General features: G+C 45.3%; 1 long non-coding RNA gene across 1 annotated transcript; it reads left to right on the top strand.

Moving 5' to 3' along the window:
- Positions 1–25,602: 25,602 nt before the first annotated feature.
- Positions 25,603–55,381, top strand: LOC139042170 (uncharacterized). The gene is made up of 4 exons (XR_011498531.1): positions 25,603–25,700; positions 25,953–26,013; positions 51,264–51,365; positions 54,910–55,381. It is a non-coding gene; the product is annotated as an uncharacterized lncRNA (long non-coding RNA).
- Positions 55,382–72,089: the final 16,708 nt, after the last annotated feature.

The following is a 72,089-nucleotide window of genomic DNA, read 5'->3' as shown; positions in this document are numbered from 1 at the left end:
CCATCAGGCAGACCCAGAGCCATCTGGGTAGTGAAGGAAGAAATGGGCCAGAGAAAAGAGAGGGTAGTTCTCTGCCTGCAGAAACCCAGCTTGATCTTCAAGAGCCAGCACCCCAGCTGTCCCCTCTGTGAGGCGTTCTTGCGTTCCTGTTGCTGATCGTTTCTTCAGCTGAGTCCCCAGACTTCTTGCTCCTCTGTTTACTTTGTGCTTCATCTTACTCTCCGTCCTTCTCACATACAGGGAGGCTCCCTAAAGGCAAGGCGGGGTCCGAGTCAACTGGGATTCTTGCTCTCAGGAGTTGACAAGGGCGCAGAGGGGAAAGGAGACAGAAGTGGTGTTGCCTCCTGGGACAGCAGGTCAACCCTCCCTCATTAGACATCATGTGGCCCCCCACATGCTGGACTGGGACAAAGGTATTAGAGACCCAAGTAGCAACATACGGGGAAAGTCTGCATCCTGCAGAGACCTGGGAAAGACAGTGAGGACATTTTTGGGTCTTGGATGGGAATATGGACTGGCCCGAGTGGTAGCAGGTGACGTAGGACCACGTTTGGCATGTGAACGCTGAGGTGGATTTGCTCTGCTATGCGATTGTCTTGTCTTTCATCTTTTATTCATGTGCTTTATACACGTGGGTGTGAATGTTGGTGGATTGCCATATCAAAGGACAAAAACAACAGCCCAGCCATCTGCACGGGGTGTGCACGGTCAGATCACGTGATGGCTCAAAGTTGCAAGAGTTGTGGTCTTGACGCCTCCCTGCTTGAGCTTGTTCGGAGTGTGTGAGGCTGCTGCGCCTTCCTCTGAGATCTTCGGTGGAGGTGTGTTTTCTCTCTTTTTCTCTGTTTAGAGAAGACACTTTTGGGAGCTTTCGATGCTTTGTGACCACAGTGATGGGGATTACGGTGTGACACATGAACGAGCCGGGAAGGGGGAGAGGGACCCCTCTGCAGAGTGTAGAGTGTGGGCCAGGGCTGTCGGCTTCCGGGGAGTCTGACGCTATGACAATTTGACTCCCCTCCACCCCCAGCACTCCATGGCGTGCTGCAGAAGAAGTTAGAGAGGGCAAAGGGCAATATGGCAGTAGGAGCCCTGTCTTAGCTCGAACCACTGTAACAGAATACCGGAGACTGAATAGATTCAACGACAACAATTAATTTTCTTGCAGTTCTGAGGCTGGAAGTCTGAGATCAGGGGGCCAGCATGGTGGAGTTCTGGTGAGGACTCTCTCTTGGCTTGCAGATGGCTGCCTTCTCATTGTTTCACGCAGGAGAGAAAGAGACAAGAGGAGATGCGGGGGAGAGGGAAGGAGGGGGAGAGAGAGGGAGAGAGAGGGGATCTTTTCCTCATCTTATCTCCTTACAAGGCCACAGTTCTATTGGATTAAGGCCCCATCCTTATGATCTCATTTAGCCTTGTCACCTCCTGAAGACCCCACCTCCAGATACAGCCAGGCTGGGGGACACAGTTCAGTCCACAGCAACCCCAGAGCCCGGCGGCAGCAGTGCTGAGGCTGGGTGTGTTGGCTGACCGTGAGCGCTGCGTTTAGGGTATTGCATACAAGATGTTGGCGTAACCAGGAGTCATTCTCCATTTCTTTCTTTCCCTCAACCTCCCAACCCATGCACCAGGCATCGTGCCGGCTCCTCCTCCACAACACATCCTGAACTGGCCCATCTCTCCGCCTCCGCTGCCCCCAGGCTGCCCCCAGGCTGAGCCGCCGTCACTTCTCACCTGAACTGCCCCATCAGCCTCCTCGCTCAGCTCCCTGCTTCCAAGGCAGGACTTTTGCACACGGCACCCAGAGAGACCCTTTAAACAGAAATCTGGCCCTGCCACCACCCTGCCTCTGCCCTCCCATGGCTCCCCCTGCACTAGAATAAGTCCTAACTTCTCATGGCAGCTGCCAAGGCCCTACACCATGCAAGGCCAGCCTGACCTCTGACCCCACGTCACTTTCCCTGATGCTCAGGAGCCTCCAGCCACTGACCTTTCAGCCCCTCAAATGTGGGCCTTAGCATTTGTCGTTCTCCCTCTGCTTGCTAAATGCTTTTTGTCATTCGGGTCTTGGCTCCCTGACGGCACAGCTTCAGGGGCTCTTGTTGTCGCTCTGTCACATGGCACTGGTGTATTCTCCACGGCTCTTGTCTCCAGGAGGCCCCATCCTCCGGGTGGAACGTCGACTCCCCCGGGGCGGACGCCTGGTCTCTCTTCGTCTCTGAGCCTCTTTCTTGGGGATGTTGTGGGGCACTTGGAACATCTTCAGAGCCACCCCCCACCCCCGCCGGTCCACCCAGGCCTCCCCGCTTGCTCTCCCACCCCACTCTCCTGCCCTGCCTGTGTGGCCAGTGACCCCACCACGTCAGACCGCTCTGCAGGCTCGCAGCACACCAGGGCTTTAGCTGGTCTTTGCAAGGGTGCTTCCCGTCTGCCTGAAATGTCCAAATCAGGACCTTCCAGAGGATTCTCAAAGTCCTGTTTCAACACCCCGCCCCCTCCCCACCCCCCCTAAGGTGGCATTTGATTTCTAAGTGTCCACTGAGGCGCACACACCTGCCTGGTGGAGCAGTGTCTCGGCAGACACTGAGAGGAAGCATCGCTCTTCATCATCGCACCTGCGCCCTGGAGTGTGTGAGGTCCAGCCCCGGGCAGCCGGGCAGGAGCTGGGCGAAGGGGCTGGGCCTGAACAGCAGCGCTCCCCGCCCCCTCAGTGCGGTCACCTGCTTTGTGGTCACCTGCTCTGTGGTCACCTGCTCTGTGCGGCGTCTCCCTTCCTGCGTTTCCCCGGCACTCTGCTCGCATAGCACTCATCGCCTCAGTCTGCTCAGTTGTTCGTATTAACTTACTCAGTGTTCATTCCTTCACTAAAGCGTCCATCATGTTCAGGGGATGCAGGCAGCACAGTCCTGCCACGGAGGGGCCACGGGCCGTGCGCTTCTCACACGTTACGGTCGTGTGGGTTGATTCTGATCGGAGCATTTTAAACAAGCACACAGACCACGACCACAGTAAGAGCTGTTATTTCCAAATCAAATTTTGTTTTGAGAAGTTCAAGCAAATTGAACATTTGAAGATAATTTAAAAATCCTGCAAAACAAGGGAGGGGCGTTGCTGTCCTGGCCTTGGGCCCTCTCCCTGGAACCCGTTGGCTGGGAGACACAGGCCACAGAACAGGGTGTGGGACAAGCTCCAGGCCACATGGGGGAGTCCAGAGCAAAATTCCCAGGGGACACGAGTGAGCACTCACAGGACGAGTGAGTCCTGGCTGACCACCAGATGTCTACCCCCAGCACTTAGGAGTGCCTGCTGCATGCTCTCCGTGTCCACTGGGGTCTGGATGCTTCAGGGTCCTATCTGGAATCCAGTCCCAATTGCTTTTGGAATCTTCCAAAGGTGGCGTTCTCTCTCCTTAGAATGATATTCCCTTGCCCTGTTTTCTTGACGCTGTCCCCTGTGACGCCTCCCAGGATGTTCCCCCCTGGTGCTGCTGTCTTTGCAGTCATCCCTGCTCCAGCTGCTGGATGCTCAGAGGAGGGGTCCATGGTCGGCGGGACCACGGCTCTGCCCTCAGTCGGGCCTCTGCAGCTGCTCCTCTCAGGAAGCTAGGGAGCCTCCGGTCCAGCTCTGTGCAACCCCGGGGGCTACCATCTACCCTGAGGGCTTATACAAAGTTCATTTATGACGCTCTTTCATCCCCAGCTACATTCCAATTCCCCTGGGGTCACATAGAGCCCAGGATTCTGCTTACATCCAAGCTGTTAGTAAATATTTGTGTTGGATTTGGAAAAAGATAATAAATGTGAAGATGATTTGAAAAACAGAAATACATTTCTTTTCCTCAGAAGTTAACTTCTTGGGGCCGGCTCCGTGGCCGAGTGGTTAAGTTCACGTGCTCCGCTGCGGCGGCCCAGGGTTCAGATCCTGGGCGCGGACATGGCACCGCTTGTCAGGCCACGTTGAGGCGGCGTCCCACATTCCACAACTAGAAGGACCTGCAACTAAGATATACAACTGTGTATGGGGGGGTGGTTTGGGGAGATAAAGCAGGAAAAAAAAGAAAGGTTGGCAACAGTTGTTAGCCAGGTGCCAATCTTTAAAAAAAAAAAAAAGACTTTAGCTTCTGGGAAAGTTCATTTGGATGACTGAATGAATAATAATAGGTGAGGAAATTTAGGGGAAGAACGGAGTGATGAAGAATTTGTATTAGATATTAAAATGCATTTTAGAGCCACAAAATAGGCAGATCAAGATAACAAAACACAGAATCCAGAAGCAGACTGGCCTGAGGCGGGATTAAAGCCCCAGTGGTTTATTTGGGAGGGGCAAAGTGTGGGCAGAGAGAGCTAGGAAGGGGGAGGCGAGGTTCGGAGGGACTGGAAGTGATGCACGTGGTCCTGCACCTCGCTGTGCTGGCCGGGGAGAGACACAGCAGGTGTCCCGGCAGGTGGCTCTGCTTGGCTCTGCTGTCTTCCCCAGATGGGCCGTGTGCAGAAGCTCTGCCTCAGAGTAGTCGGTGGGGGAGAGGGGAGCGGGAGAAGGGGAGGTGTGTGCCTCGCTCCCTCCCACCTCCTGTTTCCCACTGGTCAAGGTTGGTCCAGTGGATGGTCCCTCCCCCGCAGTTCTGCTTTTCATCTTCTGTGTTGCATCTTTGGCAGCTTCTCATGACACTAGCCCCACACCCAGAGGTGAGGTGCTTCCTGCAGGTCGACGAGTGGCTGGAGATGTCAGAAACATGAAGGGCGTGGCTGGGCTGCTGGTCGCCCAGTGGTGGCCAAATGGTGGTGGGGGTCAGGGACCAGGGGGAGGCCAGAGAGGCACTAGCCTCAGGTGTAGAATTTAAGGGAATGCCAACAAATGCAGTAAGCAAGCTAAATCATATTTAAATGCAATATTTTAAAAAGTTGACATTAATGCAAAAACTCATGATGAGCAACATATCAAAATTTTAAATAAAGACAGGATCTGAGAGGCTGGGATTCAGGTAAACTGGGGGAGGTGCCAGTGCACTGGATCCTGTCTTTATTCAAACTTTCGATATTCTGTTTATCCTGGATTTTTTTGGAGGTTTAGAGGGATGTTTTTGGACGCGTTCAATTTGAGACACGGCATAGACACCCATGTGGTGACAAGGGGGCTGCGGGAGCTGAGCACCTGGAGTTGGGGAGGGAGGCTGGGCAGAGACACCCCCCCCCCGAGCAGACAGCCGAAAGCTGTCTCTGAAGCTGGGGCGTTGCAGGGAGAAGCAAGGGTGTGAGTGCACCTGGAGAGGAGGTGAGGGCCAGGACTGAGCCCGGCACCCCAGAACGTGGAGCTTGCTGCGAAGCAGCTGACTGAGGAGCTACGAATAGGAGAGCGTGGAAGGATCAAACCCAGAGCCACGGTGGTGGTGTTCGGCTGGATGGTAGAATCATGGGTGGTTCCATTTGGCTTATCCACGTGTGCTCATTTCTCAAGAATGAGCATCTGTTACTTGTGCAATGAGAAACCTCTCCACAGCCCGCTGTGTCTCCGCCTGTGCTGTGCCTATGCTGGGCCCCAGGGCAGGTCAGCCGTATTTCTGGAGCCCCCAGGGGTTTTGAAGCTCAGGGTCTGGTGCTGGGCTCTTCACTAGTGTTTGCTTTGAGGACCTGAGCTTAAATTGGATTGGGAAGTTTGGCCCCTGGCGGGGTCTTCTCTGAGGGTGGGGGTTGGCAGGAGGAGGCCTTAACTGTGTTCCTTGATAAGGGGCAGGGCAGTCTTTCTAGAAGGCATGGCTCACACATCTAGCCTGCTGGATTCCCAAATAGGTGATCTTGGCACAAATTATCACAAACACGATATATAATAAAAATCCCAATTTGCATTTGGCCACTTTTCAGCAAGGTTTTATCTTTAATAAATGCTTGAATGGATGAATGTGCCCAGTTCTCTCTCATTCGAGCATTTATTGAGTGCCTACTGTGCACAGGTACCGCGAAAGCAGGAGGGCCCCGGTCACTGCGGCTGTGAAAGCTGCAGCCTGGCAGGGAGCGAGGGCACGCTGGGCTGCTGACTGCATGGATCGCCCACTGATCAGAATCCTGAGGGTCCGTGTAGACAAGGAGAAACAGAGCGGGAGGCTCACCTGTCCCAGTCAGTGGTCAGGGCCAGCCTCCCCGAGGAGCGAGGAGCGGCACGTAAGCAGATGTGTGAAAAAGGAGGAACGAGCAGGATGTGACGTGCCAGGGGGGTGGGTGTTCTTCCTGAGCACATGCTCCAAAAGAGACCCCTGTTTGCAGGGACATCATGTGGAAGTGGTGATAATATGCTGAAGACACACTAGAGAAAGACTGTGAAGAAACCATGGCAAGATGTGCGGAGAAGGCTGACAGTGATCAGGACGCAGGCGCCCCTCCTGCCACCTGGCCCTGCTGGTCCCGCTCCCTCCTGTCCTCAGGGCTCGGGGTCGGGAGTGCGTACCATGCAGAAACCGCTTGTTCGTGGGAGCAGATTGGAAAAGCTGACGCTGTGTGAGTGGAACCCCCGAGTGGGCACGTCCAGCGGGCTGGAGCGGGAGGCTGGGTCCTGGAGAGAGGCTGGACAAGTGGAGGTCACTCCCATGGAGGTGTGGGCACGAGGCCACCAGGGAGAGACGTGAAAGAGGAGGGTTGAGGTCAGAATCTCAGGGGATTCTTACATTTAGGAGGACTGAGAAGGGATCGTCAGCAAGGTGGGGGAGAAGCAGGGTGAAGTGGGGGAGAGGGACCCCACAAGTCCACAGAGAAGAGACGTTGGGATGGCAAGGGGCGGGGGAGGGCACGGGGGCAGAGGGAGGAGGAAGCCCTGGGGACGACAGGACAGGGAGGGCCCGGGTGGCCGTTTGCGTGCCGCCTCCTCCTGTTGCTTGCTCCTCTCCTCACCTGGCCCAGGCAGTGTCGAGCAGAGCACAGATATGACAGGTCTGTCCTCCTCCGTCCCTGTGGCCCTGCGGGGAGCCACTCTGGAAACGTCAGCAGCCAGCGGAGGCTGGGGAAGCAGGCCTGGCCCTCTCCTGGGGTCTCTGGCCTCGGGTGGACATGGACTCTGTCCTTCTGGGGAGGAGGGAAATGCAGGTTCCATGGTGGGCTGCAGAGAGCCCCCCACTGACCTAGCACCTAGGTCACCAGCTTGGCCATTTCCCAAGCCCTGCCAGCTGGCCTCAGCCGCTGGTCTTCCTGCCTCACCTGGAGACGAGTTGGAAAACACTCTCTCTCTGCCTAACTTGGGTGCCCCACCCTCGGGATGCCCTCTTCTCCTCCCGCACGGAGCCCTGCCTGCCCAGTCAGGCAGCTCTTGGACCAGCTCTCCTCCTGCCCCTGGGCCCCAGGGCCTTCCTCCTGGGAAAGTCAGTTTCCAGCATATTCCATGGTGACAGTGACAGTAAATGTTGATGGACCAGTGCATGGTGGGGATGAGTTCTTGGCCCATCAAGTCAGATGTACCAAAGGGGAAAAATAACTTTCTTTTTATTTCCATAAACCTGTGCCCAACGGCAGAAACTCAATCTTATCAATTTTGGGGAAACACAGTTAATTTTGAGTTCCTCAGCCGAGTCAGGGATTCCCCTGCCCCTTGTCCGGGGAGGGAGCTGGTGGCTTGCACACAGGTATCGGGCCAGCCAGGTATCTTTCGATGCTGCTGCCCAGAGACTTCCGAGTGGTCCATGATGTGTCCGCACCTGTCAATGCGGCGTCCTGCAGCCCCGTGCTCTGATTCTGTGTGTTTTCTCTGCCTGCTAATTGCACCTTCTTCCTGGGTGCGTGGGGAAGGTTGATGACTTCCCCATGCTGCTCGTGACCCTCTGGGGACTGGACATGGCTGACCGAGACCTCCCCGTGTCAGTCCCACATGCCCACCCCTGTCCAGTCCTTCTCGGCTGGTACTGCCGCAAGTTTAAAGGATGCTGTATTGTGCCAAGGCTGGGCTAGGTGGGACCAAGGGTCCTGCTCAGACGCCCACATGGGCCTGGCACCCTGTACCATTGTCCCCTCTGACTCTCTCCTCTCCCCTAGACCAATTTTGACTGGGTGATGGGGACGCCTGGATTGCACATTACTCCTAATTTTTTCCCACCTATTTCTCAACTTTTGAAAGACGAAAGTAAAAATCTGATGCTCATTGTGCTGTAGTTTTTCGCTTCTATACGGCAACAGGTGCATCGCATCAAGCTGCCTGGGCGGTGGCCAGTGGTGTGGGGGACACAGATGCCAGTACTTCATGGCGTTGGTGTGTCCCTATCATGAGTGCCCACAGCTCCCGCTTCTTGCTTCCCCTGTGGTCCTCAGGCCCCACGATCACGTGCCTCCAAGCCACGGCCTTGCCGTGCCGAGGCAGGATTGCAAAAGGCAATAGCAAGTTCATGTGTAGGTATAGCACGCATCAGCTTGAGAAGAATTGCCCCTTGATGTATTTGTTTCTGGAAATGTAAGTAATATGTAAATAAATCAGAAGGATCACAAAGAAGGAAGGAATTTCCCTGCCTACCTGGACGGGATGAACTTTTTGGGGCCAGCAGGTGTTTCTCCCGGCAGCCTCAGTGGACCTAAGGAGACCCAGAATTGGAAGGGGTACGTCAGAGGTCGGGGGGGGAGGGGAGTGATGAGCCAAGTGTGGAACAGAATACCCGGGTGCCGTGGGCGGGGAGGGGCCGGCGAGCTGGAGAGGGCATCCTTGTTCACTGGGGCCTCTGCGTCATGTGGCAACACGGACCCAGTGTGGCAGGCCTTCCAAGTTTCCAAGGAAGCTGGGGAATTTGAACATTTGTGAGAAATCTCCAAATTTTTCAGTGGCAAGTATTTGAAATAAAAAGGGAAAGTAGGACCATATCAGCGAAAAAAGTCCGTGGGTCAGGCTTGGCCCTCGTTCCTCTAGTTTTTGACCTGGGGCCCAGGTGCCCCCTGAGTTTCCCCCTCTTTGTTGGTCTGGGAATTACTGTTAAGCTGTGGTTCTCTGAGGCCCAGGACTCCTACCGATGGGGTCCACGTGCATCGTGAGTCACCGCAGATGCCTTAGTCAGATGGGCGTCTGTGGCCAGCACATATGTACTCCGGAAAACTCAAGACCAGTCTTGAGAACCGGGGCCCAGTCCTGGTACCCAACTCCCTTCTCAGGAGGCTTCACTCCATCAGCCTTCATTCGTTTATTCACCAAATAACTATTAAAGCCTCTATGTGCCCTATTCGTTTCAAGTAAATGACTTTTTAGAATTTTCTACGATTCTACATATAAATGGATTCACAGCCAGCACAAGCAAGCCCATGGTTATTCCACGCGCTCCTCTGTTGGCTGGGAACACAAGATGACCTTCAGATCGTGAAGCGTCGGAAGCTGGGCGGCTGTGGCCTAGCTCAGGCAGGCAAACCGAATCCCCATGCACGTGGCAGCTCTGACAGTGCGCCCTTGGCTCCTGGAGTTTGGACGCACTTTCTTGCGGCTGGGCCGGGGCTGCACGAGGCGAGAGGGAGGAGAGGATGCGGGCCCGGCCCCAGCCCCTCCAGAGTGGCCACTCCCGGCTGCGATAATTCATCCCAGCGGGGGCACTGACGTACTTGAGAAAGAAGGAATGATCTATTTTGTACACGCTCCTTAAAGGGGTTCCATTTGAGCTCCCATTGTAGTTTTTACCTTTTTCGAGGAATTTATTGACGTGATGCCTAGCTCAGCCGGCTGGCGCTGTCGCCCTTTTGTCTGCGAGCGCACTCACCAGCGCTAATTTGTCACAGCCCTGGAGGTATCAGGACTAATGAGCTTTGTTTGAATAGACTTTTTCCAGTTCATCTAGCACACTTTGGGGTAATCACTCAGTTTCTGTTTGCGTCTCATCCAAGGCATTGTGGGAAATCTAAGAAAATAATGGTTAAAAAAAGCAGTAGAAATTGGTAACAGCCACATTTTCTGCAAAGCCCTGAAGATGTTATTTTTTTAATTTCACCACTTATTGAAGTATTGAGAGTACTCTAAGTACGACCATTACAGTATAATACCAGAGGAGAATTGGGTAAAATCCTATTTTTCAATTAGCCAGGAGTTTATGCTTTGCCTGCTTTAAGCAGTTCATAGCTAACAAATCTTTAAACAATCTAACCTCTTAAGGCTTGGAAGTGGACAGATAATCACCATGAACACATAACAGTGTGTCAGCACGGAGAATTTAAAAATCTATTACAGGGATGGCATACAGGAATGCTTTTTATTGGTCGGACAATTGCATTTTCCTTTCCTAAAGCAGCTCCTCACGGTCCCTGTGGCCCCACCGGGCACATGGTTGAAAGTCTAGGAAATGAAGGCCAGGCCAGGTGCTGCCCACACGGCCCAGGCGGCCTTGGGCACCTGCTCTTCAACCCCACTTTCTAGGTAGCATTGTCGTCTGTGCCACCCAGGACGGCAGGCTGTGTCTAGATCAGGCCTTCTGTCTTTAAGGATTACTATGCATGTTTCCAATGGCCAGAGATGTGGTTTTTAGGACGGCTGAGATCTGTGAAATGGGCCAATTTGGCAGAAGCTCTGATTTCCCCGTACTCTTGTTTGTGTGTGGGCGCTTTCACAAAATATGGTGGGTAAGAGATCCTCCTGCATTCTGGGGGCTGCCCCCTGCAGATTTCTGAAATCAAATCGGAGAAGCAGAGAGATCCGGTATCTTTCTCCCTCCAAGGATGCTGGGATGGCCTTTCCCAGTGGGAAGGGAAGTGGAGGAGACAGTCGGGGGACACGTGCGCATAGGCAGCACCAGCTGCACAGTAGTGGATGTGGAGGTGGCTCTGGGCGGGGATGGGGAGGCCGGCATGGCTGGCATCCAGGGAAAGCTGTGGTGAAGATGCTAAGAGGGGCCAGCCTGGCGGCGCAGGGGTTAAGCTCGCGCGTTCTGCTTCGGCGGCCTGGGGTTCACCGGTTCCGACCGGGTGCGGACCTGTGCACCACTTGTCAAGCCATGCTGTGGTAAGGCATCCCACATATAAAGTAGAGGAAGATGGGCACGGATGTTAGCTCAGGGCCAGTCTTCCTCAGCAAAAAGAGGAGGATTGGCGGCAGATGTTAGCTCAGGGCTGATCTTTCCCCCCTAACAAAAAATAAAACTAAGAGGTCAGCTGGCCAGGTGGGCTGTGGTATAGGTGAACCTGCAGTGACTCTCAACTCTCATGGGCAGTGGATCCATCAGTGTCATTTTGCAAATGTGGAGACCAGGACACTGAGCTCTTAAACACTCTGACCCTTGATCGCAAGCTGGTAAGTACCACGAGCATCACTTGAAGCCAGAGCTCTTTCCATTTCATCCCGCATTCCAGGTCCTCCCTGTGTTACACCTGCTAGGGTTGGTGAGCATCACCAATGGTAGCTGCAGCAGCCACACAAACTCTCACAGCCTGTGGAAGCCAAGCCCCCATGCCAGGCTCTGTGGGGTGTTCTAAAGTGAGGAAGGCCCACAATCTCCGGGGACTGAGCTCCAAGAACAGAACAGATGTTGAGCGACAGTATGAGAAGCAGTGGGGGGAGGGCAGAGGGGCATCCTAGTGTGAGGAGAGGGGAGTGGACCAGCCGAGGGTAGGAAGAGCTGCCTTGTTCCCCGGGGAGCTTGCCTCCCCCTGGACAACACCAGGCTGGGGGCTCTGTCCTCAGAGAACCACGGACAGTGCTGAGGATGCCTGCTGGAGAATTCATCTAGAAAGGCACGGGTGGGAAGGGGGCCCAAGGCCGTCAGGGGAGGGGGAGTTTGGGCAACTCTTTGAGATGCAGAAGAGCCGTCCATGCAGGGATCCCGGGAGGCAGAGACAAGGTGAGGTTTGCTGTGGGACTGTTGCTCTGGAGACTCAGAGGGGGCTGGGTTGGCCGGGCTGAGGCTTCAGGAGGGAGAGGAGGAAGGTTTCCCAGGCCCCGTCTCCTCTCTGTACGGTGAGGTTGTTTGGTGTCTCAGCTACTGCTGTGTAACAAACCACCCCAGAATTATGGTTCAAGGAGCTCCATGGTGTGGGCTGCTGGGCAATTCTACCGTCTGGGCTGGCCTGGTGGTTTCTGCTGGGCTCGCTGACACATCTGCAGCGAGCTGGCGGGTGACCGGGCGGCCGAGGGGCTGGGCTGGCCTCGCTCAGGTGTGTGGGGGCGGCCAGCAGTCTGCTGGGCTCCTTGCTTCTCCTCTCCCTGGGCTCTCCTCCCCGAGGATAGGAGAGGGCAGCGGACCAGGCCGTGTGCGCTGACCCTCTCCTCTCTCCACCTGTGCTGTCGGCTGGGCCTCCCATCTAACCCTAACTTACGCTGACTTGTAGAAGTTCTCTCTCTCCAACTGTGGACTTGGAGTGATCTCTCTAATTAATAATAATAATAATAATAATAATGATAGCTATTACTATTGTTGAAACCTCAGTTATTCATGTGGCTCCTGTTTTTAAGGATAAAAGAAAAAACACAGGGAAAAATCCCAAGTCAAGAACATTCTTAATTTTCTTCTTAAAACGAGTGTCAGAAATCATGTTAAGGGGGATCAAGTCCACCACTTTGCTAGTGCCTGAGGCCGGCATGTCAGCAGTAACCCCTGATGTGTGTGGCACCTTAGGCTTTCCAAATGCCCTCATCTGTGTTCTCCCTTTTGCGCCTCCAAACCACCTTTGTGAGAAAGATAGAAGGGATATTATTTAACCCCTGTTTTACGGCTGAAAAAACAGAGACCTAAGGAGGAGACTGTCTAAGGTCAGTTGCAGAGGAGGGACTTCTGACTCCAGGGTTGATTTTCTCTCCACTTTGCCTCACAATCCTGACTCATCATCAGTACTGGCCCACTATGACCCCTGGATCCTTCTCTTTTCTAATGAAACTTATTTGGCTCTTATTTAACATTATGATGCATTCCTTTTGGCTACAGATGTTCTCCTAGAAGAGCAAGCTTTGGGTTGCAAGGCATCCAAGAGCTAATTTGAAATGAAAATCACGCTATTTGCATTGTCATTGTCAGAGCCTCTCTAAGGTAGGTTGCCAAGGACAGGGTCAGTGAAAAACACCCCGTGAACTTTATCTCTGTGCATCTCTTTCTAATTTAAGTGAGCTGTCCCTTTTTCTGGAATTTTTCAGAGATGACCACGCATACACCCTCTAATCAGCTACCCTCAGGAATTCCTGTAATTTGAGATTTCTTTCACCCACGTTTTCCCGACGGCCTTGAGAACATCCCGCATGAGTTGACCCCTTCGAGCTCTGCAGATGACTTGGGGTGCCCCTGACGTGCACTTCCCCTCTGACACTGCCCATCCACAGGGTGAAGCTTGTGGGCAGCTCAGGTGGCAGCCAGGCAAGGACTGCCCCCAGGCCTGAGGACATCTGATCTTGCCCCGTCCAAGGTCTGGGACAGCCCTCTGTGAACTTGGAGACATTCAAGCGTCAATAGAGAGGTTCCCTTACTCTGGGGAACAGAGCGCGAGCCCTAGATTGACATTCTCTTTTCAGACTGGTCACTAACTTGCTGTGACTCTTTCTGTAAGTCACTCCACCTCTCTGATCCTTCATTTCCTCAGCTAAGGCCACATCCTGATTCTGAAAATTACAAATGGTATTGCTCGAGGCAGTGAACCAGCGCTGGTCTCCTCTGTGGGAGGGAAGGGCCGTCTTTTCCTGCCTAGAAGAGGATTTAGTAATTTAAGCTAACTGGCAGCATCCTGGCCATCAGGAGCTGTGGTTTGGAGATGTTAACGTGAATGCCCGTGGCTCCTGTTTCGTGTGATCAACGGTAAGACAGACATTCTGTTAATTTCACATGGTGAATTCTCGCAGCTTAAATCACGACGCAGAGTGAAAAAACTGTTATAGATAAATATTGCTTGAACTCACTTAAACTTGTGATATTAGAAAAAATGATTTCTTACATTGGTAAACCCGGAGCTCTCTGATTCATAGATTCCCAAAGCCTACCCTTCTGTTTTACTAGTAAGAGTGTACTAGTAGTTATGTTTATAGTATTCACTATAAAATGCTAGAATATTTTATAAGACTAGAGTGGCTTCTAAGACCCTTTCTCAAACGTCATCTCCTTTGATCGGCACAACGTCCTGGGTGCTGGGCTTGGCTCAGAGCGGCAGATTCCCTCCTGGATTCCTTCCCGCGTGGCCCCTTTGGGGCGAAAGGCAAAGCAGACCCCAGCCCGGAACTCTCCCTGCCTGCAGGACGGTGGGTGAGTGCCGATTCTCAGGAGATTCAAGTTCCGTAAGCATCAGCCGTGATAGCTCTCCCCTTCTGCTCCAGCTGAGCCTCTGGGAGGCGTTTCCCAGGCCCGCGCAGTAAGGACTGGCTCCAGCCTGGGGGCTGACTCTTCACAGCCACTTTACCCTCCCACCGTCTTTGCGCTGCAAGAAGATTAGAAGCTCCTTGAGGGCAGGAACCATGTACTCTTATTTCCTTATTTCCCCCCAGGGCCTACTGAATGCATCTTGAAACTATTACAGCGTGAGTTTCTTAGAAAAAAAATATTTCCAATTTTATTTCAAAGGGGAGTTGAATTGCTGCTCTGGAGTGAGAGTTTTGAGACTTGAGGCTGACCCCCGTCACTGTGCATTGTCCATACGCCGCATAACCCTAAAAAAAGAAAAGACTCATTCTTGGTGTTTCCGTGGTGATTTGACATCCGTGAACAGCAAACTTAATTCTTCCAGCATCTGTAAGGCAGGTGGCATAGACCGTCTTTCTAGATGCACCAGCAGCAGCTCAGAGGACTTGCCCAGGGCATTACGGCTCCCACACGCTTCTGAGTCCACCTTCAGGCCTCATGTCCTCAGCCACAGGGTGGAGCATAAATAATTCAGTGCAAGAACAGGACGCTACCCAGAGACTCAGGAGTTCGTGTGGCCGCTGTCACGGCCTCGGCAGTCAGGAGAGCCAGGCGGCGGGAAGCGAGGGTGTGGGGTGGAGTGTTCTCCCCACCAGTGATCAGCAGGGAGTTGTTGGTCACTGTGGGAGGCTTCTGGCTGGGGACCCGGTGTGGTGCCCTCCCTCCCTCCTCTTTACTCTGTAGGGGTTACTGATGTGCACTGGCAGCGGGCAGTGTGAGGGCACCCGCGGTAGCCGAGCACATCTTTCTGTCTCTAATAGGCGCCACTGAGCTGCTCACGGCCATGGGAAGCTCCGTCCAAAGATGGAGCGCAGCCCGGCCAGCAGGAGTGGAGCAGTGGGAGCTGAGCAAGGTTCATGCACGACAGCAGATGGCCTGGCCCGGAGCAGCAGGGAGCAGGTGTGGCCCTGGCCAGCACACCTGAATGCGAGTCTCGCACTCACAGCTTTTAGGCATGTATTTAACTTCCCTGAAAGTCCAAAGATTTGGGGGTAAAAAGGAGAATCCAGGTTAGTTCTAGAACCTGAAAGAGATGTGAGGATGGACCCTGAGCCCACAAGATCTCCAAGGTGATGAGCACCAGCGGTTGCTCTAGAGTGGGCTGTTGGGCAGTGGTTAGTGCAAGGGAGGGGGGGGATTCAGGACCGGGATCCAGCGTCCTTTTGACTGCCCTAGGGGGCAGGGGTTAATCTGCCCTTAGGACCCCAGGTGTCTCCTGAACAGCCAGGCAACAATAAAAAGGCTTATATCCCAACGGAGATATGGACGTGAAGTCACAAGCTGGGGGCCCTGGGCTGGATTTGGCCATCAGAAGTGTTTTTATTTAGCTAACAGAGTGGTTCTTTTATTTACTTTAAAAATGTGAATCAACATAAAAAAAATGAAGGAGTTCTCTGAAACAATCCAGCTTTCCAGTTTTCATAGAAATTCAGAATATCTGGCCATATAGAGCAGCTTTTCTTCACAGCAATATCTATTTGAGCAGAAGTGCAGCTGCCCCCTTCAGAAGGATCATGTGTTTAAAGTTAGCCACAGTCGCCACCACTCCCTAGTGTCCCTGCCATTGTGCAGAGGCTCAGTTGCTGTTTATACTGTGCTCACATTGTTGTTTCTCCTATAGGAGATGAAGAACTCTCTGTTTCCATGTCTCCACCCAAAGAGAGGAAATGGGAAATGGTATTTTCTCACACCCAGTCTTCTTCCTTCCTGCGTTACCTCCCTGGGCCCAGGAGCCATTTGCATCCCAGATGACTGGGACAAACAGATTTGCTTAGATGAAAGAGCAGGATGAAGAGAAGCCTCTGTGATTCCAGATGCATTTGAGAAATCCCCAGGGAGAGGGTTAGGGGGATTCGGCAGGGGCAGATGAGTGAGGCCTGGGCTAAGTCAGGTCCAGCTTACTAAGGTCCAGCTGGTGAGGGCATCAGGGTTTCACCAGGACCCAGAGCCAATTGCTCAGAATCCGAGTTCGTTAGGTGAGGGCTCAATTTACAAATCTTAAAAGGATGATTTTTGCTTGGCAATCTCTCGCGTTAATAAGTCGGTTATGAATGCAGGGTTAAATGAAGCAGGCTCTTGGCTTGTGCATATGTGTGCGTGTGTGTGTGTGACACACCATGTGTGGTTCCTTGGAGTCGGGAAAAATCTGTCAGCCTTTCTAATATTGAGTTAGTTTTGACAACAGAATAAGATGTATTTTGAACACATGGACGTCCTGCCTTTTCCGAAGGAGGGCTAATGAGAGCGGGCCTCGAGGAAGGAGGTGGGCACAGCTGGGTTTCTTGGTGGGGTATCTGCTCATTGAGCTTCTTCTGGGGACAAAGGCTTGGGGCCTCTGTGGGCCACCTGGACGCCAATGGCTTCTTGGGCTAGTCCGGAGGGCCAGAGAAGACAGGCAACCTCCCTAAACGAGGTGGGTTTTGGACACTGAGCTCGCTTGTTAAGGTGATTAAGAAGCCCCATCTTTTCCCCCTCCCAAAATAGGGTCCTGCAACTTTAGGCGAGATGGGAGTCATTTTGGTCTGAGTAGCCTACAGAATAGAATAAATCCTTTAAACCAATTGTATAAAAAATGCAAATTTAAGGCAAGCAATTAAAAACAGATAGAAATTAGAGATCTGGATTTTCCCTAGCAAGCTTTCTGCAGCCACTGTCAGATCTGTGCCATTGATGTGGATTCCGTCGGTGGTGGCCAGGCTGGATTTTGATGAAGAGCTGCAAACCTGTCCCTCTCTGGCTCCTGCGACTTGCCACACACTCCATTCCAGCTGCGCGTCTGCACTGTCCCTTGCATAATTCGGAGTTAATCATTTGTACTTCACAGCCTCCGAGAGGCCTCAGACTTGGGAGGTGGGGCCAGATTTGGCTTTTTAATCGCCTTGTATATTGTGCAGCTCGAGATAAATGACACCGACTGTCTGAAATCTACATTCTTGCTTCTGATGCAAAACTGTAATTAATTTTGTGCAGTGTTTCAGAATTGATCGTGGTCACTTGAATTTCTAATTTTTCATTCACTTCAAAGACCCCGTTTTTTTCCTCTCCCCTTTCCTTAAAGGAATGTGCTCAGGGTAAGGAACGCTCTGTGACGCTGGTACACTCAATGACTCTCTTATGCCTCTTTTTCAATAAGGTGAAACAGAGGTCAAGGCCCATGGCTCATGTTTATCTCTTAGCTTATATTCAGATGTATTTCTTGACTTATAGGAAATACCATCAAAACTGATTATAACTAAATTGTTCGGCGGCACTTCTGTATTGTAAAATGCTCAAAAAGCTTCATTCACACATCCTATTCAGGATAAGACAATTAAGCACACTTTAGGCAATAATTACCCTAATTAACTACACTATAATGTTTGTATTCAAGATTATGGCAACGTTGTATCACTTCACCATTTAAATAATAACAAGGTTTCCTAATTTCTCTGTATTGATAGTTGGTGTATGTGATTCTTTGTTTGGTATATTTCACTGTAAAAATATTTGTCAGTGAAAGATTGAACAATATGAATGAATTTGATTATGCCATTGTCAAAAGCGCCATGCATCACAATTCCTTGTTTTTAATCACTACTGTAAACCTTGCAGCCGGAGGGCATAGTTTTAATTTGGGTGTCTTACTAATGAAAAGAAAAAAATAATTGTTTTGCCAGGATTTAATAATAAGCAATAAAATCAGCCAACCAGATTTTACCTCTGCATTCAATCTCTTTTTTATTATAAAACATTTTTGTCCTTTTTTTAGATTACAGGCGTAGATACTGAACATTTTACTAATAAATATTTCAGTTTGCTTATGGAGGCTAATGCTGTCATCTGAATATGGAATTATATTTCTTTCATGCTTCATTATCATTTCATGGTGGTAATGACAGTGAGGCGATGGAATATTTACAGGCTTTTCAGAAGACATTTATCCAATCCATTCCCTGAAGGGCACCTAGGCTTAAAGATACATTATCCTTTTGTAAAGCTCTGCCCAGAATCCCAATTCCTGAATCAGCCAATCAGAACTTTCTGCCCAGAATCCCAATTCCTGAATCAGCCAATCAGAACTTTCTTTTCCCCTTCAACACCTAACGGATTGATGAAACTTTCCTCCCCTCCACCCCCACTGGTGAGCTATTCATCCCGGATATTGAGAAGAATAGAGTCAGGGGAAATGGGACTGTGACCTCAGTTGTCACCGTCTGTGAAATGGGCACATAATTCATGCCTTCACTGTTGTCTTGGGCCCTAGGCATGACTTTGTTTCAGTTTTGTCTAAAGTGCTGCTTCTTCTGCTTACATTATTTTCTAGATGGTTTCTAAGACCCTGGAGCTGTTTGTCTTATTAATTGATGCTGCTATTGGGGTTGTAGATGGTAAGCCTCAGGCCTCGGGGGGCCTAAAGGGGAGCTAACGGGTGGTTATGGTCTAGAATGATGGTTCTTTGGAGAGGTGGCAGGGACCACTGGGGAGGGCAGAGGTTGCCTCTTGTGGTCCTTGGGGGCCCAGGGCAGGGCCTCCCTGGTTCCCTACAGAGCAGCGTTGGACAATAGGGAGTTTGGGGGCCACGGAGAACTGGCACGTGTGTGCCCCATCTAAGGGGACAGCTGTCCTTGGTTTCTGACACTTGGACCATCCAGGCCCAGGATTGTACAATCTTCTGGAAATCTGGATTTTCCTGTGAAATGTGCTGATTTTTAAATATTGTCAATTAATTCAAACATTTACAAACTATTGTGCAACCCAAACAAGACTGTGGGCTGTCTTGAGGACTGAGGGCTGCCAGGTTTTGGCCTGTGGTTGAGGGACGCCACGAGGACGCTGGGAGCATGTTCTGGGTGTGATATGGAGGCAGAGGGGGCAGCCTGGGTCTGCGCTCCGGTTGCTGCTCCCAGGCCGCCCGTGGCTGGGCAGTGGGGTCCTGGTTTGCCCTCAGGCACGCTGCTCTAGGGAATGCCAGGCTGTTGGTCCCTGTCCTGGGCTCATTATTCTCGTTGCTTAATTTGACCAGGGTGCTTTGGAAAGGCGTTTAGTGGCTGGTCTGATACGCCTTTCATCTCTTCTAAAATTTTTCTCCCTGGCACGCTGACCTTAGCTGGGGCTGTACGGATGGCATCCGTGTTCTCGTCTGCACAGCTCTCCTTGCACCTGGACCCCAGCTACGGACCCTTTGGGCCTAAAGACCCTTCCTGAAAGATACCGAGCTATCTCGCAACCAAAGGCGTCTTCCATGTTGTTTCCAGAATTGAGTAGAGGGAAGGAGAATTCAGACCCAGACTTGGAAAGCCCGGTGCCCCGAGGGTTTCTCTGCCGTCGCGACTCACACTCTGCCAGCGTCGCTGCTCAGCGAGACTCTGCTCTGGGCATCCTCTCTGGGGCCCGCAGCCCCGGCCGATGCTCGAGGGCAGACGGCAGGGAAACACTCCTTTGGCAAAGCGTTCTGCTGGGATGCAGCCAAGATGCCCTGCGTCCTCGTCCCCACGCTGCTATCATGGCGCGATGGAAGCGGTGTGGGACTCAGGTCCGAGTTACTGCTGTGGCTCTGACAGGCACCCGACCTGTCCCCCGTGACAGGGTCACTGCCGAGGACACTGTCCTGAACCCGGTCTTGCCGGCAGCCCAGCTCTCACAGTTCAGGAGACAGGAGCGCGGATCCAGCTTTCCCCTGGGAGGATGAGGACACCGCTCTTCTCGGGCTTGGCCTTCTGCAGACATATCTATATTTAGGTTTCCATTGGATTAAGAAGCAGCAAGATCTGAGACTTTCTGCTCTAGAGAGAAGATGAGTCAGTCTGGCCGTAATTGATTTGAGACAGGAACCGGTGCTGGCCCCTCCCCCACAGGTGCATTATGTGTTCTGTTCTGGGATTGCTGCCAGGCCAGGTGGGAGTGGGACCTCCAAACTTCCACTGTCTTCTAGAAGGGTCCCCGGCCAGATTGTGGTGAGGTGCTGAAGGTCTGAGTTCTAGGGACGGGAGTGTCAAGAAGTCCCTGGGCCCTGGTCTCTTGGTGTCCAGTCTGAGCCACTCCGCCCGCCACCCCGAGTTTAGGCTCTCATATGCAGCCCCCAGAGTCCAGAGACAGCGCTTCTCATCTCCTCCGACGGACAACTGCCGTCCAAGTTTCCCTCCGCTGACTGGGGGGGGGGGAGGGGACGGGGGAGCTCCTGGGTGCGGCTGTCTTTAGTTTGCAGCCTGGTTTTGCTCTCTTCTCCCTGGTGACAGCTGGTTCTGCCCTGAGCACATTCACAGGGACACCCTGACTACAATTGCCAGATGAAACATAGGGCATGTGGTTAAATGGGAATTTCAGATAATTATCATTTTTTGGTATAAATATATCTCGAATATACATAAGACACAGTAAGACTAAAAATTTTCTCAGTATATTATTTTAGTATTTAGTATACAGTAAATTTTTTCAGCATAATTATGGCTCATGCATATTTGGGACATATTTATACTAAAAACTTTGTTGTTTATCTGAAATTCAAGCTTCACCAGGCATCCTGAATTTTTATTGGCTAAACCTGGCAAAGCTGACCCTGAGACTGTGTGCGTGAGACACCTTGGAGCTGTTCCAGGCTGCTTGAACAGGGAGAGAGTCTCGACTCTCCCTGCCCAGCTTCCGGCTGTCTCTTTAGAAGCAGGATGGAAGCTCTGCTGAAATTTGATTGCCGCTCCCCAAATGCTTACCTGGTCCATGTCGCTAATCAGAGATCTCATTGGATTTTAGTGAGCTGGGTGAATTTCTGCTCCATTCATCCCTAGTCTTATAGGATAAAAGAAGGGGCCTTGCATCCCCCATAACTCCTCCCCCAGCATCTGGAAAGATCCCACGGACATTGAATCTGCTCACCCTGTCCCCAGGCAGGACGCTGGCTAGGTTTTTGAGGTCTGCTCTGTCTCCCAGGGGCCTGCCTGGCAGGGGAGGGTGGGAGCAAGCTTCCCTCCACTCTGCAGGGGGCAGGGTGGCAGGTCAGACGCTGTCCTCTCTACTCCCTCCACCTCGCCCATACCCTGTGTCACAGCCCCCCGTCCCCTGTCAGCACAGCCAAACAGTAGGGAAAGGTCCTGGGGGAAGCACACCTGCGTTTTAGCCACGATTCTCTCTGTTGAGTGGGATCCAAGGTGTGTGGAGAAACATTTACCTTCATTTTTTTGTTTCCTCCCATATTGTTTGAATTTGTTGCAAAAAGCATGTGTTATTTCAACAATATATACACATAAGGATGATGAAGAGAAATAAAGTGTGCCGGGATCTAGAAATGCTTTTGCCAAATGGCTAATGAGGACACGAAGGGAGCACACTCTTGACAATCCAAACACGTCTCCACACTTGTACCCACTCCTGGTTGGGGCGGTGCAATCGTGACATAAAAACCAAATCACGATGATAAACGTGGACAGTGGATCCAATTCCTCTTTGCGAGGATTTGAACTCGTTACATTTGGGTTGGAGGGAAGAAAACCTGGAGTTCGGGGCTGTCACCAACCCAAAATGAAAGGCCTGGGCTGTCTCCCGCCTGCTCTTTCCTCCCACAGGGCTCTTTCTTGGTGAGGGTGTCTTGGTGCCAAGCAGAGATGGGCAGAGCAGCGTCCAGCAGGACTCCAACCAAGGTACAGCCTGCAGGTGACTGCTGTGTCCCCTTGGCTGGGTCTTGGGCATGCTCCATTCCCAGCCCACCACAGAAGGTCCCGGCCGCATACAGGGGCTGAGATCTGAGGCCTGCTGTCCCCTCCAGCACTGCCTGGTCAACTCCGGCTCCTCCCGGGCCGGACAGGAGAGGCAGTTTTCAGAATATACCTCATATTTTTGACGCAGAGCTCCGATCACAAGAGGCAGTGATGGCTCCTGCAAACGGATCGATTTGTTTTTTTCTCCATAGACCCGAGCGCCGTTAGTAGGTAGAGGGGGAGAAGGCCTGCGAACAGAGTGGAATCTACTTCTTGGAAGCCTGGGTTATCAAACTCATTAATCTACATGTCAAGAGGCTAGGAATGAATAATTGTGTGTAGAATTTATCTGCCAACATGATAGCTACTTCTCAGCCTTCTCCTCAGAGCTCCTTCATCGTGAGCCCTTATTATTCGCTTTGTCTTCTCTGCCGGAGCCTGCTGGGCGGTGGCAGAGCATTGCCTGGCCCCTCCGAGGACGGTGGCTCTGACACGCACGTGGCCAGGTCCGGCTGCTCTCCCGGGTCCACGCAGAGAGGCGCGGCCTTATTAGTGCCACACGGTGGCCATCACATCAGAGTGGTGGCTAATTAGAAACAGATGCAAAACCCTCCCTCTCGGGCCCCCGCCTTGCAGGGTCTCCTTTTTTGATTCACTGGAAAGCTATCGCCTGAGTGGGCGCGAATGGTGGAGTGTTCTTGGCACCATCAGTGTCCTTTGCCCCCTGTTAGAGCAGAGTGCTTTGAACGGGGGATGCCGAGGTTGGCGCGCAGGCTGGGGTGGGGTTCCTGGACTCCTGGACTCTGGGTGGTGGCTCACTGCCTAACCGCCACCAGATCGGTAAACAACAGGAGGCCAACAGCAGAGGTAAGTCAAGGGACGCTCAGAGCTGAGTGGACAGGACAGAATGCCGGCTGGCCTCAGGTTTTAAGACAAGGTGGCTGACGCATCTGAAAGTTGGAGGGGGCGAGGAGGACCAAGCCCCACGCCTTCTGGGCCTCTCCAGCAGGGAGGCTGCAGAGGGACAGCGCGGAGAAGTGGTCTTTGCCTTGTCCTGTCGTGGGGTGCATCAACTCAGTACTTTCCACAGCGACCCCCTTGCCAGGAGCATCCCCGGGCAGCCTCTGCCTTGTCAGCTACATTTATGATGTGCTCATAATTAAATGTCCGTGAAGCTCGCGGCATGCTGACCACAGAGGGGCCATAAGCAGGAAGATAAATGAGACCGGGAGATGTAACATGGCTTCACTTGTGGGGCTTGGCTGATGTTGAAGATTGCCAGCGATAATTATTAATATGTGACCTGGTAGAGTCTTTACGCGAACAATCACAATTTTAATAAAGTGGTAAACTCCGTGGTCTCTGTGTCCACACATCCTGCCTCTGACACACTCACTTTTCACATGGGAGTTTTAGAAAAGCCCTCCTTTCTTCTGTTTTGCGGAGGGTATAAAACCCAGTAATGGAAACTTCTGCCCAAATGCAATTAATGCAAAGTCTAGCAATGGCAGTAGTCCACGCGTGGCCTCTTCAGTGCCTTCACTTCCTTCCTGAGGGGACGGCAGGCAGTGATGGCTGGGTGAGGAGGGTGGGGGGAGGTGTGGCCAGCAGCACATAGAGCTGGTTCATTCTGCATAGCCAGGCCGGGGGCCTCGGGGCTACTGCTCGCACTCTGCCTACACTGGGGGGTGGGTGTAGCAGACACGGTGGCGCTCCATCCAGACCTCTCCCGTGTATTTCCGGCTTCTCCGCCCTTTGCTCTCTGCTCCCCGCACACCGTCTTTCTCAGAGGGCCGCCTTCTTGGTACAGCAGCCACCTGACCTGTAAGGAGAACTAGAGCTGCCTGGGGAATTGTTTCTCCCAGTGCCCAGGGTGGCCCACAACCGAGGACAGAGGTGGAGGAGGAGAAAGGCCTGCCTGCTCTGCCTGGAAGAGGCAGGACCAACTTGAAGGCATAATTTATGCTTCAGGAAATGCTGGTCTAAATAATTGAGACATTATTTGAAAAACTACATTCAAATGTTGAAAATTAACTCTTGGAGGCTGGCCCCGATTCGTGGTGGTTAAGTTTTGCATGCTCTGCTTCACAGGCCTGGAGTTCACAGGTTCGGATCCCCGGCACTGACCTATACCACTCATCAGCCACGCTATGGTGGTGTCCCGTGTACAAAACCGAGGAAGATTGGCACAGATGTTAACTCAGGGACAGTCTTCGTCACCAAAAACCAAAAAAATTAAATAAATAAAAATAAAAACCTTTTGGAGAGAAATCCTATCATGCAAAAATTAGTAATAATCCAAACATAAAATCCCAGTTTGTTTACTATTGGAGAAGAAATGGGGGTCTGGAGGGAGAGAATCAAAATGTGTTCACTACAAAGTGTTAAAAAGGAGAACCAAAAGATTTAATTTCCTTTCCAACTTTAAAAATTAGAAAAATACAGGAATTAAATATAGAGGTTAAATAATACTTTTGAAACACTTAAAACCATTTACTACTTGAATTCTGAATTGGCTCACTGTTTATTGAATACGATCACAAAGAAAATAGATTCCATAGATCAAGGATAGGGCAGAAAAGGAAACACAAAAAAGCAAAAAGAAAAGAAAAAAAAAAAAAAAAGAAGGCAAAACCAAAATATGCAAGGTAGGCAAAACAAGCCAAGAAAATATGGGGTCAGAATATTGGCATCGGACGAAGCGGAGTCAAGGGTAAAACATTAGTTACAGCAGAGAAGCTGCTTTATTGATGAAGGACATACACTTTACACCGAATCTCTAACTATTACTTGTAAATGTATTCTTATGTTTATTCAACAAACACTGGGCCAAGGGCTGGTGATTCAGTGTTAAACAAGGAGGATGCGATTCCTGCCTTGTTGGGCTTACAGTCAAGTAGACTGAACTGGTCACGGATCCTAATATGCCAAACAACGCCACAGCGGAATACGGTGAAATAAGCAAATTGTGAGAAGCACAGAAGAAAGGGAGAGATTCACAGTTGTACTAAAAAACTCTAAGACATCTCTTTTTGGTGTTTGGCAGATCTTGTAGGCAAAGAGTCTAATGATTTGATGATTTCAAATAATAAAGATATTTTTAAAATGGAAATTTTCTTCAATTGAGAGAATATATTAAAGCCCAATGAAATAGTCAGAAAATACACAGTATATATTGGCTATAAAGAAAGAATGAATACTTTCCAATAATCAAAAGTAGACAGATATCATATTTTACAAAAGGAACAAAAAGGGGAATTGAAAATCTTAAGTAGTCATTTAAAAAATTATTAAACCCTCTCTGAAATAACTCTTAGGTCAAAGAAGAAATCAAAGCTGTATTTAGAGACCAATTGGAAAATAATGAAAATGAGTATACCATATATCAGCACTCATGGTATTTGGTCAAAGCTGTACTCAGAGGAAAATATATAACCTTAAATACCAACATTATTAACATAGAATGAAAATAAATTAAGCATTCAACTCACAATAAATTAGAAATAAAACAGCAAAATAAACGTAGGAAGATATTGATGAAAATAAAATGTAAGTTAGTGAATCAGAAAACAGATAGTAGATTGTCAAATCTAAGAATAAAAAATAACACTAACTATATTTTTATCTATTCTTTATAGGTATAGTTGATATACAAAAATTGCACACATTTAATATATGCATCTTGATGAGATTGGACATCTGCTTATACCCATGGTACCATCACCACAATCAAGGTACTAAACATATCCATCACCTCCAAAAATTTTCTTGTGTCCTTGTGTGTGTGTGTGTTGTGTGTGTCTGGGTGTTTGGTGGCAAGAACGCTTAAGTTGAGATCTATCCTCTTAATATATTTTAAAACACACAATACAGTATTGTTAACTATAGATATTACGTTGTACAGCAGACCTTTAGAATTTATGTATCTTGCATAACTGAAGCTTTATACCCATTGAACAATGATTCTCCATTTTCCCTCCCCCCAGCCTCTGGCAACCATCATTATAGTCTCTGCTTCTCTGAGTTTGATGATTTCAGATACCTCATGTAAGTACAATCATGTAACATTCGTTCTCCTGTGACTGGCTTATTTCACTTAGTACAATGTCTTCTAGGTTCACCCATGTTGTCTTGAATGGCAGGATTTCTTTCTTCTTAAAGGCTGAATAATATTCTATTGTATGTATATACTACATTCTCTTTGTTCACCCATCTGTTGATGGACATTTGCGTTGTTCCATATCTTGGCTACTGTGAATAGTGGTGTAATGAACAAAGGGATGCAGATATCTCTTTGAGATATGGATTTCAATTCCTTTGCATATATACCCAGAACTAGGATTGCTGGATCATATGCTAGTTCTATTTTTAATATTTTGTGTAATCTCCTGTTTTGTGTAGTGGCTGCACCATGTTACATTCCCACCAACAGTGTGTAGGAGTTTCAATTTTTCCACATCCTTGACAAAGCATATATATATATATATTTGTTATATATACATTTGGTATGTGAATATATGTATATGTATATATATATAGAATAGCCATCCTAATAGGTGTGAAATGATATCTCATTGTCATATTGATCTGCATTTCCTTGATGATTAGTGATGTCGAGTGGCTTTTCATATACCCTGTGGCCATTTGTATGTCTTCCTTGAAGAAATGCCTATTCAAGGCTTTTGCCCATTTTTTAGTTGGCTTATTTGTTTTTGTTCTTTTGCTACTGAGTTGTAGGAGATTCTTACATGTTTTGGATATTAAACTCTTACTATATTGATGGTTTGCAGTTTTTTTCTCCTATTCTGTAGGTTGCCTTTTCACTCTGTTGATTGTCTCCTTTGCTGTACAGAGCTTTTCAGCTTGATGTAGTCCCATTTGTCTATTTTTGGTTTTGCTGCCTGTGCTTTTGGTTTCAAATCCAAGAAATCATTGCCAAGACCAATGTCAAGAAGGTTTTCTCCTGTTTTCTTCAAGGAGTTTTCCAGTTTCAGGTCTTATGTTTAAGTCTTTAATCCATTTTGAGTTGATTTTTGTGTGTGGTGTAAGAAAGGGGTCTAATTTCATTCTTTTGCATGTGGATATCCAATTTTTTCTGGCACATTTTGTTGAAGAGACTATCCTTTCTCCATTGTGTTTTCTTGGCACCTTTCTTGAAGATAATTGACTGTATATGTGTGAGTTTATTTCTAGGTTTTCTGGTCTTTTCCATTGGTCTATATATCTGACTGTATGCTAGTACCATATTGTTTTAATTACCATAGTTTTGTAATATATTTTCAAATCAGGAAGTGTGATGTCTCCAGCATTACAGGCCAATATCCATGATGAAGCCAGATGCAAAATTCTAGCAAACTGAATTCAACAGCACATTAAAAGGATCACAAACTATGATCAAGTGGGATTTACCCCTGGGATGCAAGGATACGCAAATCAATCAATATGATACACCATATTAACAGAACGAAGGGTAAAATTCATACGATCATCTCAATAGTTGCAGAAAAAGCATTTGGCAAAATGCAACACCCTTTCATGATAAACAGAAAACCACTTAATAAATTCGGTTTGGTAGGACTGTACATCAACCTAATAAAGGCCAGATATGACAAGCCCGCAGCTAACATCATACTCAACATTAAAAAACTGAAAGCTTTTCCTCTTAAGACCAGGAACAAGACAAGGATTCCTACTGTTGTCACTTCTATTAAACATGTACTAGAAGTCCTAGCTGGGCAATTAAGTTAAAAAAAGAGATAAAAGGCATCTAAAACAGAAAGGAAGAAGTAAAATTGTCCCTGTTTGCAGACGATATGATCTTATGTATGGAAAAACCTTAAAGATTTCACAAAAATAGTTAGAACTTGTAAACAAATTCAGCAAAGTTGCAGGGTAAAAAATCAACACACAAAAATCAGTTACATTTCTGTACACTAAAAATGAACTATCTGTAAAGGAAATTAATAATAATATTTGATGCATTACAATAGCATCAAAGAATAAAATATTTAGAAATAAACTTAACTGTTGAAAATTACAGAATACTGACGGAAAAAATTAAAGCAGATACAAATAAATGGAAAGACATCTCATGTTCATGGATTGGACGAATTAGCATTGTAAAAACGTCCAACCTACCCAAAGAGGTCTGCTGACTCAACGCAGTCCCTGCAAAAATTCCAATGGCGTTCTTTACAGAAATAGAAAAACAATCCTAAAATTCATGTGGAGCCACAAAAGACCCCAAATAGCCAAGCAATCTTGAGAAAGAAGAACACTAAATTTAAATTAAAAAACAATATGCTTTAACCTATAGGCTTTTTTCCAGTATTGCAAGGATGGTAACAAGTTAAGAGATATATAGTTAAAAATTTATCGCATCTGTAGGTCACTGGAGAAAAATATATAATCATCTGCCAAGAAGATATTTGAGAAAGTTCAGCAGCCAGAACTGCCAAAGGCTATGACTGAGATAGGAATAGAATGATAATTCATTACATTAGTGTACCTCAACCAGGGATAATTTGGCACCCGGCAGAGGTTTAACAATTTCTGGATGCGTTTTTGATTGTCATGACTTGGGAGGTGGTGCTACTAGTATCTAGTGGGTATAGGTCAGGGATGCTATCAAACATCCTACAATGCACAAGACAGCCTCCTCTTCGCCCCCAGCAAAGAATTATCCAGCTCAAAATATCAGTAGTGCCAAGGTTGAGAAATCCTGGTTTACATAATAAAAATATCTGAAAGTGAAGGCCTATACCATACTCAAAATGGAAAACTAAGAGGAATTCTTGTTATAGTAACAAAACAAAGTCTAAAATAATTACACAATGACATGATAGTCAAAGTAATAAAAAGAATCGGGAAATAAATTTTGGAATGGTCAGATAAAAATTATTGTTATTTTATCATAATATGAAAAAACTCAAGAACATCGTTTGAAATACTTCTATGCCATATGAAGGAGTTCAATAATATGTCCGATTATAAAACAGACTCATAGAAATCAACAGATGTTCTATATATTAAACCAATAATAACAGAGATAAAAGGGAAAGAAAAATATTCTATTTATATAAATGACACAAAATATAAATATCTAAAAAAACCACAAACTTGGAGAAGTGGACCAGATACATAAAAGAAATAAAACTTTCTTGAGGTTCATATAGGAAGACATAGAGATCTCCCCAAACTGATTTATAAATAACTCTATTGCAAATTGGATTCCGTTGGGAACTTTACAAAATAAATCTAAAGTTAATATGGGTGAATGAATATGCTAGAGCAACCAATAATTTACCTATTTGATAAAAAATTAACGTGTAAAGCCACAGTGGACAAAAGTGTGATACTGGCTCCAAAATAATAAGTTAAATTGCTAGAGACAAACAGAGTCAAGAAATAAGTCTAACTGCATTAAACATTTGTAATGTGATTTAGGCGCCATTTTAAGTCAGAGGGGGCACAAGAAGGAGTTCACAGAGGAATCTGTAGTGTTAAAAAAATCCACCGTGATGGTGCAACAATTGTGCACCTTGTGCACTTAAGAATGTAGCTTTGGAAAATACAAAACAAAAACAAATAGAAACATAAAGATAAACTGTCAAATCTGCAATCATAGCAGGACAAATGTCACACTTTTTAAAGAAATGACTATTTCAGGTAGACAAAAGTAATGACACACAGAATTTCAATGACATAATGAACAACCTGGTACCAACAAACTTATAATACACATTCGTTTTAAACATATATTAACCTCTCACACAAATATATAATATATTAAACAACAAAGGAAATATTAGCAAATTCTAAAAAGTAGAGATCATATAGACTTCATTCACTAACCACATGAGAACATAACAACTAAAGGAGAGCTGAAACAAATCTCTATGCTCATAAATATAAAAACATTTATGAGAAGTCTTTTGTTAATAAGGAAATAAAAAGAGGAAGTTACAAACTATTTAAAAATAAGCAATAGAGTGCTAAATATTAAAACCTGTGAAATGTGGCCAAAGCAGCAATCAGAGGAAAATTTATGGACTTAAATGCATACATTAGAAAATGAGGGAAATTGAAATCAAACAGACCAAGCATGATATTCAGGGTACTAGAAAAAAGAATAAAGAAATAAAATCTCCAGAAAGTAGAAGGAAGTAATAAAGATAAAAACTGACATTAATGAAATAAACAAGAACAACAAAGCCATTAGAATTGATCCGTAACAGCTTCTTCCAATTTGACTACGAAAAAGGAGAGAGTATAAAAAGCAGCATCATGAATGAGATAAGGGAGTGTAACTGCAGACAGAGAAGGAATTAAATTTTATAAGATACTTTCTTTGTATTAATAACTTTGAAAGAGTAGCTAAACTGCATGATTTTATAAGAAAACAAATTACCAAAATTAGCTCAAGAATTCATAGAAAATCCAAATATGCTAATTTCTATTGCAGAGATTAGAAAGCTAGTTGAAGATATACTCTTCTAGAGAACATCAAACCCAGAAGGTTTTTGCTATTTAGTTCTACCACATGTTCAAGAAATAGATAATTCTTATGTTGTAAATTAGGAAGATACTCAACTAATCCTGTAAGCCTAGTATATCTTTGATATTAACGTCATAACAGAAGTCAATGTAGTTAAAAAAATGATTCTTTTATGATAAACAGCACCCCCCTCCAAATATTCTTGGGCGTTAGAAGTAGAAGAAAACTTTCATTGTCAAGGTAAAGATATCTACCACAAATCCGCAGCAGTGGTGAAATAATCAGAAATTCTTCCAATCAAAACATGAACAAAACGACTCTTCCATATTCAATACTGTATTGAAGGGCCTAGCTAAAGCTATACAACAAGAAAAAAATAAAAAGCATGTGAATATTGCAAAGGAAAAGATAATAGTGTCATTTTGGTTTTTTGTAGCCAAGCTCTCTAGAAAGTGCAAGAAGATAATCAGTTGAGAAACCATTAGAGCTAATAAGAAAGAACTACAAAGTCACCTACTACAAGATAAATATATGAAAACCAATAGCTTTGATATATTAGTATACTGAGATCAGTATAATCTCATTAGAAAAATTAATGGAAAAAATTTCTCAATTTACATAGCAATGAAAACTATAAAACTATAAAATATCCAGGAATAAACATCAGATTATTGAAGGTCATGGTACATCTGAATAAATAGAGATATTTATCTTATTTTTGAATGAGAGTGCTTAATATTATAAAGGTATATATTCCCCCCAAATTAATCTACAAATTCAATGTCCAACAACATTTTTATGGAACTTGCCAAGTTGATTATAAAATTTATATGGAAGAATAGATGCTTGAGAAGAGCCAAGACAATGTAGAAAAAACCGAGAGATTCCCTTGCCTTACTAAACATCAAGACGCATTCTAAAATTGTGTTAATTAAAATAGAATGATATTGGTGCTAAAGTTTAACTCGAACAATGGAATAAGAGTCCAGAAACGGGTTCCTGTATATATGAATATTAGTTTGTGAGAAAATTGGCATTTTTATATTAGTGGGGGGAAAGACCAAATTATTTGATAAATTACGTGAAAAAATTAGATACTATATGGATTAAATAAAATTATATTTTTAACACTACACTATTCACCAGAGTAAATTCCAGATGGATTAAAGAGCTAAATGTTAAACAAAAATAAAACCTAGAAATGTAGTGAAAGACAAAATGGTACATGATCTACAAAGGGAAATACAATTTTGTACAGATAAAATTAAAGCCTTCTAACTGTTATAGGGTACCATACACAAATGAAAAGAGTACATGCTGCTGGGAAATAGTCACAACATTTGTAATAGACAAAGGATTAGTATCCAAAGTAAATGTAAAAATTTACAAATTGATGCGGAAAAGACCACTAAATCAAAAGGAAAACAATAAAAAATACAAATAGGCAATTCACAGAGGAAAAGGAGAGTAAATAAACAAGTCACTCAGTTTTGCTAGCAGTGAGGGACATCCAAAACAGTACACAACGAGGTGTCACTTTTCACTCATCAAGTTGGAAAAAAATGATAGTATCAACTGTGGGGATGGTATGAAGAAGCAAGTACACTCATACTTTGCTTGGGTATGAAGTGGTCCAGATACTTTGAAGGGAAATTTGGCAGTATCTGTTGAAACTAAAATGCATAAACCACACGCTCAAGAAAAAACAGGAGAAATTCACAAAAATGGGCAGGGAATGGTGTTAAAGATGTTCTTTTCGTATTGTCGATGGTGAAAAGCTGGAAACAATCAAAATATACATTTGATAGAAGAGTTAAACTATGGTAAATTACACCATACAGCAGTTTGTAGCGTAATATGTATTGTAGGATGTGAAACCCTCCATCTCTCTTGTTAAAAGAAAATAATGCTGTGTATTCTTCTCTGATGTGCATGGAGGTGAACTGCCAGATAGCAGGACGTTGATTCACGTTCTGGCTAATTCTGAAGCTGGACTCTGGGTTCAAATCCCTATTCTGCCAACTGGGTGTCCTTGGGCAGGTTTCTCGGAGCCCGGGGCACCCCGCCCCGCTCTGCCTCAGCCTCAGCCTCAGCTGCTGCTTTAGTAAAATGGTAAAGTGGAGATAGCGGTTGTACCGACTTTGCAGGATGTTGGGAAGATTAGACAAATTAACACACGTGGAGCATTTACAGCTCTGCCTGGCATGTGGTAAGTGCTCTTAAGTGTTAGTTATTTTTGTTATGGAAAAAACTCTGGGTTTCCGCACATCAATTTGAGAGCAGCAGTTACTTCTGAAGTGAGGACGCAGCGGGAGGTTGAAGGAGACGTGAGCAAGGAGAATTTTTGCTTTGTCTGGGTTCTTTGATTTCTACAGTAAGGATGTGTTCTAATATTTCTTGTGGAACTAAAATTGATAAAATTTAGTGAAAAATCAGTGAGGAAAGTCGAAATGGTGTTGGGACAACCATTTAATCATTTGGAACAAATAAAGATTGAGCCTTAGCATAAAGCTATATGGTCCCAGATGTAGCGAAGATTCAACTGCAAAAAAAGGAACCACAAAAGAATAGGGACAAAGGTAAAAGTTGACACAATAGTGAGGACAGCCTTAATGCGACATCAAGGGCAGAAAACACAGGGGAAACCCTGATGCATCAGATGGCATAAATTATAAATTGTTTTGCAAATAACATCACAAATGAAATTAAAGGGTCAATAAGTTGTGAAAATTATTTAAAATATACATACCAAATGAATAATGTCATTCTTTAATAATAGCTTTTACTGATTAATAAGAAATAGAAAAATAACCAAAGAGAATAGACAGGCAATGGCTAAAGTTAAAAATATAAATGGGCAATAAATCCAAGCAAAAACTGCTTAGCCTTGGTAGTAATCAAAGATACGCAGATCTGAAGAGTCTTTAATTACTGATTGGCATACATTTAGAAAAAATATTACCTGCACCAAAGGAAGTTCGATGAAGATGGTTTTACTTCATATAAATTCATATCTATTTTGTGCAGGACAGTTTTGCAATACGTATTAAATGTCTTAAGAATGAGTGTATTCTTTGACTCAGTGATCATTTGCTAGAGATTAGTCAGATGGAATACTCATGGGTAAGAACACAGTTGCGTGTGTTAATAATGTTCATTGCGGCGTTATTTAAATTATCAAAAAATGGAAAACTGCTTAAATATCCAATGACAAATCATGGTGCATACAAAGTATGGAATATTATTCAGCCATTAAAAAGAAGGTAATTGAGGACTGTTTGCTGGTATGGGAATACGTTATGCGTGTGTGCAATAAATATAACTTCAAGTTGTAAAAAAACAAGATACCTCTCTGTGTGTAATAAATAGAAAGCTAGTCCTCTGTCTGTATCTTTCTCTCTTTGTATCTCTCTATATCCATATATATGAGTAAATAAAACTAGATAGAAATGCACTATAGTGTTAAAATATATTATCTCTGGTGATGACATTTATCATTCTCTCTGTGCTTATGTTTACTTACCTTACTTAAATATCACACCAATACATGAATATATTCTTGTAAAAATGAACACGCTGCAGATGAAGCCAGAGCCCCCAGACCACCCCTCGCTCCTCTGCTCTGCCCCCAGGGGGACTCATGGTTTTCAGTGTGGTCTGTGTCCTTCCAGAACTTGTCCTACACATTTACATAGATATTTTCCCCCAATAGTTTGACAGTTAAAACATCTTTTTAAAATGTGTTTGTATTTACTGTGGAAATATTAATTATGTTTTCTTTTGACGTCTAGAATTACCTGAGACCTTCTTCTTACTCTTCACTTCCCTGTTCCTCCCCCCACTGTCCCCTGCGACTTCCAGGATTGTTACCAGTTGAGGCTTTATTCTCAGTCTTGTTTAATTTTCTCTCAGTCAGCTATCTACATTCAACCGTCAATTTTACTGATTTCTTTGGGCACTACTGTTGTTCCCAATAGTCGTGGATTCTGATTTTCTTTCTTTGCTGCGGTACACCTCCTGTAATTCTTCCAGAAGGAATTGTGGGTGGCAAACTTTGAGTCCTTGAATGACTTCAACAGTTTTTATTTTGCCCCAATGCTTGGCTGGTATTTTGGCTGGATATAGAAATGTACATTAAGTATAATTTTCCTCTCAGAAACTGGATCATACTGCTCTTCAGTCTTCTGAGTTGCTGAAAAGAAGTCTGGTGCCAGTGTGAGCCTTGTTCTTTTGCAGGCAACATTTGTTTCTCCTGGAAGTCTTTAAGGTTCTGTCTTTTACTTGGTCTTGGAATTTCACAGATGCAATTTTAATTACAATTTTTTCCTTTTATTTTGCTTACTGTCTATGGACTCTTTCAATCCAAAGACTTGATCTTTTCTTCAGGTCTTGGAAATTTTTGTGTATTATTTCTCTGATTTTTTTTCTTCCGTTCAATTCTCTTTGCTTCCTCTCTGGAATGAAATAGATTTTATGCTTCTGGGTCTGCCTTCCACGTTACCTCCTTCCTTCTTTTCTTCCCTCCCCCGTCACGTCCTTCCTTCCTTCCTTGCCGTCATTGTGTCCTGTGTTTTATGCCTGGGGAATCAGCGTTCCAGTGCATTAATTTGCTCTTCTCGAGTGTGTCTATTCTCTATTTAATCTATTGTTGAATTTTTTCTCTTAAATTTGAAGTCTTATTTTTTGTTGCAAGATCTCAAATTGACTGTTTGAAATAGCCAATTTCATAGGTACTGTGAAGATATTATTGTATTTTGTTATTTCTTCATTTAAAGTTGACCTTTTCTTGCTCTGTTGACTCAGTTTACCCTCATTATTTTTCTATTTATTGAATTTGGTGCCCCTCGTTGACTGGGATAGATTTCCTCAAATGTTTGGCTCTTTTTGGCAGCCTCTTCATCTTCGTCATTAGGATCCTCAGTTAATTTTTTCATACTTTTTAGATGTACAGTTCAATGAATTTTTATAAATGTGAACACCACCACAATGAATACGCACATTATTTCTATTACCCCAAAACTTCCCTCGTGCTCCTTTGCAGTCATCCTGCTCCCCCAAACCTGGCAACCACTGATTTATTCTCTGTCCCTATAGTTTTGCCTTTCCAGAGTGTTGTATAAACGGAATCATACAATATGTATCCTTTTGAGTCTGGCTTCATTCACTTAGCATAATGCTCTGGAGTTCTCGTGTGTTCTCGTGTGTGTCAACAGTTTCTTCCTTTGTATTGCTAAGTAGAATTCCATTGCGTGGATGTGCCACAATTTGTTGATCTATTCATCAGTTGATGGAAACTTGGACTGTTTTACATTTTGGTCATTCTAAATAATTGTATACAGATTTTTATGTGGACATATGTCTTCATTTCTCTTGGGTAAATACCTAGGAGTAGAATTGCTAGGTCAGATGGTAAGTATATGTGTAACTCTATAAGAAACTGTCAAAATATTTTCCAAGTGGCTATGAATTTTAAAAAACTGTCTATTTTGAGAAAATTTTAGACTCACATGCAGTTGTAAGAAATAACAGAGAGAGACCACATGTATCCTTTACCCAGTTTTTCCAATAATAACATCTTGTAAAACTATAGTGTAATATAACAACAAAGACAATGCCATTGAACAGATCAGGACATACGCAACAGTTCCACACTGCGAGGATCCCTCGTGCTCTCTTCCCCGTTCCAGCAGCCTTAGCCCCAGCAATCACTGAGCTATTCTCCATTTCTGTAATTTTGCTCTTTAAAGAATGTTATATAAATAGAACCATGTAGTATGTAACCTTTTGTGATTGACGCTTTTTTCACTCAGCACAATTCCCCAGAGATTTATCAAAGTTGCTGCGTGTAATCACTAGTTCATCCCTTTTACTGCTGAGTGGTAGTCTATGGTACAGACATGCCACAGTTTGCTTAACCTTTCATTTGTTGAAGGGTATCTGGGCAGTGTCCAGCTTTGACTATCACTAATAAAGCTGCTATAAACATTTGCATCCAGGTTTTTATATAAGCATAAATTTTCTTTCTCTGGGATAAATACCTAAGAGTGTAATTGTTGGGTTGTGTGGTAGTTGCAGATTTAGGGGTTTCTATTTTGTTTTGGTGAGGAAGGTTGTCCCTGAGCTAATATCTGTGTCAATCTTCCACCACTTTGTAGATGGGACACTGCCACAACATGGCTTGATGAGTGGTGTGTAAGTCCGCACCTGGGATTCGAACCTACCAATCCCGGGCCACCGAAGTGGAGCACTCGAACTTAACCACTATGCCACCAGGCTGGCCCTGCATATTTAGTTTTTTAAGAAACTGACAAACTGTTTCCAAGAGTGGCTTACCATTTTATATTCCCACCAGCAATGTATGAGTGATCCAGTTTTTCCACATCCTCACCAGCATTTGATATTATCACTGTTTTTCACTTTGGCCCTTCTGATAGGTGTGCCGTGGTATCTCACTGTGGTTTTAATTTACATTTCCCTAATGGCTAATGATGTTGACTGTATTTTCGTGTGCTTATTTGACATCTGCATATCCTCTCTAGTGAAATATCTCTGTATTTATGCCCATTTTATAATTCACTTATTTGTCTTTTAACTGTTAAGTTTTGAGAGTACTTTCTATATACTAGATACTAGTACTTTGTTGGATATGTGGTTTGAAAATATTTTCTCCCAGTCTGTAGCTTATCATTTCATCCTCTTCATGTGGGCTTTTGCAGAGCAGAAGTTTTAAATTTTTATGGAATGTAATATATCAAGTTTTCCTTTTAGGATTGTGTTTTTGGTGCCAAGTCTAAGAATGTTTGCCTAGCCCTTGACCTGCCCAATTTTCTCCTATTTTTTTCTAAAAGTTTTATAGTGTTACCTTTAACACCTAAGTCTGCGATCTACTTGAGTTATTACTATTTTTTGTGTGAGGCTTAGATCACAGCTCAGTTTTTTGCCTGTGGATATCTACTTATTCCAGCACCACCGAACTGTGGTCTCAAAAATCAGGTGCATATATTTGTGTGGTCTGTTTTTGGGTTTTCTATTATGTTCTGATCTATGTGCCTGGCTCTCCACCAGTATCACACTGTCTTGATTGCTGTAAGCTTTGCTATCAGTCACAGCAATTCCTTATTTGTTCTTTTATATTTAGTTTTTCTTTATTCTTCTTTTCAAGATTAGTACAATAGAATTGTACAATATTTGTGCCTTTCTGTATAAATTTTAGAATATGCTTGTCTATGTTTACAAAATTCCTTACTGATAGCTTGGTAAAAATTCTATTAAACCCGTAAATCCATTTGGAGACAATTGACAACTTTACTATCTTGACTCTTACAATCCATGAACATGGTATGTCTCCCCATTTATTTAGGTATTCTTTGATTTTGTTCGTTAGCATTATGTAATTTTCAGCATATGGATCATGGACTTGTTTTGTCAAGCTTATACCTAAATGTATCATTTTCCTTGGAGTGACTGCACATGGCATTGTGTTTTTAATTTTGGTTTCTACATGTTCATTGTTGATATACAGAATGAATTGATTTTTGGGTTGCTTTTTTATCCTAGGACCTTGCTAAACTCACTTATTTCTTCTAGGAATGTTTTTGTAAAACTTTGGGATTTTCTATGTAGATAATCATATAATTTTCCAATAGGGATAATTTTATTTATTCCTTTCCAATCTATGTGTATTTTGTTTCTTTTCTTTTCCGTTTTGAAGTGGCTAGAACTCCTAGTACTACGTTGAATGCAAGTGGTGAGAGGGACCTCTTTGCCTTGCTCCTGATCTTAGAGAGAAAGCATTCAGTCTTTTGTACGTTAGCTGTCATGTTTTCTTAGATGCTCTTTATTGAGTTGAGATAGTTCCATTATATTCTAACTTGCTGAGGTTTTTTATCCTAGATTGGTATTATATTTTGTCAAATGTTTTTCTTTGTCAGTTGATGTGATCATATGATTTTTCTTCTTTAGCTTGTTGATATGGTGGATGACATTGACTGATTTTTGAATGGTGAGCCAGCTTTGCATATCTGGAACAAATCTCATTTTGCCATGGTATATAACTATTTTAATACATTGTTAGGTTCCATTTGCTAATATTTTGTTGAGTGTTTTTGTGTCTAAGTTCACGAGAGATATTAGTCTATAGTTTTCTTTTTCTTCTCTCTCTCTCTCTTTTTTAAACTATCTTTGTCTGGTTTTGGTGTCAGGTTAATACTAACCTCATAAATGAGTTTGGAAGTGTTCCCTCTTCTTTTTTCTGGGGTAGATTGTGTAAAATTCATGTTATTGATTTTAATTTCTCTTTAGATGTTTGGTAGAATTCTCCAGTGAAGCTATTTGGTCCTAGAGATGTCTTTCTTTCTTTTTTTTGAGGGGGTAAGATTTTAAAGTATAAATTAAATTTCTGTAATGGTTATAGATCTATTGTCTATTTGCGTTACTTATTTGATTTAACTGAGTTTTGTTAGTTTGTGGTTTTCAAGGAATTGGTCCATTTTTTTCTCAGTTGTCAAATTTATGAGGGAAAATTTGTTCAAAGTAGTCTTATTTTACCCTTTAATTGGCTCCAGGATCTGTAGGGATATTCTTTCTTTCATCCCTGATACTGGTGATTTGTATCTTCTCTCTTTTTATTTCTGTCACTTTTACTAGAGGTGTACTAATTTTATTAATTTTTTTCAAAGAACCGACTTTTTCCTTCATTGATTTTCTCTGCTGTTTTCCTGTTTTTGTTTTCATCGATTTCTGCTTTCATATTTATTATTTCCTTTCTCAGCTTACTTTGAGTTTATTTTGCTCCGCTTTTTCTAATTTTTTTCAATTATTTTATTGAAATGATAAAGGTTTATAGCATTGTGTAATTTCAGGTGTACATTATTATCAGTTTCTCTGTAGACTGCGTTGTGCTCACCACCAGTAGTCTAAATTTTAACTGTCACCATACATATGTGCCCCTTTACCCTTTTCAATCACCCCCAGCCCCTTCCCCTCTGGTAACCACTAATCTGTTTTCTTTATCCATGTGTTTGTTTACCTTCCACATATGAGTGAAATCATGCAGTATTTGCCTTTGTCTGGCTTATTTTGCTTAACATCATACCCTCAAGTTGCATCCTTGTTATTGCAACTTGGATGGAATGACTTTGCCTTTTTTATGGCTGAGTAGAATTCCAGTGTGTGTGTGGTGTGTGTGTGTGTGTGTATCATATCTCCTTTATCATTCATCCATAACGGGGCACTTGGATTGCTTCCATATCTTGGCTATTGTGAATAATGCTGTGATGAACATGGGGATGCATAGATCTCTTTGGATTTTTGATTTCCAATTCTTTGGATAAATACCCAGTAGTGGGATAGCTGGATCATATGGTAGTTCTATTTTTAATTTTTTGAGAAATCGTCATACTGTTTTCCATAGTGGCTGCACCAGTTTGCATTCCCACCAGCAGTGTATGAGGGTTCTCTTTTCTCCACATCCTCTCTAACATCTGCTATTTTTTGTCTTGGTAATTATAGCCATTCTGACAGGTGTAAGGTGATATCTCATTGTGGTTTTGAGTTGCATTTCCCTAATAATTGGTGATGTTGAACATCTTTTCATGTGTCTGTTGGCCATCTGTATATCTTCTTTGGAGAAATACCTGTTTGTATCCTTTGCCCATTTTTTGATCAGGTTGTTTGTTTTTTTGTTGTTCAGTTGTATGAGTTCTTTATATATTTTGGAAATTAACCTCTTATTGGATATATGATTTGAAAATATTTTCTCGCAGTTGGCGTGTTGTCTTTTCATTTTGTTCATGGTTTCCTTTGCCTTGCAGAAGATTTTTAGTCTGATTTAGTCCCATTTGTTAATTTTTTCTTTTGTTTCCCTTGTTTGAGTAGACATGGTATTTGAAAAGATGCTGCTAAGACTGATGTCAAAGAGTGTAATGCTTATATTTTCTTCTAGGAGTTTTACAGTTTCAGGTCTTACACTGAAGCCTTTAATACATTTTGAGTTAATTTTTGTGTATGGTGAAAGATAATGGTCTACTTTCATTCTCTTGCATATGGCCGTCCAGTTTTCCCAATACCATTTATTGAAGAGAATTTCCTGTCTCCATTGTATGTTCTTTGCTCCTTTGTTGAAGATTAACTGACCATAGATCTGCGGCTTTATTTCTGGGCATTCAATTCTGTTCCATGGATCTGTGTGTCTGTCTTTGTGCCAGTACCATGCTGTTTTGATTACTATAGCTTTGTAGGATATTTTGAAGTCAGGGATTGTGATGCCTCCAGCTTTGTTCTTTTTCTCAGGATTGCTTTGGCTATTCGAGTTCTTTTGTTGTTCCATATAAGTTTTAGGATTCTTTGTTCTATTTCTGTGAAGAATGTCATTGGGATTCTGATTGGGATTGCCTTGAATCTGTAGATTGCTTTAGGGAATATGGACATTTTAACTCTGTTTATTCTTCCAACCCATGAGCATAGAGTATTTTTCCATTTCTTTATATCTTCTTTGATTTCTTTCAATAATGTCTTGTAGTTTTCAGTGTATAGGTCTTTCACCTCATTTTATTCTTTTTGTTGCAATTGTAAATGGGATTGTATTCTTTTTTTAAAAATTTTTCTCCCCAAAGCCCCAATACATAGTTGTAACTCCTAGTTGTAGGACTTCTATGTGGGACGCTGCCTCAGCATGACTTGACGAGTGGTGCTAGGTCTGCGCCCAGGATCCAAACCGACACATCCAGGCCGCCGAAGCAGAGCACTCAAACTTAGCTATGGTACTGGTCTGACCACAAAGGATTGTATTCTTGATTTCTCCTTCTGCTAGTTTATTAGTGTATAGAAATGCAACTGATTTTTGTAAGTTGATTTTGTACCCTGCAACTTTGCTGTAGTTCTTGTTTATTTCTAACAGTTTTCCAATAGTTTCTCTAGGGTTTTCTATATATAGAATCATGTCATCTGCCAATAGTGAGAGTTTCACTTCTTCATTGCAGTTTGGATTCCTTTTATTTCTTTTTCTTGTCTAATTGCTCTAGCCAAAACCTTCAGTTCTATGTTGAATACTAATGGTGAGAGTGGGCACCCTTGTCTTGTTCCTGGTCTCAGAGGGATGGCTTTCAGATTTCACTGTTAAGTATGATGTTGACTGTGGGTTTGCCATATATGGCCTTTATTATTTGAGGTACTTTCCTTCTATACCCATTTATTCAGAGATTTTATCATAAATGGATGTTGGATCTTGTCAAATGCTTTCTCTGGATCTGTTGAGATGATCATGTGATTTTTATTCTTCATTTTGTTAATGTGGTGTGTCACATTGATTGATTGGTGGATGTTGAATCATTCCTGTGTCCCTGATATAAATCCCACTCGATCATGATGCATGATCTTTTTAATATATCACTATATTCAGCTTGCCAATTTGTTGAGGATTTTTGCATCTATGTTCATCAGTGATATTAGTCTATAATTTTCCTTCTTTGTGCTGTCCTTGCCTGGTTTTGGTATCAGAGTAATCTTGGTCTCATAAAATGAGTTAGGAAATGTTCTGTCTTCTTCAATCTTTTGGAATAGTTTGAGAAGGATAGATATTAAATCTTCTTTGAGTGTTTGGTAGAATTCTCCAGAGAAGCCATCTGGTCCTGGACTTTTGTTTCCTGGGAAGGTTTTGATTACTGTTTTGATCTCTTAACTTGTGATTGGTCTCTTCAGATTCTGTATTTCTTCTCCATTTGGTTTTGGGAGGTTGTATGAATCTAAGAATTTATCTGTTTCTTTTAGGTTATACAATATGTGGGCATATAGTTTTTCATAGTATTCTCTTATAATCCTTTGTGTTTCTATGATATCCATTGTAATTTCTCCTCTTTCATTTCAAATTTTATTTATTTGAGACTTCTCTCTGTTTTTCTTAGTGAGTCTGGCTGAGGGTTTGTCAGTTTTATCTTCTCAAAGAATCAGCTCTTAGTTTCACTGATACTTTCTACTATTTTTTTAGTCTTTATTTCATTTATTTCTACTCTAATTTTTATTATTTTCCTCCTTTTGCTCACTTTGGGCTTTGTTTGTTCTTCTTTTTCTAGTTCTGTTAGGTATAGTTTAAGATTACTTATTTGATATTTTTCTTGTTTGTTGAGGCAGGCCTGTATTGCTATGAATTTCCCTCTTATAACTGCTTTTGCTGCATCCCACAAGAGTTGGTATGTTGTATTTTCACTTGTCTCCAGGTATTTTTAAATTTCTCCTTTGATTTCTTCATTGATCTAATGGTTTTTTGGTAGCATGTTGTTTAGTCTCCACATATTTGCGACTTTCCTAGCTTTTTTCTTGTAGTTGATTTCTACTTTCATAGCACTTTGGTTGGAAAAGACGCTTAATATGATTTCAATCTTCTTAAATTTATTGAGGCTTCCCTTGTTTCCCAACCTATGATCTATCTTTGAGAACGTTCCATGTGTACTTGAGAAGAATGTGTGTTCTGCTGTTTTTGGATGGAATGCTCTCTATACCTCTCTTAAGTCCATCTGATCAATTGTTTCATTTAAACCCACTATTACCTTGTTGATTTCCTGTCTGGATGATCTATCCATTGATGTAAATGGGGTGTTGGGGTCCCCTACCATTATTTTGTTGCTGTTAATTTCTCCCTTTAGGTCTGTCAATAGTTGCTTTATATACTTTGGTGCTTCTGTGTTAGGTGCATATATATTTATAAGCATTATGTCCTCTTGGTGGAAAGTCCCTTTTATCATTGTACACTGCCCCTCTTTGTCTCTCATTGTCTTTTTAATCCTGAAGTCTGTGTTGTCTGATATAATAATGGCAACAGCTGCTTTCTTTTGAAAATGATAGTCCATTTTCTGATAGCCTCTTATCTCCATTAGCCTAAGCATGTTCCATACCTTTCCTCTTCCCCTTCTGAGTTATTGTTGTCACAAGTTATTCTGTTACTGTGTTGTGAGTTTGTGACTAATTTGAAGTGTTTATAGTTACTTTTGATGCTTTCCTTCCCTTTATCTTTTAAGTTATAATTAAGTATTTACTACTGTGTTCTGAAAGAGAGCTTCAGTTTTCTGCTTTTGTCTATTATCTCCTTGTTCAAAGCTTTTTAGACCTTTGCCTTTTTGTTTCAGGTATGAGGGCATCCTTAATCATTTCTTTTAGGGGAGGTCTAGTGGTGATGAACTCTCTCAGCTTTTGTTTATCTGGGAAAGCTTTTATTTCTCCATCATATCTGAAGGATAGTTTTGCTGGATAGAGTATTCTTGGCTGAAAGTTTTTGTCTTTCATTATTTTGAATGTATCATTCCATTCTCTCCTAAGGTTTCTCCCAAGAAGTCTGCTGAAAGCCTGATAGGGGTTCCTTTGCAGGTTATTTTCTTCTGCCTTGCTGCCCTTAATATTTTTTCTTTGTTGTTGACTTTTGCCAGTTTTACTATTATATGCCTTTGAGAAAGTCTTTTAGCATTGATGTAATTTGGAGTTCTGTTGTCTTCTGGTTCTGGAGTTCTGTTTGTAATTCTGGTTCCTTTTGCAGGTTTGGGAAGTTCTCAGATATTGTTTCTTTCAACAAGCTCTCTGCTCCTTTCTTCCTCACTTCTCCATCTTGAATACCTATAATCCTTATGTTCCTTTTCCTAATTGAGTTGGATATTTTTGAAGAATTCCTTCACTTAAAAAAGATCTTAATTCTCTCTTCTCCACTTAAAGTATTTCTATCCTCTAAATCACTAATTTTTTTCCTCCATAATGTCAGCTCTATATTTTAAGGATTCCAGATTATTTTTTATGTCATTAATTATGTTCTTCATATCCAGAATTTCTGCTTGTTTTTTTTTTTCTAGTTTCAATCTCTTTGGTGAAGTATTCCTTCTTCTCATTAATTTTATTGCTGAGCTCATTGAACTGTGTTTCTGAGTTTTCTTGTAACTTTTTGAGTTTCTTTATGACAGCTATTTTGAATTCTCTGTCATTCAAATGGTAAATTTCTGTGACTTCAGGGTTGGTTTCTGGAGATTTGTCATTCTTCTTCTGCTCTGAATTGTTGCTGTAGTTTCTCATGGTGTTTGATGGACTAATATTTTCCCAGTACATTTGTGGTAGTATCAGATTGCAGATTCCACCTGCTACCACTGGGGGCAAGCAGGAGCTGTGTTTCTGATCCCACTCTATCTGCTGGAAGTTTTGTGGGCATGGTGGATGATCCCACTGGCTGGGAAATCATTTGCACATGGGCTCAGGGCTGCTGCTGTGCTAAGGTGCATTCCCACTTGTGTGGCTTCAGCAGTACTATGAGCCCTCATGCAGCCCAGAAAAGTGTTCATGTGTGTGTATATCTGCTGCTGCCTCTTCTTACAGTTGCGCCAGCCACTGTGCTTGGTGGGCAGGACTTCTTTGTGGGGTCCAAGCCTGGGCCTCTCATTGGGACCACAGTGGCAGGGTTGGCTATCCCATCACCTGGGAAAGTGTTTGCACATGGGCTCAGGGCTGCTGACATGCTGAGGCACGTTCTCACTTCTGGGGCTGCAGTGGTACTATGGGTGCCCATGCCAGCCAGGTAAACACTTGAGTGGGCACACAGGGCTGCCAGGGAAGGATAGGGGAATGCTCACCTATCTCCACCACTTCCTGGGGAGCCAGTCCATCCACCTTCAGATGTGTAGCTGTATGGGTCTCTCAGGCATCCTGTTGTGCTGTGTGGATATTCTCCATTGGTCGATGATCTCCATTTAGTTGTACTTCAAAGGGAGAGGGAGAGGGAAAAAGGGAACAGCTCACTCTGCCATGTTGCTTATGTCACTCTGCCTCTTCTTTTTCTAATTTCTTGAGGCAGAAATTTAGACTGTTGACTTGAGATTGTTCCTCTGTTCTAATGTATGCATTTTGTGCTATAAAATTTCTTCCCAGCACTGCTTTGACTGTATCTCATATATTTTGATATGTTGTATTTTTATTTTTATTCAGTTCTATGTTTTTTTTTTTAAATCTAGTTTCCTTTAAAGCTTCATCATTGACCTATGGATTACCTAGAAGTATGTTATTTAATTTCCAAATGTTTAGTGATTTTTCCATTATCTTTCTCTTTTCTTTTCTTTTCTTCCCTCCTCCCTCCCTTCTTTCTTTTCCACTTTTTGACCTCTAGTTTGATCCTGTTATGATCATAAAACATACTATGTATAATTTAAATTTCTTTATATTTGTTGAGGTTTGTTTTATGGCTCCATGACGTCCTTTATCTTGGTGAATTACTATGGGCCCTTGAAAAACATGTACGTTCTGCTGTGGTCGTGTGGAGTATTATATGTGTGTCAATAAGATTGTGATGGCTGATTATGCTGTTCAGTCTTTTCTATCTTTGCGAATTTTCTATCCGGTAGTTCTGTTAGTTGCTGAGGGCATGTTGAAGTCCTCAGTTATAATTGTGGATTCATCTTTTTCTTTTCTGTCTATCAATTTTTGTTTCATGTATTTGAAACTTTGTTGTTTGGTGTGTACACATTTGGGATTATTAGTCTTCCTAGTACATTGATTCTTTTATCATTGTGTAATGTTCCTCTTTGTCTCTAGTAATTTTCTTTGCTTTGAAGTCTACTTTATTGGATATTAATATAGTCACTTGTTTTTGAGAAATTAATGTTTTCATGGCATATAATTTTATATCATTTTATTTTCAATCTACTTATGTCATTAAATTTGAAATGAGTTACTTGTTAATTAGTTGGGCCATGATTTTTTTAATCCCCTTTTCCCCTCTCTGACTTTTATTTGGTATATTTAAGCCATTTATGTTTAAAGTAACTAATGATATGTTAGGACTTATGTCTGCCATTTTTTTTTTTGTTTTATTTTCTATTTGTTTCCTCTTTTTCTCCATTCTTGCCTCTCTAAGGGTCACTTGAACATTTTTAAAGATTTCATGTTGATTTATTTATAGTGTTTTTAGTATATAACTTTGTATATACTCATTTTGTATCGTTTTCTTAGTTGTTACTGTGGATATCACAATACCAGCGTGTGACTTATCATGATCTACCAATATCAACATTTTACCACTTTAAGTAAAGTCTGGAAAATTTACTTAAATTTATGTCTTCTCTTAAAGTAATTCCCACTTTAAAATATTGTCTTGGATAGCAGAAGATGTTACAACATTTCTTTCAATCATTACATGTGATTTAGAAAAATCATGAGGAGGAGGAGAGTCTATTGCATTTATCCACATTTCTGCCTTTTCTGTTGATTTTTATTGCTTCTCAGTATTTTGGGATTTCTTTTTTTATTGTTTCCTTTCTATTTGGAGAACTTCATTTAGTTATTCTTTATGGGTAGGTCTGATAATGATAAGTTCTTTGAGTTTTTCTTTGAGAATGTCTTTATTTCCCCTTCATTCTCCAAGGATAGTTTTGCCAAGTATGGAATTCTCAGTTGACAGTTCTTTTCTTTCAGCCCTTGTAAAATGTTGTGTCACTTCCATCTGGCCCACATGGTTTTATTTTATTTTATTTTATTTTTTGCTGAGGAAGAGTCACCCTGAGCTAACATCTGTCGTCAATCTTCCTCTATCTTATATGTGACCCACTGCAACAGCATGGCCACTGACAAGTGGTGCAGGTCCACACTCAGGAGCTGAATCTGGGCTGCCAAAGCAGAACATGCCGAACTTGACCACCAGGCCACTGGGGCTGGCCCTGGCCTCCATGGTTTTAGATGAGAAATCCGATGGCATTTGACTTGGTGTTCTCCTTTGGTGACGGGTTGTTTTTCTCTTCCTGCTTTTAAGATTTTCCTTTGTCTTTAGACTTCAGAAATTTAATTATATTGTGTCTTTGCATGAATTTTTTTGGAGAGAAGTTTATCCTGTTTGAGATTTGCTTACTTTTTTGAATCTGTGAGTTTATATTTTTAACCAAATATGGGAAGTTTCCAGCCATATTTTTTTGAATACTCTTTCAGCGTCACTCTCTGTCTCCTCTTCTGGGACTCCAATGATATAAATGTTGCATTTTTTGTTGTTGTCCACAGGTTCTTGAGTCTGTTCATTTTTCAATGTACTTTCTGCCTATTGTTCAGACTGAGCAAATTCTCTTGGTCTGTCCTCATGCTCACTAATTTTATTCTCTGTCAACTCCCTTCCATATTGAGCATATTCAGCAAGTTTCTTATTTCTGATATTGACTTTTTCAGTTCTATAATTTCCACTTAGTTCTTCTTAATAAATTGTATTTCCTCATTGAGCTAACTCTGGTGGTCTAGTGGTTAGGATCTGGTGCTCTCACCACCATGGCCCAGGTTCATTTCTCAGTCAGGGAACCACTCATCTGTCTGTTGATTGTCCTACGTGGCGGCTGCGTGTTGCTGTGATGCTGAAAGCTATGCCGTCTGTATTTCAAATACCAGCAGGGTCACCCATGGTGGACAGGTTTCAGGAGAGCTGCAAGACTAAGACAGACTAGGAAGAAGGATCTGGCCACTCACTTCCCAAAAAATTGGCCATGAAAACTCTACAAATAGCAGCAGAGCATGTTTGATATGGTGACGGAAGAGGAGAGGACGGTGCAAAAAGACTGGGCAGGGCTCCTCTCTGCTGTCCACAGGGTCACTAGGAGCTGGAACTGACTCAACAGCACTAACAACAGTTTCTCTACTGGGACTTTTCTAATTTCTCATTTGTTTCAAGAGAATGTATAATTGCTGATTGAACCACTTTTATGGTGCTTGCTTTAAAATCTCTGTCAGTTAATTCCAACATCTGACTCATTTTGTGTTGGTATCTGTGGATTGTCTTTTTTCATTCAAGTTCTAATTTTCCTGGTTCTTGGTATGATGGGTGACTTTTGATTATACCCCAAACATTTTGGCCATTATATAATGGGGCTCTGGGTCCCTTTTAAAATTTTCACTTTAGCAAGTAGTCATCTTATTTAGGTTGGCGTGTAGGCACTGTCCTACTTTTCTGGGCTATGGTTCCAATGACATCTAATTTTTAGAGCCTATGTGGTGTTATTTTGGTCTGCTTGTTTTATCTCCCCCAACAGCGGCTCCCACTGGTCCTTGCTGATGCCATTTGAATGGGAAGCTTTCCCGGGCTGGGCCATCTGGTGACTCCTGCTGGAAAGCATCTTCCCCAAGGGCAAAGAGCATCTCCCAGGATGGCGGCTTGTGTGGCAGGCTCCCCCTGCCTGTGGGAGATGGAGAGCGCTTCCTGGGTCCTATGGTTGTTGTGGCGGGGTCCCCTTTGCCAGTGGCCCTCCAGCTTCGTGGTATCTCTGAGTGAGGGAGAAGAGTCTCAGGTTCACAGAGAAGGGGATCCCTTGTTCATCTGGGGCTGCATGTTATGGGGCAACGCCTATTGCCAGTGCCCCAGTTGTATGTGTCTCTGGGTGGGGGACAAAATCTCAGGCCTGGTGCCTCAGTTAATTTTTAATCTTTTCCTGCTGCCTGCCCCCATGTATTGTGTGTGTGGCCAGGGCTGGCCCATGCTGCTGAGGGAGGGCTCAGGTCACCGGGGCACCGTCTGGCCTCTCTGCAGCAGATCCTCGTGAACATTGCCTTTCCTGCAGGCCAATGCTTGTCTACAGTGTTTCTTGGCACATTGCACATGGCCAGGAAATGGTTAGGAGTGGCTCACTTGGCTTCTCCTAATGCGGTTCTCAGCAATGCTCTGAGGTGCTCCAGGGAAGCCCTGCCTCCCACCGGAGCCCAGCTCGGCACATCCTGGTGCCCCTGCATCATTTGCTGTGGCTCTTCTCTAAGTACGTGTTTTTCTCTATTGGATCCCATCTTCCTCTATATTTCAGGAAATTCTCATGCCTTCTCATCTACCAAGAATATCCCTTCTTGTATCCAGTGCAGTTTATCTATATGTATATACGTATCTGTCTATATGTATATATATGATTTCTAAGGATTTTGAGAGAAGTTTAGCTTCTTATCTTCATTGAATCTCTTTTTGTGATCTCCTGGGTATTCTCTAATTTTCCAAAATAAATGTGCTTTACTATTTTTTTGTGTGTGAGGAAGATTGGCCTGAGCTAACATCTGTGCCCATCTTCCACTATTTTATGTGGGATGCCACCACGGCATGGCTCAATAAGCGGTGTGTAGGTTTGCAGCCAGGATCCAAACCCTGGGCCGCCGAAGCAGAGCGTGTGAGCTCAACCACTGTGCCAGCGGGTCGGTCCCAAAATGTGCTTTGCTTTCATCCTCAGTAAAACCATTAATATGATTAAAACTTTTCTTTTCATGACTGTGTGTTGAGCACTGGGCTGGGGGTAAGTGCTCAGAGGCCTCGTCTTGGGGAGATGACTGGGGAGTGGAAACGTGTCCTCCTTGGAGAAGGTCTTCTGGGCTGGGAAGGCATGTCCGTCCTTCCTGGGTGCGAAGCCGGGCCCTCCGGCTGCAATGCTGGGTTTAGCTGCCACAAGGGCACATTCAAAAGTGGAAGGTTGCTCCAAGTTCTCAGAGGAGGGGCGAATGTTTCCCCTTCCTCAAATTGCCAGCGTGTGCAAAATGCTAACACCACACATTTAAGTGACGTATAGATCAGAACAGAATCATAGCTTGATGACATAAATTAAAGTAATTATATTCATTAGCATGATAAAAAATATGCAAACAAATGTTTATTAAATGCAACCATATATCAACTCCAAAGGCTTTGGCGTTGTTTATGTCTTTGTTGCTCCAGCATTTCGTCAAAGGTGGCCTGTCAGGCTGAACTTAATTGACACTAACAGCAGTGGAGGGAGGAGGAGTCAGCCCAAAACATCCCTGGGCTCTGTGAGCACCAGAGGTTGGGGATTTGCTGCCAGGCCTCACTGAGCCTCCCAAGGCTGGCCCCAGGAAAGGTCCTAGGAAAGGAGCATTTAATGGAGGGAGGGCCGCCCCCCTCATCAGGATATTTGTCACCAGGTGGGCATGGGGATGCTCCCAGAAGGGCCTAGAGGCACTTTCTCTTATTAGCACCTAAGTCAATACCTGCCACTCAAAGGGAACCCTTTTCTGCAAGGTTGGCTGTGTCTTGCCAGCTGGTGGTGACTCTCTGGCAAGTGACAGCGCATGCCCATTCTGGAGCCCTGGAGACGGGAACTGGGCTCCTGATGGGGGGTGGCAGTTGTATGTTTGTCTTGGATTCTTGCTGGGGAGCCTGGCGGGCTGCTCTGACGAGGCAGCTCATTTTTGCCAGAAAGCACGTGAATCGTGCCCACAAGCACAGTCACAGGAAGAGCCCAGTCCCTTAGCTGTGGCACGCAGGCACATTAGCCTCTTGTTTTGGCCTTGAAAGCTCATGTATCACAGGTGTGCTGATGTGTGAGGCCCCTGCCTGTCATGTATCCAGCCAGCAGTTATTGTCATTGTTTACTATACCTGGAGTGGTTGTTTAGAAGAGCTGGGCTGGTGCAGCTGGCTTGTCTGTTAGTCTGTCCATCCAACCAACACATGTTGAGTGTAACCCAGCAGACAGAGAGAAACGTCAGGAGTGCTGGAGAAGGGGACATGGAGGCGGAGGGTGGAGAGACAGCCCGGGTTCTAGACTGGAGCTGGCGGTTACTCTCTCTGACGCTGTGTTTACACCTCAGCCTCACACTTCGAGTTCTGGGAAAACCCCGGCCCCGGGCAGGCGGATCTGGCGTGGCCCTGGCCCCTGGCAGGGTGGGCTGTCGTTCTGTCTCACCTGTTCTCTGTGATCCCAGTTCATCTCGTGGACAAAAGTGAGCTCTTCTTGTCCCTGAGTGCCAGCCGGCTTCGGAGACGGGCTTTGTAGCAACACTGATTTCACAGGTGTCACTTATGCTTGTCCATCTGCCTTTTAAAGGAAACAAGATGCTACAGAGAGCGAGGCTTCTTCTTCCGCGATCCACGCCGTTGCCTCCCTCTCCTGAAGGAAGAAGAAGTTGGAGACGCTGGAGTGTTCACGGTCAGGGCCAGTGCGGAGCGAGGGGAAGGGGTCTGCAGGCTGCGGGGCCGCCGTGCAGGGAGCAGGGGCGCCGGGGGCTGGCCACTGCCCACCCGCCCCTCTCCTCCCCTAAAGAGGGAGCCTGTGTAATTTATTTCCGTGGGGTGGTTTATGCTGGGAGGGAGAGAACAGATGTTAAGAAAACAAAGGGAGGCACATCACTTTTGTTTCTGAGCCAATGGTGATCAATTCTCTATACTTTACCGCCTCGGCCATGTTTGGGGGATGGATATTTCAAGCCATTTCAATCAAAAGTGGTGCCACTCTAGGCTCTAAACAAAGGCCTAGATTTATTTTTTTTCTGGCAGCACAATCCTCAAAGATTACACTTGCTGCAACATTTTTAGCCACGTCAACATTCCTTAGGAAATACAAATATGGGCATTATTTCATGGAGATGGCACCGGGTAATATAATAAAATGGATTTATTTCATCTTAATTTATTTAAAATGTGCATAGACAGAACTGGGATAAAATCCACGAGATGAAATATCTCGTTTGCATGAATATATTGAAAAATTTAGCCACCTTCTAAGCCAAAAAAAGAGGCAACTTTTTTTCATCCTCAGAATAATAGGAAGAATAGGTGCTCTTTTTAAAAGAAGGAAATATAACCTTGACAGAGAGAAGTGATTCACGTCGCACAGGCCGGTGAAGGTGTGAGGGGCGAGCGCGATGGCGGCGGGAGCTCTGGGCTGGGGCAGCCAGAGAGAGCCGAGATGGTGGTTTTGCATGAGGGGGCTGCACTGGGCTGTGAGGGGGAAGGCAGAGTGGGTGGCCTGGACTCCCTGCTGGGATGGGCACCAGGGTGCAGCTTCCGCCCCAGCCTCGCCCCCCTCTGGACTCTGAGTCTCTGAAGTGCCTGACGGTGGAGAACGTCGCAGGGCCCGAGACGGCGGGGCAGACATCCTGCCTTTGGGGCTGCGGCATAGCATGCTCCTCACCATGGGCTCCCATGTGCTCATCCATGGGGCTCGGTCTGGGTCCCTGGGTAGCAGCTACATGACCCAGAAACCATTTACACTCTCTGACCTTCGCCTGAGGCAGCAGAAGGTAAAGCCTGAGTCAGACAGCTTGGGGTCAAATCTGGGCTCTACCACCTATGAGCTGTGTGATCTTGAGCAAATTTCTTAACCTTTCTGGGCTCCGGTCTCCTCATTTGAAAAGTGAACTCGATAGAGGAACCTACCACAAACGATGCTATGAAGTTTACATGAGATGATCAGACAAGCCCTTAGAACATGGCTGACTTATACTTCGCATCCAATGACTTATAAAGTTTTCTTATCAACAGAATGCAGATAATCTCTTAATCTCACAGGGCAGATCAGTAGCTACCATTATTATTTGATATTGGTAGCACTATTGTTAGATGTTAATAACTGCTTTCAGTTTATTTCTTCTGTGTCTCTAAACTTCTTGAGGGAAGAAGTGACACGCACCTGTTGGCCGTGTTGGCTAACGCCCGTGGGGTGAGTGTTTTAGGGTTTCAGCGCCTGGGTGCCCTCCAGGGCAGGCGGAGTGTGCCCTGAGGACCGGGTCTTCCGTTGGCCGGGACTGGCCAGTGGCCGATGGCTGGTTGCTCCTGGAAACCCCAAACCTGGGTTTGCCCTTTGCCCTCCACCCCTGCGTATCTACTAGTCCTTGGACTGAACCGCTGAGGGGCGGGGACCTCTACCTCTGAGAAATCACGCCGTGAGTCTCAAGCCTCAAGTATTCTCTTTCCAGAACCTTGTCCATGCTTTCATTCTTCTTTCTCTTACTGTCCACTCTGGGCTGGGCGGGAATCCGGGAGCAACATCCTCCGCTTTTGAAAATTCAGTCGAGACCGCAGATATTGGGCCCCCTTTGGGCTCACATGTTACCCAAAGCGTTTGTGAAACAAAATTTAGTGAAGGAGATTCCCAGAGCTCAGTGTTGGGCTTGGGGGTGGCTGAGGGATGGCTGCAAGGAGGATTGATTCAGGCACTCAAGGAGTCCGTGGTCTGAGGGGTCAGGCTGTCTGCGCTCAGAGCTCTCCCTGATTCCAACCTCCTCCCTCTGCTTCTGGACAAAACCCACCGTGCCTGGGCGCTGCCCCCTTCCTGCCTCCTAGGATGGGTTCCACGTAGTGCCCAAGCCCTGCCCTCAGATGCCTGGGCTGGGCGTGAGCACTGCTGGCACAGGGTCCATCCACCGCCAGCCCCTCGTTCAGGGTCAAGGGCGAAGCCAGTGGGTTTCCTGGAGAGTGTGCTTTACCAGTCACCCGTTTCCTTTAACGCTGCTCGGTGGGATGCAGTGGCCAACACTGGAGACACTCACTGGTGAGCAGGAGGCCAGGACCGCAGATAAACTAGGCATCTGAGCCCGGTGCCACCCCCCCCGCCCCCAACGCCGCGAAGCCCAGTTCTTGACCCTCGAGTCCCAGGGTCTGCCCGGCACTGAGCTAGCTCTTTCTCCAAAGACCAAAGAGGAAAGGTTCACGAGCCTGGTCTGCGCCACTAAGGAGCTGCAGAGAAAGTTGTCACCATCCTCGCTCGTCCTGGGGAACTGAGGCAAATCCAAGTGGGATTCGACGGGCTGTCCCCGACGGGAGGCCGGGTCAGTCTCCGCTGGGCAGGCCCTATTAGGCTCACAGAGTCCTCCTGGCCGCATCCTGAGTGTACACAAGGGAAACCGAGGCCGATGGAGGGGGCGGCCTTGCCCTCAGCCTCAGAACCAGTTAGAGGCGGAGCCTTCCAGTCTCCTAGGGGTGGAAGCAGCAACACCAAGAACAAAGGCCAGCGTTGTTGTTTTTTAAATGATGCAAACGTCTCCTGCAGATTTAAGAATGATTGTGTCACAGAACGTTTGGACTTGGACGGCTCTGTTTCCCCCAGGTTGGGACTTGTGCTTTCAGGAGGGTGGTCAACCCTTGTAAGAGCCGAGTTGGGCCCTGTGGTGCCTTCCCCCACCAAAGTCACGCCCAGAAAGGGACAGGAATCCCCTTATTTGCCCAGCTCCTCCCCAGACTGCCTCTGTCTCCCCGCCTCAGGGGAGACCACAGCCAAGAGGCGGAGAAAATAGGAAACGCTTACATGTTGTCCTGGGCCCTTCTTGGGGCCAGGCACTTTGTGAAAGGCTGGGGGTTCTGACAGGGACTGATGCTCTGATTTGGCTGGGCGACCTCCAGCCTCCAGGCAGGTGTGCTGCTCTGTGGACCGTTGGGTCCCGGCTGGCCCACTTGGGTGGGATTCCAGACTGTTCTCCTTTCCTAGGAGGGCAAGGCTCCAACCTTCTTCCCAGGGGTGTCTCTTGAAGGCCGGGCTTTGTGGAAAAGGCATGGTGACGGGGAGGTGCAGACAGTGGGAATGAGGCTGGAGCGAAGAGCTGGCCTGCGGGGACCGTGTTGGCTGGGAAGGGACACTCAGAAGGACACCTGAGCTGCCTAACGATGCCAAGGCAGCTCCATATGCTTGGAGTTTCCATTGTGGGGGACCTGGAACCCCGCTGACCCATCACCCGCCTCTCCTTTTCTTTTCCCAGGTGTGGAATCAGCTGCCCGGTTCTGTCTGTCGAGTGAATCTGACTAACACAGCAAGGCCCTGATTGCCCGCATCGGTGCTCCCAGCAAACCTTCCGTTATGTCTCTGATGATGTTTTCCTGCAGAGGTGAGACCCGAGTGGGGCTGGAGGTCAGGCCCGGCCACCGACGTGGAGTGATTTATGGCAGAGAAGGTCCAGCCGGCCCAGAGTATCCAGGTCCAGACGTGAATTCCACACAGCGTGCCTCGGTAGCTCGGGGTGAGCTGCTGCTAACTGGAAGCCTGATGCTTCGCCCTCCGGGGGCAAGGAGTGAGGGGTGCTCCCCGGATAGGAGAAGTCACAGCAGCACAGTGCCAGTCAGAGCAGCTCTTGGGCTCCGTCCGGTGTGCACTGAACCGGGGTCTAGACTGGGTGACCATGTAATTTATCGTCTAAACCTGGGCACTTCCGAGAGAGAAAGCAGATGTGACAGAATTTTGAGAGGGGAAGGGGTGTGCTGATAAGTAAGCAGGGACTGTCCCCATCAAACGGGGACATAAGGTCGCCTCTGGAATAGATGATTTGGGAACAGCTCAACTGCTAATTTGATCACTTCTGCTGTCCGTGTCTCAGGATGTTTTGGCTTCTGGTGCTGCCAGCATGGGCGTGGAGGGCCTGTGCGAGCATTCCTAAGGCTGCAGGGTGTTTATCTGGCCTCCGACCGGACTGGCCCACAGCTTTTCTGGGCTGTGGAGCTGGGGATGCTGCACGTTGGCTGTGGCCCCGTGGTGGGTGGAGTGGTGGCTTGGGAACAAACATGTGCTGGGTTATTCTCGAGTTGCTTCCCTTTGACTGATTGCCTCGAGGGTGGGGTCTCTGCCCCATCCAGCAGCACATGCGGGTGGGGTCAGGACCCCTGGCTTTTCATCCTAACTCTGCCACTTACTAAGTGTGACACAGATCAAGTTCCTTAACTTATCTGTGCCTCAGTTTCTCAGCCATTCAGTGGGATGCTAACGCACTTAGCATGAGTGCGGGAGGCCTATTGCCATAACTGTAACAGGTGCACGTGCTTGGCACGTGATACCTGCTCAGTTATTATTTCGAGTATTGCCTTATTTCTAGAAGACGCAGCTCCGTTTTGGTACTTAAAGAAAATACACCTTCTTAGATTAATTTTACTTTATATCTAATTAAAAAATTTCGGGGTAGTTAGAAAAATGCATGATGTGTTATGCATACAGTAATACATATATATAATCCAGCAAAAATGGGAATAAATTTTTCTTGTATTGGAGTGCATGGCCAAAGTTTTTACTGATAGGTCTGTGTGATCAGAAAAAATTTGGGGACCTCATTCTCGATTAGGACAGGACCACCATCCAGGTAAAAACACCCAACGTAACAAAAGTAAAGACGCTCGCAGAACAGAAGGAGCTGTTTCATTTCATTCATTCCTTCATTCATTCACTCACACAAGAGATCTTTATTGAGCACCTTCCCAAGCACATGGGATACACCCGTGAAGGAAATAACAAATTATACAGCATGTTGGAAGGTCTGAGTGCTATTTGAAAGGAGCAGGGTGAGGGGGCCTGGAAGCTGGGGGGTGGTGGTGTTGGGTGGTCAACACGAGCCCCCTTGAAAAAAATGACATTTGAGCAACGACTTGAACGAGCAAAGGGCACGTGTCCCTCCCACCCCAGAGCTGACTCTTTTCTCGAGTCTTGTTTCAGTTCCCAGATCCAAATCTGCACGCCCCCGGACATCCCTGGAACTTTTTAAGTCGGAGCCGACCTTCATCAGCATGTCACTACCTCTAGGCTGCCAGCATATGCTACTAGCGCAAGAACAGACTTTAATGAGCTTGAAATCTTGTCTAGTTTTAAAAAACACAACCCAACAAAACCCGTTGATCTGATTTTCTGAGTGTTGGATGAGCCTCCATCGTGTTCCATCTTCACAATTACCTCAGGGAGCAGAATGGCAAGTGAGGCTGGGAGGTGTCTGGTCCTGAGTTTGGAACCTGGTGGCCTGCGGGGTGGCATCCACCCTCATGATGAGGGGACTTGTTGGTAAAAAGCGGGCAAAGTTGACCTGAGTTTGTGGAAGCATTTTTGAGGAGTTCAGGTTCTTCTCCCCTCTGTTTGTCTCAGAGGTGACAGATGCTGCGTGGCGTGGCCCCTAGGGAACCGGTTTTAACACCACCAGCTGTAATGGCCACGCTGATCTTCTGGAGGGAACTGGGGCTCTGCGCCTGCCTACTCTGTGGACAGAGAATAACTCGGGGCTTAATCTGGAGAGCTGGTGCTTACCTTCTAGCCCTTTGAAGTTTTTCAGTCTGTGAAACAGGCTTTTAATGCCCGTTCCATCTGCTCCCTGAGGTTTTGTGGACATGGAACACAATGGAGGCTTGTAAAGTGAAGTTAGCATTATTATTGAGCTGTTTCTCTAGTGGCCGTGTTTTCCTGTGCTCCTCTCTACTGTCTGTGTCTTGTCCAACCTCCTCAAACCTCCTCGCTACACGGGGCTGCACGAGGACCTTGCTCCATCCCTTGCCGAGAAGGTGGAAGCCTTTGGTCACAAATGCCCTCCTCTTCCCACCTGCTACCCTCTGTAAAGCTGCCGGCTCAGGTAAGCCCTCTGCTCTCTGTCGTCTGCCCCTTCTCTCTAAACTTCTCAAGGGCTCCGCTTATCTGCATTCACTTAGCTCCTCTTTCCTGCCTTTCTCACCTCTCCCAACTGGAGCTTCCAGGATACTCCCAAAGTAGGCTGTGACATCTCCCATAGTTTTTAAAGGGTTGCTCTTCACCTCCTATCTCCCCTGGGCATTTCTTTATTTTTTATCCCCTTAAAAGGAGTAGAAGCTTATAAAACCTTACCTAGAATTGTCCACACATACCTTTCCCTCCCACTCTCTTTTCTTAAGTCCCAGGGCCTGGCTTCTCTTCCTTCCCCTCTCGGTGGCCACCATGTTGCCGTACTTGGAAACTTGGCAGTTATTCTCTTCCAGTCTCATCTTTCTCTGCCTCTCCCTCTCTGCGTCAACACAGCTGGCCTCTCTCTTCCCTTTAAAACCCCCTTTTCTCCCTCCTTGTGGCGTCTCCACCTCCTTCTCTTATGAAGGTTCCTCTTCATCTGGTTTTTTTCCTGCCTCCCTTGCTGCTGCATCTTCTTTCACCAGCCGCTAAATGTTGGAATTTCTCAGAAACTTAATATTGGGTCCTCTTCTTGTCTACACTGTTGTCTCAGCTGGTCTCATTTGTATCTTTGGTTTCAAAATCTTTTTATGTATAAACAGCGGTACATTTTTTATCTCCAGCTAAGATCCCCCAGTTGAACTCTCTGGACTTGCGTCTTCAACTGCCTCCGTGAGAACTCCCTTCAGACTTGTGGGCATCTCAATGTAACGTGTCTAACGCTTAAACTCTTCGTCTTTCTCCCAAAATACTTTCCCCCGGTCTTGCCCTCCTCAGAAAGCTATGACCATGTATGTACATGTATTTGAGTACTGTTTTCAATTCTTTTGGGTATATACATAGGAGTGAAATTGCTGGGTCTTAAGATAATTTTGTGTTTACCTTTTCACATGGTGGCTGCACCATTTTACATTCCCACTAGCAATGTACAAGGGCCTCAATTTCTCCGTATCCTCATCAACAATTGTTATTATTTTTATTTAATTAAAAAAATTTTAAATCTTAATTTAAATAAATTAAATTAAAACATTTAAAATGTTTATTTAATTTTTAATTACAATTTTTTATTATAGCCACCCTAGTCGGTATGAAGTAGCACCTCATGATGGTCTTGTTTTGCATTTCCCTAATGGCTAAGCATCTATTCATGTGCTTGTTGGATACTTGTATGTATTTTCTTTGGAGAAATGGCTGTTCAAGTCCTTTGCCCATTTTTTAATTGGGGTTGTTTGTCTTTTTGTTGAATTGTAAGAGTTCTTTACATATTTCGGACACTAGCCCTTACCAGATAAACGATTTTCAGATCCTATCACTGAAACAATTGCTGGCTGTTTTTCTTAGTTCCCGTACTTGCCTGGCCTGCAGGGTGTGCCTTCAGACTCACCTGAATCCATCCACTTCTGGCCATCTTTGCCTTGCATTTCACTGTCCCACCCATCACACCCCATACCCCCCTAGCTTTATGTCTCACCTGGATAATACTGCAGTTTCTAATTTGTCTCTTCACCTCTACTCTTGTCCTCTTATACTCTATTCTCTACCCAATAGCCATAATGATCTTAGGTTTACAACAAAATTGAGAGGGAGACACAGAGATTCCCCATATACTTTCTATCCCTACACAGATACAGCCTCCGATATCAACATCACTCACCGGAATGGTACATTGTAACCTACATCGACACGTCATAATCACCCACAGTCCCAGGTTTACCTTGGGGTTCACTTTTGGTGGTGTATGTCCTATGGATTTGGACGAATGCATAATTGATGTAGATCAAGGCTGCCCCAGGGAGAGAAGCCCAAGGCGTCCTGGCCTATGTGCTGATCTGTATGACCCGATTTATATCTAAAGTTATACAACCACACAATAACCAGACCCCACCTGCACTGATATCATTTTAATGACTTTTTGCGTCATCTTTCCTTTGTCTAGTAAAAATAAGTCATGTACCTATGCCTTATAAATTTAGCTCTAACCCTCAACACATTGCAGCCTTTCACTGCCCATGGGTCCTGTCCCCATGCCTGCAGCCCTTCGCTGCCCATGGGTCCTGTCCCCATGCCTGCAGCTCTTCACTGCCCATGGGTCCTGTCCCCATGCCTGAAGCTCTTCCTGCCCATGAGTCCTGTCCCCATGACTGCAGCCCTTCAGTGCCCATGGGTCCTGTCCCCATGCCTGCAGCTCTTCACTGCCCATGGGTCCTGTCCCAATGCCTGCAGCTTTTCCTGCCCATGGGTCCTGTCCCCATGACTGCAGCCCTTCAGTGCCCATGGGTCCTGTCCCCATGCCTGCAGCTCTTCCTGCCCATGGGTCCTGTCCCCATGCTTGCAGCTCTTCACTGCCCATGGGTCCTGTCCCCATGCCTGCAGCTCTTCCTGCCCATGGGTCCTGGCTCCATGCTAGTCTCTGAAGAAAGGAGCACTACTGCCAGAACTTGAAAGTCCAAGAAATCTTTATTTCAATTTCTTGGCTCACCAAGCCCACATCATAATGACACGTATCCATCATTATATCATATAGAGTATTAACAGTGCCCTAAAAATCCTCTGTACTCTGCCTAGTAATCTCCTTCCCAATCCACCCCTGGCAGCCACTGACGTTTTTACTGTCTCCATAGTTCTGCCTTTTCCAGAATGTCATGTGGTTGGATTTACACAGTATGTAGCCTTTTCAGATTGACTTCTTTCACTTAGTAATACGCATTTTAGTTTTCTCTGTGTCTGTTCATGGCTTGATAGCTCATGTTTTAGTGCTGAACAATATTTCATCGTCCGGATGTACCACAGTTTATTCATTTGCCTAGTGAAAGTCGTCTTGGTTACTTCTAAGTTTTGGTAATTCTGACCAACGCTGCTGCAAACATCTATAAACATCTATGTGTGGACATAAGTTTTCCACTCCTTTGTATAGATACCAAGGAGCACAATTGCTGCATTGTACGGTAAGGGGAGGTTTCTTTTTGTAAGAAACAATCAAACTGTCTTCCAAAATGGCTCTGCTCTTTTGCCTTTCCACCAGCAATGAATGAGAGTTCCTGTTGCTCCACGTCCTCGCCAGCATTTGGTGTTGTCAGTGTTCCCGATTTTGGCCATTCTAATGTATCACGTGTACAGTGAAATCTCATTGTTTTAATGCGCGAATCCCCCATGACATATGGTGTGGAGCATCTTTTCACATGCTTATTTGCCATCTGTATAGCTTTTTTGGTGAGGTGTCTGTTAAGATCTTTGGCCTATTATTAAATCAGGTTGTTTGTTTTCTTATTGTTGAGTTTCGAGAGTTCTTTGTATAGTTTGGACAGCAGCCTTTTATCAGATGTGTCTTTTGCAAATATTTTCTCCCAGTCTGTGGCTTGTCATCTCATTCTCCTGACAGCATCTTTGACAGACCAGACATTTTTAATTTTAATGAAGTCCAGCTTATCAATTATTTCTTTCATGGATCGTGCCTTTGGTGTTGTATTTAAAAAGTCATTGCCATCCCAAGGTCATCTAGGTTTTCTCCTCATAATGATCTTTGAAAAATGTAAATTAGACTATGCCCCACACTGGTTTAAACCCTTCAGAGCCTTCTTGCTGTGTCTGGAATAGTTTAGGCCCCTAAACACAGCCCCGCCTTCCTCTCCAGCCCCCCGGAGTGTTTTAGCTGCGATGCTCTTCCCTCCGTTCCTCCAGCACAAGGCTTTTGCTGCCGCGGAGACTCTGCACATGCTTTCTCCTCTGCCTGGGAACTTCTCTTCACACGTACCTCATGAGCCTCGTCTTCCTTCCCATCTTGGCTTACACGTCCCCACTACTGAGCGGGCTTTCCCACCCACCCTCTTAGATTCATCTCCCCATCTTATAGGTTATCTCATAACCTATTGTTTCTTTCATAGTTTTAAAATACCTTCTGGATGCTTACCATGTGCCAGGTACTCTGTGCTCACTGGGTTTTTAGAGGTTCAGAGGACAGTGAGTTTCCTGTCCCCATGTTGCTGGCCATCTAGCTTGAGAGAGAGAGAGTAAAAATAAATGGACAAGGCCTTGACATGTCATGTGAAGGCAACAAACAGTATAAATAGTGTCAACTCAAGGGAAGGAGAGAGGGAGGAAGGGGGAGTTTCCACAGGGGTTGGGGTGGGCCCCTGTGGAGGTGATATTTGAGCTGAGAACTGAAGTGTGAACAGCCAGCTGAACACAGACTGGGAGAAGGGCCTTCCAGAGGGAGGGAGGGGCTGCGAGTGGAAAGGCCCTGGGCTGTGTTCCAAAGGCAGCTGAACCCTGTGGCTGTCGCCTGGCGACCGTGGTGGAGGCTGAGGATGGGCCAGTGGCAGGGCCGGCCTGCAGTCTGGAGTCAGTCCTGTGTCCTCTTGTGTGCTGTGTCCGGGTTTGGCACTGGGATGGCATACTCACCTCCTTCGTCCACCACTGTGCACCCGGCTCCTAGCGAGTGCCTGTCCCGGAGAAGGTGTTGAATAAACATTTAGGAATGCCAGATGAATATTATTGCTATTAATGAGATTAACTGGATCTCCACCCCCCTCCCTTGTTTACACGGCCGTGTCCGTGCTGAGCCCTGTTATCAGGCACCGCCAAAGGGAGACTGCAGCTTGGGCCCGGCTGAATTATTGCAGAGTCTGATTCGGAGCCGTCTGCATTTCATCAATGAGTCATTGATGTGCCACCACTACTCCCAGGGGATTGCTGGCTCTACAACGAAACTTTCCTCCTTTAGTTTTCACTGAGTCCTCAGAATCTTCTAGAAGCTCAATACCCAGTTCCTACAAAAAGCCTGAATACTACTCCTGAGTCAGACTAGCAAAGACATCTTCATCCAGGAAGAGGGAGCCTCCCCGGCCGTGCCAGCTGCTGGCGGCCCAGGTTGGGGGAGCTTACACAGGGCCTGCTTCTGTGTGCCTGAGGAGAGGCTGCGTGTGTCTCACATGCAGCGGGATGTCTAGACAGATCCATCTTGTCCGCATTTGATGTGGAATCTTTGTTAGGCACCAGGGACCTGGGAAAAGCTCGAATCCAAAACAGCTTCAGCGGAGGAGACCCTTGCCAGGGAGGGCTGTTTCGTAATGAGATCTGGATGTCGGCAGGAACTTTATTAACCCGGGGCCAACCCAGTTTTTTTCCACATGAAATTAATTTATTGGCTGCCCTGCTCAGACGTCATTTGGCTCCCACTGCTGCTTGTACGTGCCGGCCTCTTTTGGAAAAGACTTATTATTTTTAAGAACCAGCGTCTTATGATTCTTCCGTGGCGTTTGACTCTGTTGATTCTCTTGGCTTCCTTGAGGGGCTGTGTCCACCTTGGAGTGTGCGTGTGTGTGTGTGTCTGCATACCCACATGCTGGGCATTGCTGCACAGCTGTAGACCAGAACTCGAGAAAGCCTGGGGGTCTGGGTGTGGCAGGCAGGGGGCACACGGGGAAAGACAAAGGTGCTTGGAAAAATGCACCTCAGCCGTCTATGCAGTTGTAATCACCGGGGTCAAACGCCAGCTCAGGGTCTGGTTAAGACGGTGTTCTCAGAGCCAATCGCCTGGATTCGAACTCTGGCTCTGCCACATACCCCATGTGTGACCCTGAGCACATTACTTCATCTCTCTGTGCCTCTAGTTTCTCACTTGCAAAATGGGGGTAATAAAAATGTCTCGTAGAGTTGTGGGCAGATTAAATGAGTCAGTACATATCCAGCCCTTGAAGCAGGGCCTGGTGTATGGAAGGCACCCCGTAAATGTCAGCCCGTGTGGTTGTTATGACCTCTCCTTGACAGTTCTCCTCCTGACGGGCTCTTCAGAGTATTTTGTGAGAAAGCCTTTCTCCACCCTCTTTCACCATTTGATCTAAGTAGGCTAGATTCGGATATTTATTCATGTTCCATCTGGCTCCCAAATGGGTCGCCACAGGATCCCGGGGGCTGTGCTGTCCAGACTCTTGCTGGGTTCCCGCCAGCACGTGTGGTGTCCAGTGTTTCATCCGGCATCGCCCCCATCCCCGTTTTGGAATCCCCTTGTCCATGTGTGTGCTCCACTCCTGCCTGCCTCCTCTATATCTACATCCCTGGCCCCACCACCCCTCAGGGCCTCTCCTGTGAAAGCCACCAGGCTCTGCCTGGGTTTTCTCTCTGCTCCCACTTTGCTCCGGGGTTATCCTCTGAAGGCAGAAGTTGGGGGTCTAAGTCCTCCCAGACCCCAGGGCCACACACGGGCTTCTTCCTGGTGCTTGTCCATGTCTGTTAAAGCAATGAGAAAGGGTCTCCTTGTATGTTCATTGAATTGGGGCAAAACCATTTTGAGAGAAGAAGCTTCTTTCCACCATTTTCTTTAAATGCCCTTCTAACAAATTTATTCACTTAAAAAAAAAAATTCCTATGAGCCAGCCCTGATGGCCTAGTGGTTAAAGTTGGGCATGCTCTGCTTTGGCGGCCTGGGTTTGGTTCCCGGGCGTGGAACCACACCGTCCATCTGTCAGTAGCCATGTTGTGGTGGTGCCTCACATAGAGGAACTAGGAAGAATTATATCTATGATATACAACTATGTACTGGGGCTTTAGGGAGGAAAAAAAAAGAGAGGAAGATTGGCAACAGATGCTAGCTCAGGGTGAATCTTTAAAAACAAATTCATATGTGGTAAAAGTCATTCTTTTTGGTACAGAGTTCTATGAATTTAGACAAAGCGAACAGTTATATAATCAGCACCATCACAAAGACACTGAACCCCCACTTTTGCCTTTCCAAGAATGTCATATAAATGGAACCACACAGTATGTAGTCCTTGGTGTCTGACTTCTTTCACTTGGCTGACACATTTCAACTCACTCCCGTCCCGTGTGTATCAGTGGTTTGTTCCCTTTTATGACTGAATAGTATTCCATCGTATGAATGTTTTACAGTTTGCTTATCCATTTATTAGTTGAAGAGTTGAAGGACATTTGGGTTGTTTCCAATTTTTGGAGATTGTGAATAAATTCACTATAAACATTTGGATTCAGGTCTTTGTGGGAACACAAATTTTCTTTTCTTTAGGCTTATAAATTTATAAGAAACTGCGAAACTGTTTTCCAAAGCAGCTGTACCATGTTGAACCAACTATGTATGAGAATTCCATTGGCTCTGCATCCTCACCAGCACTTAGTATGGACACTTTTTTGGTATTTTAGCTAATCTAACAGGTGTCTAGAGGTACAACATTAATTGGTAATTAGGCTGTCACTTGATGTCATCAGCCTGAAATGCAATCACCTCGTGAGATATAAAGCAGACATATCTGGATGTCATCAACCAAAAAAAACCCAAAAAAACCAAAACCCAACAACAGAAAAACTCCCCAAACCCCAGTGTCTTGCTGAGGATCTCATTGTGGTTTTAATTTTCATTTTCCTAATGGCTAATGATGCTAAGCACATTTTCTGTGTGCTTATTTGCTATTTGTCTATCTACTTTGGTTAAGCGTCTGCTGAAAGTTTTGCACATTTTTTATTGGCTTATTTGTTTTCCTATTCCTGAGAGTTTTTAATATAATCGGGGTTTAAATCCTTTTTTGGGTATGTGATTTGCAAATATTTTCTTCCAATCTGTGGCTCGTCTTTTCATTCTCTTAAACTCTGCAAAAGAGCAGAAGTTTTCAATTTTGATGAAGTCCAATTTATCTTCTTTTCTTTCATGGATTGTGCTTTTGGTGTCATTCCACCAGTTTTGATTTTATTTTAATTCTCTTCAGACTGAGGACAGTGTTCGGGTGTGGCTGCCCGGCAGCTGCTGAGCAGGGTGCTGGCTCCTGCTCAGCCTTGCTCCCCACTCCATCCCTCCACAGCTCCCTCTAGGTCACTCTGGTCACAGCTAGGACTTCTATTGGGAGGAACAGTGGTCCACAGATGTCACCTCTCAGAAGCCCTGGTGGGAAACGTCATTAGAAGAAGAGTCATTAGAGAAGAGTCATGGAGAATATGTTCCACCCACACTGTGCTCCTGGGGTGGGCCAGGTCACCTGCCCAGACTCCCCTTTCTAAGGTGTCCTCAGTGCAGAAGCTTCATTGCTTTTCATGGCCCCAGTCCTGTCGGAGGCCACTACAGTCCACCCCATGTGTTTCTCTAACTTTGAAGATCAGGAAACAAGGTCGAGGTACTGCTCCTTATCCTCCAAAGTGTTGGGCACTTAATGTGAATAGTCTGGGGAGTGGCAGCCTCAAAAACCTGCCAAAGTCTCTTTTCCCCTTAATTGCAGGCGACTGAACCCATGCTCATCTCTGCACTGCCTGAACAAGAAGGTGGGCTCCAGGCGCCCATGGTCTCTACTCCCAGAAATGGGACTATAAGTGTCAAGTTCAATGGACCTCTCCTTTGAGCTCTGCCCTGACCGTGCTCTGTTGCATTGCCCCAAGGAAGCACGGGGCACTTGGGCATCAGTGGGGTCTTCCCAGCCCCGCGGGAGTGGATCTAGAAGTCACATCTGAAGTGCAAGCCTGGTGCCCCTGTATCAGTGCTCAGGGAGCCTGGCCTTAACCAGAGAGCTCTGGAGCCCAGAGGCTGGGCTGTGACGTCTGTCTCTCACAGTCAAGTGCAGTGGTCATTGTCACGGGTTTTGCTGCTACTGTAACAATAATGTTCAAATGTTAGCTGGTTCCGCCAAGACTGAACCTGAGTCAGAACTCTGCAGCTGAAGTTGGTGACTTGCCTGAAGTTGCAGGAGCCGGAATTTGGAATTGTGCCACAGTCACGCACACACAAAGAAACCTCTTTCTTTGTGTGGTCTTGTCCCCCTGGGACTCTCTCACATGATTCTTGGGGAGAGGGGTTTGCTTCAGACCTCGGAGCATTCTTACCTCATGTGGAGGCATTATTCCCTGTCCAAGTCTCCAGAACAATCCAGCGACTTGTAGTGCTTGGTGACCTTCTGCTGCATTAATTCCCTCCTTTGGGCATTGAAATTGATTTTCTTCCTTGTGGCATGTAAAGATTCAAAGCGTGCCCCTTGCTCCCTGTCCCAGGAGGGTTCCGACATCAGCGGCTGAGTCTGGGAGAGGTGAGCGCTGGCCACCAGTGTGGGGGGAGGGCTCCCCGGAGCATCCGCCAGCCCCCGCGCCCCGCCCGAGTGTCCCTGTGTGCTGCAGCTGGGCATGGGTTCTGTGGGGTCGGAGTGGGGCAGCCTTTGCAGTGGCTCCCTTGCCAACGTGGACTTTAATAAAGGAGCATCAGTGACCCCTCATCTTTCAGTGGGTCTTTCTTGGAAATTCTGTATTTGTGTCAGTCCCCAGAGAACTCCCTGTGGCCTCCCGCAGCCCGGGCTCCCCAGGGGGTGAGGAGAGCCGCTGGAAAGCGTGGGGAGCCCTGCCTCTGTGGACCCTCCGCTGGCGCCGTCTCCGTTCCCCACCAGCATCCTGGTCAGGACGCCTCCCAAAGCCCATCTTCGCCCTCCCGGCCCCGGGCTCCAGCCCCCTGGCCCGCGCCTGCGCGTCGCCTGCTGCTGGGGGCGAGCCTCGCTCCTGTCCTCGCTGCGCCAGCCCTGCGTTTCCCTCACGGACTAGCTCAGGACCCGCGGATGTCCCAGTTGCCGAGGACAGGGTGGAGGTAATTTCGAGGGGGCAGGCTTGTGCCGCACCTCAGCCCCTGTGCTTTTCCAGAAGATCCTAGGAGGACAGCCCTTGACCGGTTTCCCGTCCCCATTCTCGCCCCTCCACAACCTTTCCCGCTGCTGTCACACAGATATTTGCAGAGGGCCCACCGGATCCTGGCCCTCCCTGGCTTAAAATAGCGCCTTCTTTTCCTGAGCATAAAGCCTCAAAGTTCCTCATCAACTGGCTTTAGGTTAGGATGACCGTCTCAGGGCCATTTTGGCACAGGGACAGTGCTCCACAGACACGTGTCCACTTGCAATTCCCTGATAGCCCCCTCCCCGCTCCAGCTCCTGTTTACTTTCTCATGCTTGTAGTTTCGGCCTTGGGGGCCTGCACTTGGTGAATCGGACACCCCCTCCCCTGCAAACTTGTCCCTCCAGGGCAGGCGCTTCTCCTCGGGGTCAACCCCGCGGATATTTCCTGCAGGCCTGCCACACGCCAGGTGCCGTGCAGAGGAAAGTCGGGAAACAGGGAGCACAGCCCCAGCCTCGGGGGGCTCCATGCTGGTGGCAGGACGCAGACAGCGAACAAGCAAATAAACAGGGTAATGCGAGCCTGCCAGACCCGCGTGGGGGAAGCACGCTCGCTCTGAAAGGGCCTGGCGCCCTCTGAGAGCTGGCGTTGGAGCTGGGAAGAGGCCAGCCCCTGGAGGAGCTGGAAGGCCAGTGCTCCTGGCAGGGAAAAGAGCGGGTTCAGAGGCTCAGAGCTGGGCCAGAGCTTGATGTGTCCGAAGGAGCCCAGGAGCAGAGCCGAGCCTGGTGCACTGGACACACGGAGGGTTGTTTCCAACGCTGGCTGTCCTCGCCACACCAAAAATTCAGAAATGAAACAAATAATAGAAAGGAAAGGTAGACAGCGAGAACATTTTCTTTTATTGAACTTCGTATATGTAATCATGCCAGAAAAAATTACAGTACAGAAAGAAAAATACGTAACAGACTAATACTATTAAATTACATGAATGTGGAAAAACTTATTCCCACATACTGGTCTGCTGCAGCAGTGAATAATAACATTTCAGTTTCTCATTTCAAGCCTTGACTTCTGCACGTTTGCCGGTGGCTTTGTCGCCTCTTTCATCTGTTCACGGCCGGTGTTCGCCCCAGCCAGATTTGCCCAGTCTGCCTCAGGCCATGGTGGGTTGAAGAACATTTCTGTATTAATTTTAATTTCAAAGAGTTTCTTTCACATGAAACAATAGATAGACAAATATTTATGAAAAGTCTTACACGTGAGAATAGTTTTGGCAGGGATTTATACAAATGTCATTTCAAATGTCTCCCCTAGGTTGAAAATCACTAAAATATCATCACCAGAATATCCATCACAAATTTCTATTTTATTCAGTAAAAACTTTCAAAGCTTTTCTTCTTTGACAAAAATCAGAAAGATAGTTGAATCGCAGTGAATAGGACGTTATTGGCTACGTTGCTTTAGGGCCGAGCGTCCAGCTCTTGGTGTTGATGGTGCAGGCTTTCAAGCTTTGCTCTTTCGATTTCTTCTGGCAATGTTAGAGCAGAGTCTTTTGTCATTTCTCCTGGCATTCTTGTTTAAAATTTGATTCTTTTTCTACTTAAGTGTCCATTTCCTTGCATTTGTTTGCTGCAGTGCGTGGCCTTGTCCACAATTTCTGGGCATAAATCTTTAAGGAAGGGTTTTAAAGCTCGACGGTTCACTGTCCATTGTTCAAGGCAGGTTTGGGCTGTTGGCAAATATTTTTCTGACTGATGAACCTCATCTGTATTCACATTAGGATAAAATTACTAAATTGTACCACTGCTGTAAGATTTTATTCTCTTGATTCTCTTTTAGTTTTCAAACAATTGACAATAGAAAATAATGAATTTCAATCTTAAAGACGCATTCGAATTCAATAAATCATGCATGAACTAAAATTTGCACTTATGAAACAAAAAGGTCACACCATGTAAACATGTGAAGAGTTCACACTCTGTTGTAAATTTTAAACACAAATGAACTTCCAGATTATCACTTAGAATGATAGAATTGAGATCACGCATGTCTGTTTCTCCGTCATTGCCATCACCGGGCTCTCGCTGTTTATTTGGAATCAGCTGTTTAGAGGCAGGATGTGTATTTCTCTGGGGCTTGCCGTCAGAGTCGATGTCCTCGTGATCTTGAACAATTCGGAGCTGCTACAGACTTTCTCTTCAAACAAATGCATATAGTTGAGTCTGTGTGTCTCAGGGACCTCTATATAACCGGGAGTTATTTGAATTAACTTCCGTGTAGAAATCAGTGTGTATTAAAATGTTAAAATGATAAAAATGTCTTTGTTTGAAGCTTGCATATATATTATTAAAATCCAAAGTAATGGTGGCAGTGGCAGTTGCTTAGAACCTAGACCTACAAAAGATTTGTGGAGGGAGGAGCGTTTTCTGATAGACCTTGTTTAGAATTGCTGGCACTTGGTGATAAAAATGCTCAGAGACAACGCACTCCCTTGTTGCCTGCGTCTGGGGCAGTTGGTTTCCCGCTGGCAGGACGGCCAGTGCTGCCTGGGGAGCAGTGAGTGACGGGAGGTAGTGAGACATGAGGTCAGAGGTGTTGGCAAGAGCCAAGTCCTGAGGGGTCTTGCAGGCTGTGATGATGGGGTGTGGCTTTTATCTTAAGTACAGTGCGCTCTCACAGTTCCAGACAGACATCCCTACTAGAACAGGCATAACCAGAAATTAGAAAATAGTGGAATGTCTTTTCTGTCAGAGCCTGATCTCCCTAAGGGCATGCGATGTACTTCATGTGTCTTTGTCAACCCAGTATTATTCCCAGTGCTCACGAGAGACTGAATATGCAGACAACAGCCAGGCCATATGTGAAAACTGAACTCTGACCTACAATCTGCAGCATCCCGCCCAGGAAACCAACCCATTATGTATGGTAACCAGTCCACGAAATCAAACTACTATCTGTAACAACCAGTCCAGGAAGCCAAACGATAACCTCTATAACATTTGGTCCCAAATGGTCAAGACTTGATTGATAACCGACAACATACCTAATTTTTGCTTCAGCTTCCGATTTAGGACCAATTGGGGAACGCAAATATGCACCCCTGACCAATCACCTAGGATGCCCTGCTCCCAGTTAGCCTGCCTACAGCTCCCCCATGCCCACAGGGCGCACCTGAAGCCCGCCTGTCTTTGCACTGCAAAGCTTTCCCACTCCTCTGCCTGCCTTTGGTCTTTGACTCCCCTGCTGTAGCAAGCTCTGAATAAATAGCCTTCCCTTGTTCTTGTTTGGGTGGTCTTGATTATTTCCACGCATCACTCACGCGATAAATGACTGAATGAATGAATTACACCCGTACCATCCAGAGGCTGCCTCAAGTCGTGGATGAGATAAAGCTGAGGAGGGGAAATCTTCAGCAACAGGAGTGACTGATGATAGAGACACGACAGCTGCAGGTAAACAAATGGGCACATGCTTGTGAGTGTCTGCCTCTGCACTGGGACTGTCTTCTCCTGATGCCTGCTCCTTTAGACACGTGGGATCCTACTGTGCAAAGTCAATCCTCGCCTGCTTTTTTTACTTAACATATTGTGAGCATCTTTCCGCTGAATAGTGTATTCTTCAAGGATGCAGTTGTAAATGGTTGCGTAGTATTCTGTGAGGTCAAGTGGATGATTGCTTCTAACTTTAAATATAAAATTCCTGAGTCAAAGTTTGCACTAAATTTTAAAGTTTTTCTTACGTTTGCAAATTGCTGTCCTGAAAGGTTATAAAAATTTGCCCTTATATTCCAAGTGTATGGAGAGTGCACAGTTCCTACTTTTTTGTCAGCACTGTCTTTATAGTCCGTTCCAGTCTTTATCCATCCGAAAGCCAAAAGTGTCATTTTGAATTGATTTACATTTCTTTGGTAACTAATGGGCTAAACATCCTTTTGATATTGTCATTGATCATTTTATTTCTTTTTAGATAGATTTCTTGTTCACGTCCTTTCACATCTGTCCTTTTCTGGGCCAGTTCCACACTGTTTTAACACCATAGTCCTATAATTTGTTTTAATATCTGATAGGATAAATCCCTTATAATTCTCATTTTTTCCCAAAACTTTTACAAGTATTTTATGAGAATTTTCATTAAAACTGCAGTGTATTTATAAATCAATTGAATAAGTGCTATCTTTCCAATACTATCAGAATGTGGTATGTCTCCCCATTTATCCAGAATTTTGTGTTTTACTAATAGGTACTCTTTACCTTTATTGTTTAGTTTATTCCTATGTATTCAGATTTTCAGTTGCTATTGTGGATGACATTATTTTGCATTCTTCGTTATGGTTAGTTTTTACTGGTCACATGGATAAATAGGAAAGTGCATTTTTTATTACATATTTGCTCCATTACTGGCCACCAGACTGAAGGCTCTCAGTTGTTCTAACATTTTATTTTCGGTTGATTCTGTTGGGATTTTCCAAGTCAACAAACATTGAGAAATACTGAAAAATTTGTCTGTATCTTTGCAAGAGTCATAAATTTTATTTTTTGTCTTTGTCTTATTGAATGGCCTGGAACAGACAGAACATTGTTAACGGTGACAATGAGCACCCTTGTTCCACTGCTCACTTGGATGGTAATGACACTAACTTTCCAGTGCCATATGTGGTATTGTCAGTGGTTTGAAGTAGAGATTTTGTATCGTTTCAAGATCAGATGCTTCTGTTCCAAATTTCTTGAGTTCTCGTCAGGAAGACACTGAATTCATATCGTGCCTTTTCAGCTTCCATCAAGATGACTACCTGGTTTTTCTTCTTTGACTTTCCAGTGAGATGAATTATAGTTAAGAGATGTTTCTAATGTTGAAGCATCTTTGCATTTTGGCAAGACAACCTGCATCTTGTTGGATTTGAATTGCAGTATTTTACTTAGGATG

This window comes from Equus asinus, chromosome 26 (genome assembly GCF_041296235.1).
Source record: "Equus asinus isolate D_3611 breed Donkey chromosome 26, EquAss-T2T_v2, whole genome shotgun sequence".
NCBI lineage: Eukaryota > Metazoa > Chordata > Mammalia > Perissodactyla > Equidae > Equus > Equus asinus.
Note: the sequence above shows the minus strand (reverse complement) of the source record. Positions and strands in the feature narration are given on the sequence as shown.